The following is a 72,089-nucleotide window of genomic DNA, read 5'->3' on the forward strand; positions in this document are numbered from 1 at the left end:
AGATTTGAACCCCAGACCTCTGACTCCAGGCCTGGCTGGAGTTCCATTGAGCCACCAAGCTGCCCTATCAGTGATTTTTATGTAGCAGGTGCTTAATATAGGATTATTTCATTAGTATTTATCATATTTTCCCAAATGATGAAATTCCAGCTTCTCAGTGCTTTCCATACACTCTATTCTTCTATCGATATTTAGTAAGTTCTTACTATGTGCCAGGTCCTGTAAATGTTTCAATATGCAAAGATAAAACAAAGTAATTAGTTAGGCATCTGGGTGGTATAGTGGCCTGAAATTAGGCCTGAAATCATGAAGATCTACGTTCAAATTTAGCCTCAGACACTAGCTGTATGAACTTGGACATGTTACTTAGCCTCTGTTTACACCAGATTTCTCAAATGTAAAATGTAAATGAAAATTTCTGAAAATAGGGATAATAATAGCACCTAATTCACAGAGTTGTCATGATGATCAACTGAGGTAATATTTTTAATGCAGCATATGGCACATAGTAGCCACTGTAAAAGATGCTAGCTATTATTATTATAGTGGTCTCTGTGTCTCCATGTTGAAGGAGATTATAGTCTGTCAGGGAAAATAACATGTGCATTTTAGGTAGATGAGGTAGAAGGTAATTTAGGGAGTAAAGACACTAGCAGTTGGGGAGATTAGGAAAAGCTTCAATAGAAGGAAATTCTTGAGCTGAGCCTTGAAGGAAGCAAGTGATTTGATGAGGTAGAGATGAGAAGGATCAGCATTCTAGGCATGGGGAACAATCAGTACTAAAGTGGAGGGATAGAGGACATAGATTATTTTGTAAGCAGGTTAGTTGACTAGATTAGAAGAAGGAAGGAAAGGGAATAATTTATAACAAAATTGTAATGGCAGGTTGGAGACAAGGGCTTTAAACCCCAAACCAAGTTGCTTTTATTTGACCCTAAGGGCAATAGGAAACCATTGGATTTTATTGAGCAGGGTGAGTGACATGCTGGATTAGTCCTCAACTTTAGAAAAATCACTTTGGAATTCCATGGCTTCTGCTTAGCTGGTTTTGGTGGGGAACCACTAGATGACTCATTTGTTATTTCCTATATCCTTGCATCCTTGTGAGATAGGATGATCCTTGTTGGTGGGGCAGCAGGGAAGGGGTGGAGGGTGGGTGGGGTGCCTTGCTGGGGATATCAGCTTCATAGTAACATTTGGAACAGACCCAGGACTATGGCTCTCATCCCCAGATAGCCCTATCTCTTATTCCCCATTTAAAGGGATCTGGTTCCTTTGCATATGCTACTAATAACTCTGTTCCCCACCCAATATAGAGAGGAAACTTTTGGATAAGAATCATGAGGTTGCCAGTACCAAAGGCCCTAGTCAAGGTCTATGCCAAGTGCTTGCTGCACTCTTAAATGTGTTATTCTTGCACTGTCTGGAAGGGAAGATGTGTGTTAATGTGATTCCTAGCAAAGACCAAGGGTGGCTTGGAAAGCTCTACATCTCTCCTGTCCTTTAATTTTTACAAAGATCCTTGGAGAAATGACAGCTGGTGGTAAGGCTAACTTGGTCCTGAAATAACCCAAAGCAGAAAATGCCCCTTAGAGTCTAGTCTAGAGAAACCTGGATGCCTTCCTATCTAGATACAACTTTTAAACTGACAGGGAAATAACTCATCCTCCATGATCCCAACCAGGCCATTGGCTCAGCCAGTTAGAGCAAGGTGTTAACAATACCAGGGTGCTGGGCTGGATTGTAGTGTGGTCAAGTTAGTCACAGACAGAAAAAAATATTCATTGGTTGTAGATTATATCCCCAACCCTTGTTAGCTGATAGACAAATATATCCTGTCAGCCACAAGGATGACCCATCTTTGCTTTCTACTACTCAGAAAAATGTAGATGACCTACATTTTTATCTTGCTCTTATTGGGGTTAGTAAATGAGAGAGACTGATTCCTCCTGAGTTTCACCTTCTCTTGGGTTTAGTTAACTGCCTTGATTCTCATAGCTTAACAGAAGACTAGTCAGTCCACAGAGCCAATACATTTGATAGGCAGAGGGGCAACAACATGATGTTATCTGATAGTTTTACACTAACCAGAGTGGCCACTGATATTACCTCCAAATGTGTCATTTCTTTCATAGTTCCCAGTGGAACTGGGGTAAAGAGCAGGAGGGGAAAGATGAGTGAGGAAGGGGAAAAATTAAAGAAATAGAAGGCATAATCCCTATCTTCTGGGCAACACTAACTAGAGATTAATGTCACCCCAGAGACTGTAGCCTATCTAACTCTGTCTGTTCCTTTGGAACATTTCTCTCTGGGAAGTGGCAATAAAGTTATTTGGCTTCACTGATAGAGAAAAAATGAAGGCTAGATCATAAAAACATCACCCTGGTCTTCCTGGTAAGTGAATTTTGGATTCTGAGATCCTAGGGAGGAATTGTCTATTACAGCAAATCCAATTATCATAGAGAGGTCTCTGCTGCCATAACAACATGGCATGATGTAACATAGCTACAGCCCTGGATTGCTCTGGCCCCATTAAATATGGAAGAGAATGTTTCTTTCATCATAAGATGTCCTTTGTGTTCAAGTTTACTGTTTGCTTCTCTAGGGAGCTATAAGTCAATAGGTTAGAGAATTTGGGGAAAGGCAAGTTGGGAAAATTAAGTGTGTGTGCATGTGTATAGGGAGAGTATTTTTGATTCAGGATTTCACAGTGATTTTTTAAAGCAATTTTCAAAATGCAGTTATTTGGCTGTTTAGTTTTGGCAGTTATTTATAACTCCAGCTGCAGAGGCTGGAGAACTGTGACCTGATCCTGTTGGGATCTGTCCAATGACTTCCTCTCATGAAGGGGTGGGTGTCCTGAGAAAGAACAAAATTAACAACAACTGGCCAGAAAGATAAGAGATACTTACTCCCAACCAAAGCAAGAACAAGGAAGGAGGGTCGATCAGTGGTTCAACTAACTATATGTTTTGAAAGGGACTTGAAAGGGAGCAGTTTATGGTTAAGGTTATTTATTATTATCATCCATGACTGAAGAGGTATCTCTCACAAAGGGCTCCTCCTTTGTACTCATGAAGACTGGGTTCAGTATTGAGAAAGCCTGGTGCAAAGAGAGGGGCTTTTCTTATACTCTCTTGTGCATTCTGCTTCTCTAGGGTCCCTGGAAAATTTCTATCACCTTGAAGTAAAGCTGTTTTTGTTTGTTTTGGTTTTGTTGTTTTATTGTGCTATTAGCTTTGCTGAAAGGCAGACATGAAGGGGAAAGGAGTAGAGAGAAATCCCTTTTTCTCCCAAGAAGTAAAGATTGATTCCTACTCAAGAGTTTAATTCCCCCCCCTCCCCCAACCTTTCCTCGTTGTTGGCTCTCTTCTAGACTGCCAGAGCACACATTCCTCCAAGTACCCTCTTATTTGACCTGCATGCTTTGTTGTCTCTGTTACTTAACCATTACATTCTAGCCTCAATAGCTAGAAACATTCATCTCAGGCTCACTATTCTGTCACTTGTGCTCAGAAGAAGAAGCCCAAAGCTCAAGAGACAGCTAGATACCTGAGATCTCATCTCAGGCTCACTAGGCAAGTTAAGATATTCACTGCCATATATGTATGTCACCATCTTAGCTGCTGCAGAGGAAATGCTCAACAGCTGTGCCAAGGAGGAAAGAAAAGCAAAGAATGATTTTTTAAAACTTTTTTAATGGTTGAAAAAATCAAAAGATAATATTTTATGACACAAAAGTTATATGAATTTTCATTTTTCATTGTCCCTAAAGTTTTATTGAACACAGCTCTACTCATTCACTTGCTTTTATCTATGCCTGCTTTTGTCTAAAATGGCAGGCTGGTATTGGAATTCTCATTGTACCACATATCACAGTGATGCAGTTACAACTTGACAGCATTTTGAGTGACAATTTTAAAAAAATTAACAGGGCATGCCCATCATGTCAAAAAAAGGAAAGTGAAGAAAAATGGGCTTTGAATGATGAGCTTTTAAGCCACAGAGGAATATGTAGACTGTTTTGTTATAGAAATAGATGGCAAAGCATTGTGTTCATTATGCAAGGACACTATAGCTGTGCCAAAAGAATACAATACATGGAAACATTTCCAGGATAAACCCTCACCACGATTTTTCCAATTCACAGAAAAGCATTGGTGGGGAAATTAGAAAATTTTTAATGGAATATGTTGATACAGAATTGTTTCTTGGCAAAAAAAAAATTTAAACGAAAATTGGCAGCAAAGTAAATTTTTGTGTAGCTCATTTGTTAGCTAAGTCAGGAAAACCTTTACTGATAGTGATTTAATCAAATCATGTTTGATGCAGTAGCTGAAGAAATAGATCCTGAGAAAACAAACTTTTTTAAGACTTTTAGTCTTTGGGGTAGGTTGGTAGCACAGTGGATAGAGTGAGTGCTAGGCCTGGAGCCCAGAGGAGCTGAGTTCAAAGCTGGCAGACACTGACTATTAGTGTGACTCTGGGCAAGTTACTTAACTTCAATTTCCTAGACCTTACCATTCTTTAAAATTCATATTTGGCTTGATTTGAGAGTTACATATAATGGTGCTGACTGGTTCAAATTCTGCCTCTAATATTTATAAACTAAGGGACCAGGAACAAGTCACTTTATCAGTGTTCCAAGGAACTATAAGATACAGAACAGCTGCCATCTGTAATACTTGGTATCAGTTCTAAGACAGAAGGTAAGAGGGTTTTTTTTTTCTTTTTTAAGAAAAGACTATTAGCCTTTTAACTCAATTAAAATAATATGCTTGTGGACTGATATTATTTGGCACAGTATTTAACTGTGTGAAGACATTTTTTTTAAACCTTTACCTTCCATCTTAGAATCAATACTGTGCATTGATTCCAAGGCAGAAGAGTGGTAAAGGCTAGGCAATGGGAGTTAAGTGATTTGTCCAGGATCACACAGCTAGGGAATGTGTATAAATGGAGATTTTATACCTTTGGACTTCATCCCCCAGAAGTCCCTAGTATTTCCCAAAATTTCCTTTTCCTGCATCCTCTTTTGCATGATTGCATAATCCTCTCTTTTTGACCTGCCACCCAGCTGAGTTCAGGTAGCTTTTAAAATTTTAGTTCTTATTAATAAAACTTTTAAAATATAATACTTAGTTATTGATTATTAATTTTAAAACCTACAAGTGTCTGAGTTCAGACTGGAACCCAGGACCTCCCATCTCTGGGCCTGACTCTCAATCCCCTAGGCCATCTAACTGCCCCCACGACATTTTTAAAAATGAAATCTCATTATAGATCTGCATTAACAGATAAACATTTGATATCGGTTTTGAAGATTGGAAACACAAACTTTATTTTTTATTTTTAATAATGAATTATTTTAAAATTTTCCTCAATTACATATAAAAACAATCTTTAACATTAATCTTTTAGAATTTTTTAATTTAAAAGAGAACACTAACTTTATTTATATTAATTTTTTTTTACCAATTACATGTAATAACAAATTTCCACCCAGATTTTCCCAAGTTATATGATTGAACTTATTCCTTCCATTCCCCTTCCAGAGCTGGCAAGCAATTCAATATTGGTTATACACGTTTTATCATGTAAAACATATTTCCATATTGTTCATTGTTATAAGTGAGTAATCTTATAAAACCAAAACCCTAAAACATAAATCCAATTTTATTTTTGAAAAATTGTATATGCTTTCATCTGCATTCTGACTCCCACAGTTCTTTCTCTGGAGGTGGATAGCATTATTTGTCAGAAGTCCTTCAGAATTGTCCTGGATTATTGTATTGCCGATAATAGGGAAGTCTATCACAGTTGATCATTCCATAATATTGCTGTTACTATGTACAATGAATGTTCTCCTGGTTCTGCTTATTTCAATCTGCATCAGTTTATGTAGGTCTTTCCAGTTCTTTCTGAAATCATCTTGTTCATTATTCCCTACAGCATAATGGTATTTCATCACCATCTTATACCACAATTTGGGAACACTAAATTTTAATTTTAATTAAAGAAAATGTTATTCTCTTCCAAAAATTCCATTCTTCTCATTAGTATAGCTGTATTACAAAAAACTATAATCATTTATTATTATTACATTTTGAATTTCATCAATAAAAATTTTAGGGTAGTTTTTTTCTCTTGTTAAATAAATACCATCCTCAATTTTGTCTGTTGGCCTAAAATATATAGTTTTAAATAGTTTATAGAAACATCTGACCCTTTACAGAAAATGTTTGCTAATCTCTGATCTATATAACTTGGTAGTTGGACTAGATGACCTCTAAGTTCTCTTTCAGCTCAACAATCTATGACTTTATCCTTGCCTCTGGGAAGATCCACTAATTAGACTTTTTTTTTTTGAGTGATAAAGTCACGTTCATTCTGACAAAGATCTGATGTAGCAATATGGTGTTATAAGATTTACATAGGTTATCACATTTGATCCCCATAGCAACCCAGTGCCACTGATTAATCTTCATCTTTATGAACTGGAGGTGCTTAAGGGCAGCTCTAATCAACTTTGTATCTTTACTAGAAACTATTATTGAGTTATTCAAGTTTTTCAAGGAAACGTTTATTAAATGTTTATTATATTATGCAAAGATATTTATCTTTACTGTATTAGACAAGTACTAAGGTGTTGTTGGAGTGACTAAGGTAATTAGAATGAGGAGGTAAGTCGAATCAGCACAGATGGCTGACTAAAGGAGTTGAATTTTGAAGGAAAAGGAGAGATATAGCTGAATGGGGAGACATACTTTAGTCAAGGTTGTGAAAGTTTTCAGTAAAGAAAGACCTGGAATGTATAGAGAATGGTAGACAATAGCCTGGGCTGAGGCACGTTAGATCACATGAGTTAGACACGGGGCTACTTTGGAAGCCCTGAAAACCAAGACTGATCTTGATTTGAGAGTCATAGTTACACTATAATGTAAGGCAATAATGCCTACTGATAAGAATGTTAAACTCAAAAGTCTAAATGACTGGTTAAAATCCTGCCTCTGATATATACTCTAAGTGATCTTGGGCAAGTCACTTTTTTTCTCAATGTTCCAAGCAACTTTTTAAGACTGTAAGACACAGAGGGCAGCAAGATGGCTCAGTGGATGGAGAGCCAGACCAAGAGATGGAAGGTCTTGGGTTCCAATCTGACCTCAAACACTTCCAACCTGTGTGACCGTAGGCAAGTCATTTAACCCCCCACTGCCTAGTCCTTATACTTCTTTTGACTTGAAACCAGTACACACTATTGATTCAAAGATGGAAGGTAAGGGTTTAAAAAAAAGACTAGAAGACACAGAACAGCTGTCATCTGTAGTGAGAGAGTTATCATTAGGCATATTCAATGCCAATGAAATCATAGGTCTAGACCCATAAAAGCCAGTATATTACGAAAATAATAATAGACATGGAGTTGTATTTGGCAAAGAGGATTCGAGAGCCTTTTTCATTTAATCATTGTAACTTTCACTTGTGTATACATATGTTTTTCTTATGTAAGTGATTCTGTCTTATGAGTACCTGTCTTATCTCTTCACATAGAAGGTAAACGCTCCCAAGTCAGGAGCCATGTGTAAATAAAATCGTGCATGCTCTTTGGTCTCAGTTACACACCCTCCAGCAGTTTAACAAACATTTGATATTTGTACTATTTCCATTACAACTGCTGACTGATGATACTATCTCATCCTAACATATTGGGAACCTGGGAACAATAATTCATGCTAGCTGAAGCAGCAAGGCAACCTGAGAGAGAGAGAGACGGGAGTCAGCATTTTCTAGGTAGGTCAGACCACTACCACCACCTTGACCACCATCTTCTCTCAGATCATGATGGAGATAATACAGGTTCCCAACTCTGAATTGAGCCTCTTTTGTGCTTCCAGCACTGGGCTCCCAGCCTTTGTCTTAGAAGGCAACTACTGCAAATGCTCAAGGCATAGCTACTACAGAACAGAAAAGAAAGTTATTGCTGTCAAAGTCCTTGGCACTGTCAAATGGTTCTGCATTAGAACTGATATCAAACAGTCAATTAAGTGGCTCAATGGATAGAGAGCTAGATCTGGAGTGCAGAGGATCCAGGTTCAAATCTAGTCTCAGATACTTCCTAGCTGTATGACCCTGGGCAAGTCACTTAACCATTGTCCTTTTGTCTTGGAATTAATACAAAGAAATAAAGGGTTTAAATCCCCCCCCCCAAAAAAATTGACAGCATTTTATCAGTGAAAAAGACTTTTAAAAAGAGGCACTAACATCTGCTTTGTCTCTGTACCCAAAAGACCATGGGGCTTTTCTTAGCTTTTTTCTTTTTTAAAAGACCCTTACCATCTGTCTTAGAATTGATAGTAAGAATCAGTTCCAAGGCAGAAAAGCAGTATGGATTAGGCAGTTGGTGTTAGGTGACGTGCCCAGGGTCACACAACTAGGGAATATTGTAAGGGTTAAAATTATGGCTGAGACTGAATGTAACAATATTTTTTGGTCGCCAAGGATTTTATTTACCTAATGAACACCCAAGTCAGCTGGAAATTTTATGTGGATTTAATTGATAGTGGAGGAGATTAAGGAGAAGGAAGAAGGAAAGGAGTAGGTTCCACCCCCCCCCCCCAACCTGGCTGGTACCAAGCTGGGAGATTAAGAGATAAGGTTTTGGAGTATGAAGGAGGAAGGAGTCAGGCTTGAACGCCAAAAGGGAAAGGGTTAAGCCAAGATGCCTGAACCTGAAATCAGCTCCAGGGCAAAACTCACCACCAAACCCAGGCAATAGCTGCCACCACACCAAGATGTCAGAATGCTTAGCACACCACCAGCCAGAGTCGTCTCTCTGGGAAAAGAGGAGGAGAGAGGAAATGACGTGCCTTATATAGACAGTTTTACATCACTTTCCTGCGTCTTAATTGTACCAATGAGGCTTAGCTTGACTTAGGATAGCCCAGGGGTCTGTCCTTTTTTCTACACATGCCTGTTGAAGGCCATCTCCTCAGATAATTAAATCTTGCGTTTGATGCAGACCTTCCAAATCTTGTTAAACTAAGAAGGGAGGAGAAATGTAGAGTTTCCAAGACCTGATTCTGTTATTCCAAGTATCTTCATTGTTACTGATCAGGAAATAGCCAAATCAAATTTTCTAAAGAATGGTCTGATTATGGTGGAATAGTTTAAAATTCACAATATCTAGGGCCACATTTGAATCCATCAACTCACATTTCCAGGTCTGGTTCTCTATCTGTCCTAGACCATGGAACTTGCAATTGAAATCTTCCATATGTGTCATTTCCCCTGTTACCACATGAGTTCCTTGACTGTAGAAGCTGTCTTACTTTTCTATTTGTATTCCCAGTGCTTTGCCCATAGTAAGTACTTAATAAACGCTTCATTCATTCCTTTCTTCCTTCCTTCATTCTGGGAAGCTAATGTACAGAAGAGTTCTTAGTTAAAAAATCCTGGAGCAGTGACAAATAAGCTTGTGAAGAGGCATTTATTAAGTGCATGTTGCAGAAGGGACTTTCTACTAAACATCAGTCCTAGGGCTGATGGGGAATCATAAGAAATTGAAAAGTGCCCAAGTAAAACCCAAAATATGGTTTGAGAAGGAACACATTTATGCATGAAAATATCATCAAAGCAACCAATATGTTATTCAGAGATTACAGAAAGGTCATACTATGAATGAAATGTGTAAATTTGTGTAAACAAATACATGGAAAACAGTTTAGGATAATTTTAAGTTATTTTTTATTATAAAGATATTTTGTTTTACCAATTATATGCAATAAATTTCCAAATACGTTTTCTGAAGTTATATGATCCAAATTGTCTCCCTTCTCCCTTCCCTGGCAAGCAATTTGATCTGGATTATACATGTATTATCATGTAAACATATTTCCACATTGTTCATTTTTGTAAAAGAATAATTATATAAAACCCAAACCTAAAAACAAAAACCCATATAAATAAGAGAAAAATCACACACTTTGATCAGTATTCTGAATCTAACTATTATTTCTCTGGAGGTAGATGACATTCTTTGCCATAAGTTCCTCAGAATTGTCTTGGATCATTGTATTTCTGATGGCCACTAACTTCTATCACAGTTGATTATTCCACAATATTGCTGTTACTGTGTACAATGTTTTTGTGTACAACAATTAAAAAACTTGTTCTTATGTATATATCATTCAACACCTCTAATTTTTTTCCTCCAAAGAGTCAGGGAAAAAATGGGCTCAGGATACTATTAAATAGGTTTCCTGATATTTCATAGAAAGTGTAATTTCTACTGATGCTACACCTGGAATCATCAGATTCTGCCTCTTCCTTGGGTTATATCTTTCCTATCTCTTTTAAATTTTCTCCTGTATTTTCTTTTTTTTTTTAAAAACCCTTTATCTTCCATCTTAGAATCAATATTGAGTATTGGTTCTAAGGCAGAAGAGTAGTAAGGGCTAAGCAAGGGGCGTTAAGTGACTTGCCCAGGGTCACAAAGCTAGGAAGTATCTGAGGCCAAATTTGAACCCAGGACCTCCCATCTCTGGACCCAACTCTCAATCCACTGAGCCGCCCAGCTGCCCCCTCCTGTATTTTCTGTCTTCAACACATCAGTTATTGAGAACAGGGGATCAGCAAACTTCAGCTGGAGGGCCAGATCCTGCTCACCCCTGTAAAAGATAAAAGCATTCTTAGCTTGCACACTGTATAATACAGGAGAGTTGAGTTTGGTGTAGGCAATAGTCTGCTAACCCCTTCTAAATTCAGGATGCAAAAATAATATTGTTGCTATTCATAAGGTTGAACCCATATACCATATGGAACCTATATAACCAGGTATACAGGTTCTATATGGTACATAGGTTCTATATAGGTATATAGGTTAATCCATTGGTATATGAACTCTACAGAGGTGGCACAGTATATAGTAAAATGGGCTTGGATTCAGGAAGACTCATTTCATGAGTTCAAATCTGGCTCACTAGCTGGGTGACTCTGGGCAAATCACTTCACCCTGTTTGTCTCAGTTTGCTCAGCTGTAAAATGAGCCAGCGAAGGAAATGGTGAATTGCCCCAGAATTTTTGCCATGAAAACCCCAAATGGGGTCACCAAGAGTCAGACACAAGTGCAAGAATCCAACAACAAAAATAACTCTGTGTGGATTCAGTTCAGTTTCCCAAATCAGTTTGTTTTGATTTGGTTTAGTATATTAATAGATGTTCTGATCCCAGATTTTTGACCCTGTTCCTTTAGGTCTTTGAATCCTTCTTCAAAGAGATCCAGGTCCTTCCTTCAAGTTCCAAGTAAAAACTTCTCACCATAACTACCTGGAAGCTGCTTTAGAGGCTGTTTATTTCTCTAGATTCTACCTAGAATCTATTTCTCTAGTTTCTCCTCTCCAGAAACTTTCTGCCTGCCTGGATAATATTAGTCTTATTTAGGTTGTTCTCTGTAACCAATACAAACCCTTGACAAATTCCAGCTGTTTTTTTTTTAACCCTCCTTTATAGCTCTGCTCTAAAACAGATCCCATTATTCTTTACATGCTTGCCCTCTTCCTCCATGTTTTCCAAATCTTTCCATTTTTCTTTCTTTGAGCCTCAATACTTCATATATCCTAAAACTGATCTCTCAAATAATTCTTAAACATTAAAAACTATTGAAAACCCACAGTTGTCATGATTATTCTTATCCTAGCCACACAAGAATAATCTGAAAAATATATTTTGTGGAGTAGGAAAGGGGGAGTGCCGTTTACTATACATTTTAAAGTCCTTACTAGTTCTGAATAGATTGGCCTCCCTTTTAAAATTCCTCCTTCCGCTTGGAAAAATATTGTCTATTCTGTTCAACTCTGATTGTTAAGCTGAGGGGTTGCAAAAAGAAGTAGAATTCATGTCTTGCTTACAATCTAATGATAAAAATGATCTAATCTAATCTAAGTGATTTTATCTCATCTAAACTCACAATCTAATAATGGAGAGGGTGAATAGAAGTGTAAAGTCTAAGCAAATTGCTAAGAAAAATGTAGGGAGATTGGAAGAATCATTTTGAGCTAGGATAGAGGTGATGAGGGTACATCTTCATGAAAGAAGTAGCACTTGAATTGAGGTTTGAAAGAAGGAAAAAGTATACCAAATATGAAATTTGGAATGGGAAAGAAAGGAGAGGGGAGGGGAAGAATTCATTCTAGACATAGATTAAACACACAAAGACAAGAAATGGGCAGGAGAACTGCAGAGTGAGAATACATTATTTTGATCAGATACATTTGTCATCCTCATTTTTGTTATCCTTTATACTCAAAGAAGACCAAAATGACCTCATGAGGACCCCAAGGTCAAGGTACAGTGTGCTTGACTGTGGCTGATTAGACTAATAAGAGCCTGTAAAGCTCTACCATAGGTTGGGCATGAATAATCCATTTGAACATTTGGGATGGAGATGACGCTAAATTTGCATGTCTCACATTTAGTTTGGTTAGGTCTTAGATTATGTGAAAGGAGTAGCATGAAATATATCTCACAAGGCAGGTGGAACACAAATTGTGGAGGACCTTGTAGATATTACAATAATCATTTTTTAAAGAATTGTTGTTCTTCAACTGTTGTTTAGTTGTTTTTTTTGTCCAACTCTTCAGTGTTTTCTTGACAAAGATAATGGACTGATTTGCCATTTCCTTCTCTAGCTCATTTTACAGATGAAGAAACTGAGGCAAATGGGGGTTAAGTGACTTTTCCAGAGTCACACAACTAGTAAATGTCTGAAGTCAGAATTGAACTCAGGAAGATGATGTGTCTTCCTGACTCCAGGCCCCTTTTTATCCACTGAGCCACCTACTAGCTAGGAGGTAGTAACTTCCTTTAACTAGTAGTCTTTGATTTGAGGCTAGATGACCACTTATTGAGTATTGAGGATGATATAGAGGGAATACTTCAGGGAAAATTTGAATAAGATGGCTTCTGGGGTCTCTTCCAATTCTGAGAATCTATGATTCTGTAATTTGTAAACAATTGGTAGGAAAGCAGGGAGAGAGGCAAGTCAAATCAATAAGCAGACCTAGTACTCTATCCACTGTACCACCTAGCTGCTGATCACTAAAAAAGAATCTCTCCTTATTGGTGGAGATGATTGTCTCAGTGCAGTAGTAAAAAGACAAAACAGCTTAAATTCTCTATTTCCCTTCAGAACTCTTCAAGGACATTCCCTTTTCTGGACTCATTTAGGGTCAAGTTGCTTAGGGCACTCCTGCTTTTATTCTTCAAGAAGGAATATAGAATGGCAATGCAGTGTTCCTGAACAAGGAGGGATCTACGAGAAAGAACACATTCAGAGGAAAAACTGTGGGAGTAGAAACACAGAAGAAAAACAACTGCTTGATTACATGGGTCGAGGGGATATGGTTGGGGATGTAGACTCTAAATGAACATCCTAGTGCAAACACCAACAACATGGAAATGGGTTCTGATCAAGGACACATGTAAAACCCAGTGGAATTGTGCATAGGCTATGGGAGGGGTGGGAGGAGGGAGGAATAGAAAATGATTTTTGCAACCAAGGAATATTGTTTGAAATTGACCAAATAAAAAAATGTTTAAAAAAGGACTATAGAAGAGGCCAATTCTACTTCAGATCACTAATGGGAAAGATTCTGGGAAGACATGAGAGGAGTTGGCAGTCTCCACTGAGTCCCAATCTCCAGTTTGCTACTCAAGAGACTTAAAGGAGTTTTCCCTTGGGTGAGATCTAGGACCCTCTGGGTTGAGCTAAGTTACCTAGCTCCCAGTGGGAGAACTATTTATTCTCTATTGTCCTGTATGTATTCTGCTTTGTATATCTTTGATTTCTAGTTTGTGATCTACTTCAATAAATAGATTTCTTTGCTATTCACTATATGTGTTCATTGTGGAATTGGCATTAAGTGGGAAAGGGGTCAAAACTTTGTATCTAGCTTGGAGTCCCTATCCCTCTAAAGTGACAGTGCCATCAGAAGTTAGATGGAACCCAATCATATTTCTTAGACTAATAATATTAAAAGCAGTAGAAAGATCTAATTCTTGTCTGGGACTCCTTTTCTCTAAGGAGAGCAAAGTGGTCTCTGTCTCCTTTGGAAAAGGGTGGAGCCATGGGGGGATTGGTTGGGAAGAAGTTAGAAATGACTATTTGTGGGGCCTTGGCTACCTACATTAGGAAAATCACATATCTTTTCAAGTATTGAAGAAAACTTGAATCATGCTATAGCCATTTTTTTTTTGTATATACTTTCATGTGTCCATGACTCCTTTAGGGAAAGGACTTTTTTTTTTTAAGCCTTGTAAATCTTGAAATTTCTCAGACTTGTGAATGTTAAAAATTTCCACATTGAGGAATCCTCCATTGGAACAAATTCCCTACTAGAAACATTCCCCCTTTTGATGTGAGAACTTGCCAGGATCAGAAATGGGAGGACCTCTACTCCACCCATACTTAAGAATGCTTTAGGGGAGAAAACTCCTTGCAATGGGAGGACCTCTTCTCCACCCATACTTAAGACTGCTTTAGGGGAGAAAACTCCTTGCTAAACAATGAAAGTACTTGGACCCATGCTTATGATGAGGCAGGGAGTTCTTTGAGCCATGCCCGTTTTTAGAATTGATACAATGGGATGCTAGGTACCTAAAAGGGTCGGGCAAGTTTTCTCTTAATGAGATTAGTCAACTCAGCTGTGTTTTCTCTGGTTCAGATTTACTGAGGGGATTAGTCGACTTAGCAGGAATTCAGATGGGCAGTCCTTTGGAAAACGTCTACAGTGATTGGTAGATGTAAGGACTTAGGGGAGGTAACATAGGATTAAAACCCCTATATAAGAAAAAGCAGAATCTCTTGAGGAGACAATCCTTTTGGAGAAAGCTCTTATGAGGATCGCTTGGGAAGAATCTCTTGAGAGAGGCTCTGGAGAAGGGAAGCTCTTGAAGGACAATCTCTAAGGAGGTCTCACTGGAGCTCCTCTGAGGAGACTCTGTCCCTCTGGAGGCTCTGGAGAGAGGCCCTTTGAAATAGTCTCTGGCTGGATCTCTCTTTGAGGAGGACTCTGGCTGGAACTCTCTGGTGAAATCAGCTGAGATGGAGCTGGCCTGGTGTCCCTAGAATCCTTGCTTAGACAGACCTTGTGGTGAGTGATAAAAGACTAACTGACTGATCTCTCTCTTAAGACTCGGGTCTAGGCCATGTTGGTTTAAGGCCCTTCATACTTATTTCCTTTCTCTCTCTCTCTCTCTTTTATTACTCATTGTATTACTAATTAAATTCTCTATAAAACCCAGTTGACTTGGGCATATTCATAATTTGGGAATATATTCCCTGGCGTCCACCTTATGTTTGATTTAAAACCCAAGACACTGTAGTGAAACATATTTTCTGCGACCCTCTCCTATATCTATCACAATTTATATCTTCCATCATTTTAACTCACTACAGTTTATTTACAACATCAACCATTTTAATTATAACAGTTTATGGCTCTCACTCTTTTAACTGTTACAGTTTAAGGCCTTCAACTTATTTTAAATCTTACAGCCTTATCTTCCACCTTGAAATCAATAATATGTATTGGTTATAAGGCAGAAGAGTGGTAAGGGCTAAGCAATGGGGGTAAAGTGATTTGCCCAGGATTACACAGCTAGGAAGTGTCTGAGGCCAGAATTGAACCTAGGAGCTCCCATCTCTAGTCCTGGCTCTCAATCCACTGAGTTACCCAGCTGCCTCCCAAAAGGTAAGGACTTTCATTTATATGTTTGTATTCCATGTACTTAGCATAGTGCCCAATACTAATGTTTAACAAATCTTTATAGATTAAGGGATATAATTGTGATCAGTTTGGATTCCTTTGTTTAAATTTAAATTTTCCATGATTTTATTCCTCTTATATTCTCACTCCTACTGAAAAGAAATAAAAATATAATAATGGCTAACAATTATATAGAGCCCACTATGTCTTAGGCACTGTGCTAGGGGCTTTTCAAACATGACTCTGGGAAGTAGGTGCTATTATTATTCTCATTTCACAGATGAGGAAAACTTGCCAAGGGACATACTACTAGTGTGTAAGGTCACAGTTGAACTCAGGCTTTCCTGACTCCAGGCCCTTCATATCTACACATATACATGATTAAATAAAACAATTTTCTACATTAGCTGGGTCCAAAAATGCCGTATTCTGTATCTTGAATCTATTGTATTGCAGTTGGGAGGTAGTTAGCATACCGTTTATCTTTGGTCCTCTGGAATCATGGCTGGTTCTTTGCATTGATCAATCTTTCAAAGCTATTTGATTTTACAATGTTGTTATGTTGTACTCCTGATTCTGCATCAATTCATACAAGTTTTATCAAGTTTCTTTGAAACCATCCTTTTCCTCATTTCTTACAACATAGTTGTGATCTATTACATAATGTTTTGCCATTCCCTGATTAATGGACACTCCCTTAATTTTCAGTTCTTTGCTACTACAAAAAGAGTTGCTATATTTTTGTACATGAGTCCTTTTCTTCTTTCTTTTCTGTCTTTAGGTGTATATGCCTAATCATGTTATTGCTACCTCAGACAAATATGCATGGCTTAGTGAATTTGGGGGCAAACTTCCAAATGGCTTTTCGAATTTTTTTAAATAACTGGATCAATTCACAGCTCCACCAACAGCAAATTAATGTGCTTATTTCCCCCAAAGTCCGTTCAACATAACCAATTTTATCAGTCTATTGGATGTAAAGTGATTCTCAGAGTTGCTTTAATTTGCATTTCTCTAAGCATTAATGATATGGAGCATTACTTCATGTGGTTTTTGAAAGCTTGAATTTATTCCTTTGAGGACTTCTTGTTCATATCTTCTTATAATTTACCAATTAGGAAATTACTCTTATTCTTGTAAATTTAGACTCCTTTGTAAACTATGGGTTTTCAATGCATCTTGTCTTAAAAGACGTCATATTTTATTTTTTTTTAAGTCAAGATACAAAAGGGTTAAATATTAAGGATTGAGGGGGGCGGGGCGTGAAGAGGATTTCCTTCCTGCCTCCATTAAGTTAATAAGCCCAAGAGGCAAACTCTGCCCACTATAAAGATGAGAGAAACTTGAACTTCAATGGCGAACTGTTTAAAGGTTCTTTGCCCCAAAGAAAGATGGCTGACTACCCAAGCCATGCAAAGCCTCTACTGCTCAATCAAAGATGGCTACTCTATCTGATACTATTTGATGGAATTTCTGCCCAAGTCCAAGATGGCGGAAGCAGCCCTCAACCGCTACAGGGATGGTCGCGGGCCGCGGTTTGGGTCAACAGTATCACATGACATATTCCTAGCCGGAAGTTGAGGGAAAGGCGCCCCTGGCTGAAGCGCCTGCGCATTAGGGTAGAGACGCTGTGAGGCAGGAGGGGACTTAAGCTCGTCCTCAAGAGTTGGGACCGTTAAAAAGGCCGCCACGGAGCCCGCCGGAGCTAACGCTGCTGCTGCTGCTGCCCGGGTCGGAACCGCCGGGCCGCAGCCGGCGGCGATGCCGCGAAGGAAGGTGAGAGAAAAACTGGGTACTTGGCGGGTTCTTGAGGACAGCTTCGTGCGCTGCATGAACTCTGGTCCCGCCCCGTAGCGATTGCATCCTCTCTTTCCGCACCACACAGTCCAGCTGTGGAGCTACTTTCCCTGCCTGAGTCTGGCAGGAAAATGCGGGCTAGATACGGGCCTCGGCCTTGGCTTGCACTATTCTTGCTTTCTGGTTGGCTAGAACTGGGGCCTTTCTGAATTTCAATTGGTCACTAGGATGCGGAGAGCCATACTCATTGGCTGGCCACGCCGCCTGTTTGGGCCCAACGGTTACCTCCCCGCGTGCGGGGGCGGCTGCTGGTCCGGCCCTGCTAGACCACGACTGGCTAGTGGGAGCTATTCCTCTGCTCTTGATTGGTTGGTCCTGGCAGTTCGTCTCGTGGAGACCCACCCCCGGATTAGCTGCTTGCGGGTATCTATTGGCTAGGAGGACTTCCTTTCCTCCCTTCCTCTTGGTGATTGGTGGGGGGCGGGGCTTTTCTAGTCTTCATTCCTTTCCAGGTGGGCGATATAACAAAGCTGCGGAGTTCTGAGATTCAATAGGAATCTGCCCTCTTGGAAGAGTACTTCGCCCTCTCCAGCATGTTGAAACTGTTTTGACAGCTGCCTAGTTGGGGGTGCTTGTTACAGTGTCGGTGGGAAAGGGAAACAAAATTATCCAGAACGAGGGAGGTTGCCTCTTTCATGGAAAATTTGACTTAATACAGTTAAAAATTTTAAAGATTTAGCTCAGCTCCATCTTACTCCTCCTCTCGCTTTCCCATATAGCTTTTAGGTTTTCACAAATATTTTCTCAATCGTAAGGATCAAAAGTAACGATCGTTACTACAGCCCTGGGAGATAGACGCTATTATCCCCATTTTACAAATGAGGAACCTGAGGCAAACAGGTTGAGTGATTCGAGCCCAGGGTTATGCAGAAAATAAGTATTTTAAGTTGGATTTGAACTCAGATCTTCTTGACTTTAGACCCAGCACTTTTTTGTTTGTTTAAACACTTAACCTTCTCTCTTAGAATGGATGCTAGGTATCAGTTCCAAGGCATAAGTACAGTAAGTGCTAGGCTTTTGTTAAGTGACTTGCCCAGGGTCACAGCTAGGAAGTTTCTGAGGTTAGATTTGAACCCAGAACCTCCTATCTACTAGACCTGGCTCCACTGAGCCACCTAGTTGCTCCCCCCTTCAGTTCATTTCACCACATAATTTTATTTTGTAGATGAAAAAAACTGAGTACTAGAGAGACTGTAATTTGACTAGTCACACATATTGATAGCAGTAGGTATTTCATGGCCCATTACTCTACTGTACCAAAAGTACCTCACTATCACCTCTGAGTGTGTTGCCCTGAAAATTCTAGAAAGGTGATTGACTCTCCTACTTGTCTTTCCAAAAATTCCTCATTAGTAAATTTTAGTTTAAAAAATACTGCCATCATAGAATTTGAAGTGAAACTTGAGATGGTTATTGTTGTCAGACTTATAGATCATTATATTTTTGAGTGAATCCCTTAATTCAATGATACATTGGAAAAAGAGAGATAGCTTCTTAGGATTTTATTTGATGAGATCATAGATCCATGTGAGTATGTGTCTGTTATGAAAGCAGATAGAGTGTTAGAGCTCTGTTAATAAAAGAGCAATCTACCTTGGAGAACCTTTTGATCCTGGAGATATTTGAAAAATGGTAATTAGTGGTTAATGGAGATAAAAAAGTTGTATCTGTTGGTGTGCTGTTTTGAGCACCTTTTAACAACTTTATGTAGAGATGCCTCAAGGGAAGAGAGCTTAGGGTAGGGCAAAGGAATTTCCCTATTTAATTTGGCTTGCATTCTTTCCCTTGCAATGCTCTTCCACAGAGCATGGGTTCTCATATTATTTGAGTTAATGCCTGGTTCCTTTCAAATGTGACAGATGTTTAGAGAGAATGAGAGATTCCATCATGACACTGTAACATTGGGACTTAAACAAAAGTTGCTTTTAGAGGCAGAAGGGAAAGAACCTGGTGCTAATTTCTCTTCAGCTTGACCCTGTGTGATTCCTTGGTCACATCAATCCAGCTATTTGAGGTTGGTAGTTTTCATTTCCAGAGTGTGGAACTGATTGATGGTCAAGTTGTTCAGATCTACCCAGGGATATCTTAAAACAGAGTTAATAATATTGCAACTGCAGTTTATTTACCTTGGAAATAAAGAAATGTGTAGGTACTGTTTAAATGAAATATATTAATTAAAGAGAAATTGACTTGTGTCCTGGTAAGAGCATTGCTCATAGTTCCTTTACCCCTATGCTTTGATTTTTATATACTTAGAGTGACTGGAGTATCACATTGTTTTACTTTTGTTATTAATACAAATCCCTTTCTAATGTCTGAATCTCTGATATTACAGAGGAATGCAGGCAGTAGTTCTGATGGAACCGAAGATTCCGATTTCTCTACAGATATTGAGCATACAGATAGTTCGGAAAGTGATGGGACATCCCGGCGATCTGCTAGAGTTACTCGATCCTCAGCCAGGCTGAGTCAGAGTTCTCAAGGTAAAGAGCATTGTTCTTGCTGACCACCTCCAGGAAGACAGGTGACTGGCTGGTTATCATAATGTTGGTCCAATTCTTAGGGAACCAATTCTTTTACTTGTTAAATACTGTTAAAAAAATTATGTCATTAAAAGTGGTGCTTTTAGGAAAAATTCAGTCTTTTTCTAATAGGCCCATATGTCTAGAGGCAAATTTTAGCTACTGTCTATGGTTTAACATAAAATGGCTGATGGAAGAAATCTTACTCACCTTTTGACTTGTGCATGACTTCAGCCATTATTAATCTCATTTAGGCCACAGTTTTCTTCTTTGCAAAATGGCATACCTAATAGATAAAGTCTTATAGAAGTGGTTTGAAATTACAATTTTATCTATAGCAGAGAACAGGTACACATAATTGTGAGTATATATGTGTACCCTTCTGTGGCTACCTATCCCTTTTGTCTTTGCCTAGAACCAACTTGGGTTGGGGGTGGAATGGATTGCAGAAAGTTCTGAGCACATAATTAAGAAAGTTTTCTTGTTGGAGACTGGATTGTGCTCTGAGCTGTTTAGAGACAAGACCTTTTGGTTTTATTAATCTGAATGTGCTGCAGAAGTTAAGAGGAAATATCTTCACATGAAACAATTATTTTTCAAGACACTAACAACCAGTTGCTACTTCTGACTTTGCTTTTGTGTTTTTATTTCTAGCTGAAGTTTATTTACTTTCTCCTTTGATTTGACTTGTTCCAAAAATGCAAGGATCATAAAATGACATGGTGTTCTTGGAGAGAACCATTGCCCTTGTTCAGGGCTTTTGGCAATTCACCAGAAGCTGTGTATATTAAACAACAGTAACACAATGAATATGAGATCAAGGCTTCTTCCTAGTTTGTTTGACCCCCTGGGGAATAGCTTTTCTCCTCAAAACATTGGACTTTGCAGTTTTCCTGTCCCCCTACTTAGGAAAGTTGCAAAGGAAAAAAAATGTAACATATCTATGTCACATTTCTTTAGCAAGCTTAAAATATCTTTAAATCCTGGGTGTGTTTTTCCTTGTGACAACTTTTAGACTTCTAGGGTTTTAGCGTCAAGTTGGAGAGACATGGAATAATTCAGTTTTGAATGCTTTAGGGCAGGTTTTACTACCCATCAGGATTTAAGCGCTTTCATGTGTATGGTTCTGTGAGACACTGCTTAAAGAAAATGAAATCGCTTAATGCTCTTGATGTCTAAATCCAATAAGATGCTGATGTTTGAAAGAGTGTCCAAGAGAGTGACTAAGAGCATAGTTGGTTTTGGTGTAAGAAAATACTTGTATAGGTGGACTGCCACTTTATGTGAAATGAGAGCAAATATTTGGGGGCCTATCTATGGTTGGCTGTTTTTCAATTAATAAACATTTTAAATGTTCTACTATGAGTTAGGTGCTTCATAAACTAAGAGAAAAATGAAACAGTCCTTACTTTCAAGGAGCTTTCATTTTATAGAGGGAGACAACAATATATACTTTTTTTTTTTAATGGAGTGAGTAGGAAATTAGGAAGAAAAGAACACTTTAAAGGTGTTGCTTGAGCTGAGTCTTTTCATTTACTTATCCACCTAATCTATTTTTTAACATTCATCATTAGCATTTTCAGGTCCAAATTCTCCTTCCCTCTGGCCTATGGTTGGTTATTGATTTGAATCCAACTGATTACTTATGTGGCTTGTGGAAAGAAATGGCTCCTGCATCATATTAATTTTCTTTTTGATGGGAGGAATGATGGAGATTTCTTTAATGATTTCTCTGATTTGTTTGTATGTTTTTGAATGATACTAGATTCTAGCCCAGTTCGGAACTTGCAGTCATTTGGCTCTGAAGAACCAGCCTATTCCACTAGAAGAGTGACTCGTAGTCAACAGCAGCCCACTCCTGTGACACCGAAAAAGTACCCACTCCGGCAGACTCGCTCATCTGGCTCAGAAACTGAGCAAGTGGTTGATTTCTCAGATCGAGGTAAGTGGGAAAAGATATGTTTCAGGGTATTTATGAAGGAGTTGGTCAGCTTTTCAAGGAAGGTTGAGTGCCTTAAATGGGTACCTGGGAATGGTATGATACTGGCTATGGTGTGGAATATGGCTATTTACTTAATGTCCGGCTTGCCTCTCTATTACAGCAAGTTGGCTCTGGGTTAGTTTTGGGCTCCAGAAATTCTGTGGCCATCCAACTGATCCCAGCCTTAGAGATTTCATGGAAATCAGCTTATTTCATTGGCCAATGGGGATTTCAGGGTAGGCTGAACTCAGAAGTCTGGAACCAACTTAGTCTTTTAGAGTCCATTCAAATGAGGATCACTTTCAGTGAATATCTGTGTTGGAACTTATGGATGAATATTTTCCATCAGCAGTAGGGCATGTCAGTTCATTGTGATAGTGACTCTTCTGTATAAGTCTGGAGGCCTTGGGAGTAAGTTGGACATTTGGATTGATGCAGTCGATGTGGTTTCTGCTTGTAAAGGTAGTTGATTTAATTTATCTTCTTGTGCATATTATACTGGAAGGAGAGAGTGGACTGGTAATAGTTTTGTTTTTTTAACTTCTAAGCAACCTAAATTATTTTTGGTCTTTGTGAATGGGGTGGGAGCCAGATAAATGAAATATTTTAAGTTTTTCAGACTAAACTTTAGCCACTCATGGAAACTGCTCACAAGAAAAAAATGATGTTGGTTCTTTTTCTTTTCTATGTTTCCTGTCCATCTCAACGATCATTGTCATGTCCAAAGGCCTTCATCAGTTGGGTGAAATGACAGAATTAGTAAATCAGCATCTGCATAATTGAACATAGACTTTAGTTATGGTGTTATGTTATAGAAGCTCACCACTTGCTTCTTCATTAGATACCAAGAACACAGCAGATCATGATGAATCTCCACCCCGAACTCCTACTGGCAATGCACCTTCCTCTGAATCTGATATTGACATCTCCAGTCCCAATGTGTCCCATGATGAAAGTATTGCCAAGGACATGTCTATGAAGGATTCTGGCAGTGACCTGTCTCATCGTCCTAAGCGCCGCCGCTTCCATGAAAGCTATAATTTCAACATGAAGTGTCCAACACCAGGCTGTAACTCTCTAGGTCAGTTTATCCCAATTTTAGGTTTTCTTGTATCTCTCAGTTCTTTCTCCTCTTGGTTAAGGTGATCGAGAGGTTTTATGTCCTGTTTTGATTCAAACTCTTGGACTTTTCAGTCAAAAAGTATAAGTATTGATATATAATAATACTGTAAGAGATCCCATATGTCACACTTAGAGAACCACTACTTTATTTTTTTTATTTTTTATCCTTATTTATTTTTAAAACCTTTACCTTCTGTCTTGGAATCAATACTGTGTATTGGTTCCAAGGCAGAAGAGTGGTAAGGGCCAGGCAATGAGGGTTAAGTGACTTGCCCAGGGTCACGTAGCTGGGACGTGTCCAAGGCCAGATTTGAATGTAGGACCTCCCATCTCTAGGCCTGGCTCTCAATCCACTTAGTTACCTGCTCCCAGAGAACCACCACTTTATAAGAAAGTGAAATAACCTTTCTACCACACTTGAAAGAATTGCTTCCTAGGTCTTGAAAGTATATGGTTTGTATCCAATAATTTGGAGAGGGGAGTTGTACATAGTGCTTGTGGCTAAATAGTCAGGTGAGATTTTTTCATTGGACAGAATTAGGGGTAAATTTGAATTCACTACTTGATGAGGAAGAAAGCCCGTAACTTTTCTCCATAGTTGATTCATATTTACTGATGGTTTAGAATGACTGCACTTGAGCCACAAAGACTGGCTTTTAAGCATTTATTTGTGAGCTTCTTTGAACTGATCAAATGAAGCCCCTTCTTTCCCTTTTCTGGAAGGCAAAGGGACTCTTCCCTTTCTGCATAATTTGTCCCCTACTCAAAATTAAAATTAAAATTGATTATCTCCACAGGGCACCTAACAGGGAAGCATGAAAGACACTTTTCCATATCTGGATGCCCACTATATCATAATCTTTCAGCTGATGAATGCAAGGTAATTTCCTTCTTTTCATTTATAGAGCATTATTTTTTAGAGACCTCTAGAGTTTAAGGGAACTTCCATAACAAAGGCTACTGGGGAAGCCATCTTTTCCTTTTCATTTGCTTAATAATTTGCACATGGATGGACTGATTGGAATAATGCATGCATCAGATTGTACTCTAAAATAGGCCCATTACCTTTCCTGGCTGCTTACAAATGATACTCCCTAAATTTTCTGAGAATGTTCTTCCTAGGCTACCTATAGGTACTTGGTTAAAACTTTGAAGTAGTCTATTTGCTTGGGAATTGCTGCTGCTTTTAAGGATGTAGTTAGAGAACTGTGGTTGGGGCATCAGCGTTTGGCTTTTCTAACATAATAGCTACCATTTATATAGTGCTTTCAGGTTTGCAAAGTGCTTTACATAGGTTATCTCACAATAATCTTACACTGAAAAAAATCTTAAAGTATCAATCTGGGTCCTGAATGGGTTCCTTCTGAAGTATTATCTGGGTAGGTCAGCACAACTGGTTAAATCATTGAGCTCTAACCAGGGAGCCTGGGGTCACTTCTTTGATCTCTTTCTGAGGAAGTTAATTTCACCAAGAAAAATCCCAGTCATTGGCCATAAACTGCATCCTTAACTCCGCCTTACTACGAGATGTATTTTTGTTCTTGATTACAAGTAAAGGTGTATAATTTCCAGAAATTTTAATGCCTTTTATTAAAGTGAAAACAAATTAGGGAATATTTCAAAATATAGTTTCGTTCCCTTTATAGATTTAGATTTCTTTGTTAGTTTAGAGGCATAAAGTGTATTATATGTGACTAATGACATATATGTCAATAATGACAAATAACGACATAACTAATATGGCTTTCAAAGTTACCAGGTTAGTGGAATGGAAGGAAGGAAAGATGGAAAGAACATTTATTAACTACTACATCCCAGGAATGGGGCAAAATATTGGGGATGCAAATACAAGTAAAATGTTTGTCCTTGTCCTCCAGGAGCTTACATTTTAATAGGGGAAAACAGGTGGAGTAGCTGAGGTGGGAGCATTCTTGGTTCTGATGTCCAGAAGAAGTCAAGAATAGGGCTGAGCTCCATGGTAAAGGGGATGGTGGGCTGGTTTTCAAGTGCAAGGATACTCCAGGAAAGAAGTTCCAGAATGAGCTATCACTAGAGGGGCCATGGCTCAGAAGTCCAGAAGAAAGTAGGAACAGGGCTTCTTCAGAGATAGAACTATCTCCTGTATTTTGTCTTTCTTTCACTAGTGCAAAGTATATTGCCTGAGATGTTTAATAAATGCCTGTTCAGTAACATGAGTTTTTTTTCCCTAAACCCTAACTTTCTGTTTTGGAATCAATGCTATGTATTGGTTCTAAGGCAGAAGAGTGGTAAGGGCTAGGCAGCAGGGATTGAGTGACTTTCTCAGGATCACATAGTTAAGAAGTGTATGAGGTCACATTTGAACCCAGGACCTTCCATCTCTAGTCCTGGCTTTTTATCCTTTAAGCCATCTAGCTGCCCCCTACATTTGAGTTTTTTAATAAAAACAACATACTTCTTTTCAGTTCCTCTGTTATGTGAGATCCACAGAGTGCTAGAGGAAACTTGTACTCTAACTTCTAACTCTGAAGCCTATTCTCTCTTCTGAATCTTTTGGTTGAGAAGGGCAAAAAGTCCTTTCCTACTACTACTCTTGACACATGTCAGTGTCCATTTTACTCTGAAGCCTATTTAGAAAGATGAGAATAGATCCACTGTTCTCTAGTTAAAAAGTTGACAAGAAGGTGGCTTTTCTGATTAAGGAGACATTAGATCCTTCCTTGTCTTGTGAAGATGGTAGCATTCCCTTAGACCCACTGTGCCCCTATTTAAAAATCAGACTGTACAGCTTGTATTCAGTGTGTTTCATAGAAGTCCAGCTCAGATATGCATGGAATCCCCATGGTAACATACCTAACAAGTAGTCAGCCAACCTATTTGAAGACCTTTAAAGAAGGGAAAACCATTACCTCTCAAGGCAACCCATTTCCTTTTGTACAAATCTCATTCTTGATCAAGTTTTTTGGTTTGTTTTTACCAACATCTTGCTTAACTTTGCCCATTTGCAGCTCCCACCCATGGCTCTACTGTCCACTCCTCTGGGGCCAAACTGAACAAGTCTAATTCCTCCATCACATGAAGGCCTTTAAATACTTGAAGACATCTGCCATGTTTCCCCTGTATCCTCCTTTCTTCCTCTAGGCTAGTGTGTTAGATGCCTTCAGCTATTACTTATATGACAAAGATCCAGGACTCATCAAGACTTAACAGTAATCTGATACCATAGACATGTTATATAAAAATATAAGGGAGGCAGAAGAGCCCAGTGGGAATGAATCCTGAATTTGGATTCAGAGGACTTGGTTTAGTCACCTGCTACCCATCCAATCATGGACAAACCCCTGTGGGCTTCAGTTCCTTCACCTATAAAATGAAAGGGTTGAGTTAGATGACCTGAGGTCCCTTGCAGTTCTAAATATGTGATCCTTTCTTTTGGGTGTTTTGCCAAAATTATTATGGGGGCAGAAAAGGCTATTTAGCAACATAACAAAATCTTCCCTGAAATATCTTATTCATTCTCTGATTCTTCTCCCCCCCCTCCCCCCCCATACTTCTCCCTGCCAGTCTATTCCAGATATTTTTGGCTCCTTCTATTGGAGGGAAAGTGAGGAGAAAATGGAAGAAAAAGTTTTATCTTTGAATTTTCATGGGGATATTTTTGTTCTTAATAAATGGATGTATACATAGGGTTCAGACTGGCTTAAGCAGGTGGCCACATTGTAAGGATCTTGGATTTTGGCTTTTTGTTTGAAAGGGCACTAGGCTGCCAGTGAGAGGACACAAATTTCCCATTGAATTTCCCAGTTAGCTGTGTGACCGTGCTCTATTCTCTGCTCTCACCTCTCTGGTCTTCGGCTCCTCTATCTGGAAAAGAAAAGAGGCATAACATTATCCAACAGATCTCACAGGCATCTGATGATGCTAAAATGAAATAATAGATGGGAAAACACTTTGAAAGTAAAAGTGTTCTGTAAATTTAGGGACCTAGTATTAAAATTTATTTTTCGACTTCAGATGATTTGTAGTCTGAACTTTGCCTAACGCCTACTCTCACCGTGTGCATAATGGTAGTTGGGGGTTTTTTTCCCTTCCAGGTAAGAGCACAGAGCAGGGATAAGCAGATAGAAGAGAGAATGCTCTCCCACAGGCAAGATGACAACAATAGGCATGCAACCAGGCACCAGGTGAGTGCCTTACTAGAGTAATGGCCACTCGTAATTTTGTGACAAATTTGAGGCCTCCTTCAGAGCTTACTATTTGCAGCTAGGTATGGGCCTTGATTATATTAGATGTAGTTCATATGTTTGATGAATAAGGTACTGCCCATATCCATCGCTTCCTATGTGCTCATATTTGATTGGCTTCCAACCCTTTGCTACAGATTTGTTTAAGAAATGTATAAACATTAGAAAGGGCTTTGTAAACTGTAAAGCACTGTATAAATGTCAGCTGTCAGCTCTCTACCTCACAAGGCAGTTGTGAGGAAAAACTACATTTTGCTGTAGAGAACAAGCCTCCAATTGTTTTTAACTTGTGATTATTTCATGACTGGTGGATTCCATGGGGTAGAAATATAATTCAGTTTTATAAAGGGTCTTAGAATTTAAAAGTACTTTATATGATCTCATTTGATTTGTACATAAACCTTATAGAGTAACTAATGCAGTAGTAGTATCCTAATTTTACAAATGAAAAAAGCAGGGATTTTTTATCAAACAATTCTGTTTAGAAATGGAAAACGGAGATATTTGTGCCTTCAAGGACCTTAAAGTTTTTTTAATGGAGATGAGACCTATACATAAATAATATCAATCAGAAAGTGATTAAATATAGAAGGAAATTAAAAAGCAGGGGCTAAAGTATTCCAAGGAGAGATGGATCACTTCTAACTGGAAGCATCAAAGAAGGTTTCACACAAGACATATATGAGTGACACTTTGAAGGAAGGGAAGGCTATCAATAAGTAAAGATGATTTGGGTCCTGGAAACGGACTGGGTAGGAAAATGTATGGGGCATTTGTTTCAGGCATGGGATCAGAGTATAAAAAAGGTATAGAGACTAGAGAGGAAAGTAAGTGATAGGGCCAAACAGCCCTGTGGGACTGAAGGATATAGTATAGGAGAGATACTAAAGGACACGCATCTAGGATGTATCAGAAACCAAATTTGAACACAGGCTCTCCTGACTAAAGGCCTGGAGCTCTATAACTGTGCCACTTAGCTGCCTCTAAGGGAGTAGTTTTAACCTTGAATGGGGAAGACCAGGTTAAAGAGTTTGTATTTTATTTACTATGTAAATAACATGAAGGTTTTTAAGTAGGGAAGTAAAATTATCAGCTCTATATATTAGTGAGATTAATCTGGTAAGTGGCATGAAGGATATACTGTTGAGGCAAGAGATTGGAAATAGGAAGACTAGTTAGACAGCTCTTACAGTCTGATAATGGTCTCAACTAGGATGGTTAAAAGCAGAAAGGAGGGAATGAATGCAAGAAATAATCAGGTAGATTTGACAAGATTAGATGAGGGAGAGTGAGAAGGGGGAAGAAGACAAGGATGACCCAGAAGTTTGTTTTTTTTTTAACCCTTCTGTCTTAGTATTAGTTCTTAAGACAGAGAGCAGTAAGGGCTAGGCAATAGTTAAGTGACTTTTCCAGGGTCCTGCAGCTAAGAAGTTTCTGAGGTTAAATTTGAACCCAGGTCCTCCCAACTCCAGGCCTGATTCCCTATCTACTGTGCTACTTACTTAGCTGGCCTCTCCCTGCTTTAAAAAAAATTTTTTTTTGATTGATTTTTAAACCCTTCCCTTCTGTCTTCATATCAGTTCTAAGAGAGTAGAGTGATGACCCAGAGTTTCTGAGTACAATTGTGATGAATCCAACAGATGCATGAAGTTAGAAGGGCATATTATGAATGGAAGATGGCATCTTTTGGGCATGTCCAGTTTGAAATGTCACTGGGATTAGAGAGAAGAATGAGCGCAGAGTTGGGGGAGGTAGCAGGACCAGCTGAGAGTAACATTGAAATCATGGGAAGGAAAGGTGATCATTTGATCATAGTTGGGAAGGAAATCTAGGATTGTTCTAAATGATAGGAAAGGGGAGGGGGGAGAGAGAATATGTGTATATGTATATATTTTTGTATCTCTTGGTAACTATGTGTGTGTGTCTCTGCATACAAGTGTATCCATATTGTGTATGCATACATGTGTGCACATGTGTCTGTGTGTGCATAAATGTGTGTCTGCATGTATATATGTGTGCACATGTGTTTATAGATGTGTCCCTGGACATATCTGTGAGTTTGTGTCTGCCTATACCTATGTGGGCATATGTGTATACTTGTGTGAATGCACAATACAATCTTTGTATACCTATGTGCATATGTATGTATGCCTGTATGTGTGTAAGTCTGTGTGCACATATACAGACTAGTTTTAACATTTGCTCCAGAGATCCACAAAGTAACAGTTCTGTACATAGTTGTTCCCTTGGTTGGCCACCCCCTCAGTGATTTCCATACGTTCATACTACAGTGGGACTCCAAATCTGAAGTTGCTCCTCTTGCTAGTTTCCTTCTCCTGCTTTGTAGGCACCAACAGAAAGGCAGCTTCGTTATAAGGAGAAGGTGGCTGAACTCAGGAAGAAAAGGAACTCTGGGCTGAGCAAAGAGCAGAAAGAGAAATATATGGTAAGATACTAAATACATGATTTTACCAAAATCTTGTGAGTTACATTTAATACCTTAGATGCTAGTGTTTCTTGCTTAATGTACTTCCTATTTGAAATTACCTAAAAGTATACTGATTAAAAGTTTACTGAAATTCAGCAGAAGTTACTATAATAACATGAAGGCTATTGAAGCAGTTTCCAGAAAGGTGAGTGGGACATTATATGAAAATGGTATTTGAGTGTTCTGAGTTGTGAATGATCAGCACAAAATCATTCCTGTCATTAAAAAAATAAAATCCTTTCCTGGCTCCATCATTCCCTCAAGCTGTCATCCTTTCTCTTCCTTTCACAGTGAAACTCTTTGAAAAGGGTGTCCCAACTCATTGCCATCATTTGTTCTCTCACTTGTTAGCACTTTGCAGTCTTTCTTCCCATCTCATCATTCCACTGAATTGACTCACTCCAAATTACCAGCAAACTCTTACACCAATTCTTAGGGCCTTTTTTCAGTCCTTTTTCTTCTTGGCTTCACTGCAGCTTTGGACACTGTTGACCACCTTTCCTGGATTCTCCCTTTCTAGGTTTTCATGACACTGCCCTCTCTTGGTTTTGCTTCTCAGTCTTCTTTGCCGGATCATCCCCAAGCTGTCCTCTAACCTCAAGTCTCTGTCCTAAGCCCCTTCTCTTTTACCTTTGTACTCTTTTGTCATCAGCTCCTATGAGTTCAGTGATCTCTGAATATGATTTTCAGCCTTAAACTCTCTCCTTAGTGCCATTCCCATAGCATTACCCACCCATTGGACATAAATATTCTAAGCATCTCATACTCAACAGTCCAAAATTCATTATTTCTTTCTTTCCCCAAAGTTCTTCTCCTTCTCCTCAATTCCCCATTTGGATTAAGAGCATCACCATCCTCTGGTCATCCAGGTACACTATCTAGGAGCCCTCATCAATTCCCACTTAACTTATCAGTTAAGATTTGATTCTACCTTTACAGCTGTCCCCACTTGAATGGTCATTTTTCTCCTCTCACATTTTTCTCTCTTTTCCAGTTCATCTTTTACCCAGCTGCCAAAGTGTTTTCTAAAGCCTAAGTCTGACCATGTCATCCCTACTAGAAAAACACTGTTTGGCCTCCATTTATCTTTAAGATCAGCTATAAATGGGGCAGCTAGGAAGCACAGTGGATAGAGCACTGAGCTTTTTTAAACCCTTACCTTCCAGCTTAGACTCAATACTGTGTATTGGTTCCAAGGCAAAAGAGTGGTAAGAGCTAGGCAATGGGGGTTAGTGACTTGCTCAAGGTCACACAGCTAAGAAGTGTCTGAGGCCCAATTTGAACCCAGGATCTCCAGGCCAGGCCTGGCTCTCAGTCTACTGAGCCACCAGGGTAAGTCTCTTAACTGTTTGCCTAGCCCTTCTCTTCTGCCTTACAATCTATTCTAAGTATTGATTCTAATGGTTTAAAAAAAAATGATCAAATGCAAACATCACACTTTGGCAGTTTAAAGCCCTTCACAGCCTGGCTCCATTCTTATTGTCAGTTATTCCCATATGTGTACTCTTTGGTCAAGCCAGATTAGCTTTCTTCCTGTATCTTTATATCTTCCTGTACTACACTCTTTCATCTCCTGTCTGTGTATCCTTGCACAGGTTCTCCTTCATGCTTGGGATATACTCCTTCCTCACCAGTGATCTTAGAATCCCTATTTCCCTTCAGAACTCAGCTCATGAACTATTTCTTACTTAAGGCCTTTCTTGATTCCCTCCCTCCTTCCCCTCCAGGCTGCCTCTGAATTTTACCCTCTCCAGAATCACTGAGGGTGACATAGTTAGCTTGTGGTGTTGGGTAACCAGGACCTTGAAAAAAATTTAAAGAAGTAAGATTATTTATGACTCTGGCACACATGATTGAGAATTTATGGATCCAAGTACTAGGAACCTGGAGATGTCATGCTATCACCTGCTGTTTCCTAGGAGCACAGACAGACTTATGGAAGCACTCGGGAACCTCTCCTAGAAAACTTGACCAGCGAGTATGACTTGGACCTTTTCCGAAGGGCACAAGCTCGAGCATCAGAGGATTTGGTGAGTCCTGAAACTCCTAGCAAGTCAAACAGCCACTTAGAGAAGGGTACTTAGAAAATTGGGAAGGCAGCTAGGTGGCTCAGTGGATAGAACACCAGGAATGGAGATGGGAGGTCCTGGGTTCAAATATGACCTCAGATACTTCCTAATTGTGTGACCCTGGATATGCCACTTAATCCTAATTGCCTAACCTACTTAATCCCTATTGCCTAACCCATACCAGGGTCCTGGATCACACAGTTAGGAAGTGGCTGAGACCAGAATTTAACAGGTCTTTCTGACTCCTGGACTGGTGCTTTATCTATCTATTACCTATCTGCCCCTCTTGCTTACTTTTCCACACTTGGGCATCTGGAAGCCAGTTCTGTCATGATAATCTTATAGTTATTGCTATAACTTTAGGAGTAGGAATATATCATAGGAGCATCACTGACTACAGTTGCTCAGTGGCACTTTCAGAACTTCCCATGATTTCTCCACTTTGTCACCAGACACTTTCATCTGTGTTTTCCTTTCTCCTTTCTCCATCCCCCAGACCCAGGGAATGAATGCTATTATGGTAATTTCCTCAACTAAGAATTGCCCATCTAGAGTTAAAAAGGGACCTTCAAAATGATCTAGATCAACTCTTTCATTCTACTGTTGAGGAATTTGAGACCCAGAGAGGCAAAATAATTTCTCCAGGGTCACATGGGTAGTAAAGAGCACTGGCTTTGGAGTTCAGATTATATCTGTGGCATTGATAGGCTTTGCAACCTTGGGAAATAAGTCACTTAGCTTCCATGAAACTCAGTTTCCTCATCTGTAAAATGAGGGGGTTAGAACAGATGGTCTTTGAGGGCCTTTGGACTCTCAATCTTTGAGTCTATGAACAAGGGGCAAAGCTCTGGACTGGGGGTTCCAAAGCCAACTTGTTCTACTCCACCACTTTGGCTCCAAGAACTTCTAAAAGTTAGGCTGCGACAGTGACGCCTAGTGGTAAGTTTTTCTAAAATGCTATCAAATGTTCGAAAAGTATTTTATAGGTGAGAAAATGGAGGCTCAAGGTTAAGAGATTTGTGTAAAGCCACATAGCTAGTTGCGAGCAAAGCAGGCATTTAAGACCATATCTCCTGATTCCAAGTCCAGTGCTCATTCTACTGTATCATTGCTACTATAGTCTAGCTGAAAAATTACTTGAGAACTTAAATAAAATGAATCCTTTCCCCAAGTTTGGCCTTAACATTTGATATATGGAATTTATTTAGGATGATGTGATTATAATTATATACAAAGATTTAATGTATATGTAAATATATTTTTGTGTTCACATATTTGTGTATATTTACATATAAATATATTTATATAATATTTATAGATTTATGATGTACTTAGAGCTGTTCTTGATATGGGGCAATGTGATTGGTATCTGGGCTTAGTCTCAAAGCTTTTCCCTTAACCTTTTTTTGGGGGGGGGGAAGACTTTATTCTAATCTCTGTCTACTAGTGCCTCAAGTTTTTAATTTATCTCATCATCTCAACATTAGGGTCATCTTACAGGAATGGAAGGGTCTTGCTATGGAAGAATTCGTTTTTGAATTCTAGTGTTTCTCCAAAATAAGGTTGAACCAAAGAAGGGGCTAGAGCTAACTTGCACTTTCTATTCCTCCAGGTTTGTTAGAACTTGGAGCTAGTTACTGGCTTAGAAGGCAATAAAATGCCATCCTAATGACTATAAAAAAATTAATTTCAGATTCCAGTTTTTTATCTGGAACAGGAATATTGCTCTAAATATCCTTGTGGTCACTAGCACTTTTCCTTTAATGACAATATGATTATTGAGAGTTTAAAGATAAGAGCATTGCTAATCCATATCTTTAGTGATGTCAAGTGCTTTCCTCCTGTTAATCTCAAACAGAAAAATATCCAAACTAAATATCCAAACTCTCAGACCAGCACATCAAAATATGGTACAAAAATGTCCCAAATTGAAGATATGTAAAGAAATACTTGGGGGTGTTGAGGGGGTACTAAACGTATATCTTTACTTCCCTTTCTTCCATAATGGAATAGGAGTATTTCTTGCTTGCTGCCTCACTGCAGAGAGACTGGGCCTCATAAGTTAGGAATGCCACTAATAGAAAGAAATCCAGTGTTCTGAATAGAAGCAATTTTGGAGGATCAAAACATTGGTTATGATTTACTTTTTGTTAATAGGGTTGATTTAATTATGTGTGTCACTAATAATACCATATCAAGATAGAGTAGGGAAGGAGGAATTTCTGTTGGGGAACTTCCTAGGTGACAGTTAATTCTTTAATTCATTTCCTCAAACTAATTTTGGCTTGAAACACTGTTAGGCTTGACATGTATTGAAAGAACTTGTAAATGTTGGTTTGAATTTATGGAATATTTTCAGAATAAAGGATATCCTAGATATTTAAAAAACAAAATACAGGTGATTAAGCTTTTTTTAAAAATTGTTTATTTTTCAGTTACATGTAGAAACAGTTTTTAACAATTGTTTTCTGACATTTTAAGATTCAGATTTTCTCCTTTTCCTCAAGGTAGTCACTTGATATAGGTTATACCAATACTTTCATGTAATACATATTTCCATTTTGTTCATGTTGTGATAGAAGATACATATCATGCATAACAATAAAAATAGGAGATTAAGCTGAATACCCCAGATAGCCACACATAAGTATTTGATAGATAAATTTCACATTTAATATTTGAGAGAGGAAGATAATGCTAACATTATAATTTTTCTCACAGAACCACTATTCTTAGCATGAAAAATCAAGTATTTCTCAGAATATAATTTGGGAAAATCTTGCTTTCACTAGATTAAAACATCAACAAACCACATTTTGGAATTTAGACAATCCTTGGCTTATATATACTTATGTTCCTGTCATCTGACTGCTTGGCCACAGGAAATATCTTTGCTTTCCTGCTGATTTTTTTTTCCTTTCCCTTCTGTTGGCTCATGGCTGAGACCATAGATTCCTACTTTTCTACTCCCCTAACACATGCAAATTAATTGTTGTATTTTGTTTTCTTGATTGTTACTTCAAACTGGGTGAGGTATACCAATATGTATACAGTGTTAGAAGGCAGAAGAAAAGAGGAATGAGCTTAGTGGTAAACCCCCAAGACATCATTTGTTCCTGTCTTTCTCCCCAACCTCCATTTTCTACCTTATAACTCCAAGGAGGGCATATCATATATTTCAGCCTAGTTTCCACCTTTCCTAGAAAGAAATATGTAGGTTGACTTGAGTTTGTTCTCTCTCTGTTCTCTGCTATCTCTCATTTCCTGTCATTACTAGAAGTAAAATTAATCAGGCCTGGAGACAGGAGGTTGTGGGTTTAAATTTGACCTCAGGCACTCCTAGCTGTGTGACCCTGGTCAAGTCACTTAACTCCTATTACTCTAACCCTTACTGCTCTTCTCCCTTGGAACCAATACTTAGTATTGTTTCAATTCTAAGATACAAGGTAAGGGTTTAAAAAAGATACTAATGTTTTTAGGACAATACTATATCTGATGTATATTTTGCATTTTGGCCCATATATTTCTGTAGGAAAATGGCTTCTCTAGTTTCTATAGTGACAAATTTACCTACAATCTTTTGGAACACAACCCTTTTGCAAGTTGGAGACCGTATAATTTCAAAATGTATTACATTCTTCTCTATATTAAATTATTGTTGGTATTTTTTCCTAAATGTCATGGATTTTATGAACCATCAAAACTGTGCATGCCCAGTGGTACCTTGGGGGTTGGGGTGGGAGGCAGTATTGCATAGGATTGCTTGTCCCTGAATAGAGTGCCCTCAGATATCTGTGTCTCTGTGAACTGGTCTGTTTCCCTTGGTGCTGCAGGGACCATAGGTGTGTAGGACTTTAGTTTTATGTTTAAGTGGTCCCAAACTACATTACTATGTAACGGTGTATTGGTGTTTTCCTTTTTCTTCTGTCTTGATCATCTCTTGTTCATTCTTTTTGCAGTCAGCAGGTCTGTTTGTTATTGCCCTAGTGACATTGATTATCTGAATACTTCTGCTATAGCCTGCTACTTCTGCTCTTGATCATATTCTTCCCTTTTGGCATCAGTGTAACTTGTTTTGCTTGTCTTAGACTTGCCCAGGGTCACAGAGCTGGGAAGAATCTGAGACCATATTTGAACCCAGATCTTCCCAATTCCAGACCTAGTACTCTATCCACTTTGCTGCCTACCTGCCCTATTGTAACTTGTTTTTTGAGTATATCAACCATTACTATTCAGCTCAGCATAAATTAATATGAAAAGAGATTTTTTAAAAATCAGACATTATTTGGTGCCATTAGTAGTTGGAATTTGAAACCATTAAAAAAAACTTTCTATAAGAATTTTATTGAAATTTTACTTAAAAAAGTGAAAGGTTCTGATACTGCAGAAAGTATAAGAACCACTGGTCTAGCAGATAATCCTGGAAGACTGGTAAAATATTAGTGAGGGAGAAATAACAGATTGAAATAGCAGACCTTAAATTGTTGGAGGAAAGGTACTAATGTTTTAAGAGGACCTCCTCTCTAGGGATGGAACTTCCCTGGCTGGTTCCCCTTTTACTTCCTTTGCTTTCCTTTTGACTATCAGATGGATAGACCTAGAGTTATTTTTATAACCAACTCTTAGCTAGAGTGGGGATGGTGTAAGGGGAGATGGAGTTAATTCAATAGCAAAGAATCCAGAATCATTTTTGGTTCTGTACTATAGTATATGATCTTTTAGAGAAGCTAGGTGGCATTGTGGAGAGAGTGCTGGGTCTGAAGTCAGCTGGCCTGAGTTCAAACCTAGCCTCTGATCCTTACAAACTATATGACCCTGGACAAATTACTTAACTTCTGTTTGCCTCAGGTTCCTTAACTATAAAATGGGGATCCTGGAGAAGGCAATGACAAGACACTCAGTGTCTTTGCCTAAAAACTCCCCTCCCCCCCAAAAATGGGTTGGATGTGACATAAAAAGAAAAAAGGGATATTTTAGTCATTGTTCTTCCTTTCATATTTCATTTTGGTTCAAGCTAATGAGACTTTTCATTCTGATGGCTAAAGAATGCCAGTTTGAAATTAAATTCTTGTAGTAACAAAGATGATAGTCACGAGTGATATAATAAGTCATTTTTGTTCATATCAGTGAATCTGTTTCTGCATACACATTTCTGGAAGCTGGGGAGGATGGGTGCTAGCTTGGTACACATATAGCATGGGCACAGTGTTGGGATGTTCAGTTAGGAGGTTATGGGTTTTAGGTTATTGATGATGATGACAAATTTCAATCTTCTGACTTTTGTTTATTTGCTTAAAATAGGAGAAGTTGCGACTACAAGGCCAAATCACAGAGGGCAGCAACATGATTAAAACTATTGCCTTTGGCCGGTATGAGTTAGATACTTGGTATCACTCACCCTACCCTGAAGAGTATGCACGCCTGGGACGGCTCTACATGTGCGAATTCTGTCTCAAATACATGAAGAGCCAAACAATACTTCGTCGACACATGGTAAGCTTCTTTTACAATCACTGTGTGTGCTTTGGTTGTGGTTTCCAAGGAATTTATTGTGGGCAGCAAATGCATTAGAGCCAGGTTTAAATTACTTATGCTAATATGAGGTCTAGATATTTGAAATCTATAGATAACATATAGCTAATATGGCCTCAGTAGTAGTTTGTTAATTGTTTTTAAACCTTTACTTTCTGTCTTCTTATCAATCCTAAGACAGGGTTGAGTGACTTGTCCAAGATCACATAATTAGAAAGTATTTGAGGCCAGATTTGAACCCAGGTCCTCGTGACTCCAGGCCTGGTGCTCTATCCTCTCCACCGCCTAGCTGCCCCATCAGAGCTAGGTTAATTCCAACCCAGGAGTTTGCAGTTTGTGACATGGTTGTCACTGAGCAGTACCTGAGAAAGCTGGTTCTTTTCTCCTCAAGTCTACACTTAGTTATTTTCCTTTCCTTTTGCTGATCTAATTTTTTCCTTTTTTTTCCCCACACACACAGGCATATGGCATCTAGCAGAATTTTTTGGCCCAGTTAGAGGCCTAAATAGTTTTCACCCATATTTATAATAACTAACATGTTCTTTATGGCTTGTAAAGCACTTCACACATTATTTCACTTGTGTCTTCACAGCAACCCTGAGAGGTGGTTGCTTTTATTATTCTCATTTTACAGATAAGGAAACTAAGGACTTGAAGCTAAGTGACCTGTTTGGGATATCTTATATACTTCATTAAGAATCTGAGGCAGGATTCAAACTCAAAAGTCTTCCTGACTCCAAGTCCAGTGTTCTCCAGTTTTGCTAATCTACTTGGCAAGTGTCTGCATGCACCATGGCATGGCACTTGAAGCATATTTGTCTTCCAGGTCTATTGTTCACACAGAGATGAATATAAAAGCTGGATCAGATTGTGGTAAAACTGAAGTCAGCATGATGCATTTTAATCTCCCCTGCCACATTTTATGTATCTCTCTCCCTTTCAAAATAAAGGATTTGATACCATTTATATTTTGACTGAATATCTTAACTGTCAGGTATCTGCATTTTTGAACTTCTCATCTTTAATTCCAGGACAGTCTTTGGAAAGATATTTTAAAACATTTTTATTGCTACATTTTGTTTTGACACATCTATCATTTCCTAATATCCTATCCTCCCATACTTTGCCTACAAAAAAAACTCAAGGCCCTACAGCAATTGCAATTGATAGCTTGGATAACACTTTTAAAGGAATTTCCAGCAATGCAAGGAATTGTAGTTTTGTTTGAGGAGTCTCTTGTTCCTGACATTTTGCTATGCCTTTATTTTGTTCTAAAGATAAATCCATTTTATGCAATTTAGTGTCTCATGGGTGGGAGAAGGAGGTTGGTTAGGGTGGGCAGTGCCCTCCTTGAACTTTAACATTTCTCATCTGCCCCTAAAACACTCTCAGGTGCTAGAGGGCCAGCCTTTTTCTCATGATATTCTTCCTTTACCTTCTCTTTCTTGAGCCATCACCAGTGGTCGACTTCTTTTCATCCTTCCCCCATCCTTCTTCAATATGTTGATAAAATTATGGTCCCTTTCTCCTCCCTAGCTGTTGATAGTAATCCACAGTCTCCTGATTTAGTTCTTGTAGAAGAGGGAAGTCTTGACAGTAGCCTACAAGGATATATGAGCAAAATGGAAGCAGGGTGGTTCAGTGGATAGAGAGACAGGCCTGGCATCAGGAGGACCTGGATTCATTCGGCTTCAGTCATTTCCTAGCTATGTGACCCTGAGCAAGTCACTTAACTCCCATTTGGCTAGCCCTTGCTCTTTTGTTTTAGAGTTGTTACTAAGGCAGAAAGTAAGAGGGGGGAGGGGGAGAGAAAAAAAAAGATATACAAGGAGAAGTAACCTTGGGTTTTGAACCAGAATATTAGAGCTAGAAGAGACATTAGATGTCATTTAGGCCAAGTCCCTTCATTTTATAATTGAAGAATACAAGGAAACAGTTATGACTTTTACCAGAGTCATACAGCTAGAAGGTAACCTATCTCCTAGTCCAGTATTCTTTCCTCTGTCTCATGCTACACAGCAAAAGGCCCAGTTGTGCCCAACTGTATGTCCTGGGCATGGTACTTATCTTCTATTTGCCTCGGGTTCCTTTATTATAAAATGGGGACCCTGGAGAAGGAAATGGCAAACCACTCAGTGTTTGGGCACAGTGTATTGTTTTGCAGAAGGAATCCCTTTTTCTTTTTTAACAATAAACTCCTCTACAATATTTTCCAATGGAATTGAATTTTAATAAATTCTATTTGCATGTAGCCTTTTATACCAACATTTATGGTACCCAAACCAGTTAGCAGTGGAGTTGAATGTTAGACTCAGGATAAGAAATGAGGCAGCTAGTGCCCCCTAGTGGTCAAGGACATTCCCAAATCTCCATTTCCAAACTGATTTCCAAGCATAGGATTGTCAGTATTTTTTGAGAGCTAGAGAAGAACTTGCTTTTAATTCTTTATGTAGGCAAGGATGGTTCTTTTCTCTTAGTAATCATATTATTATGTTACGTTCTTCACTGAAAAATGGGGAATCTGTCTACTCAGGTGGGGATGGGAAATTGCTGGTGAAGGTGATAGTAAAGTACTTGGCAGCTTTAAAGTGCCGGAGATAAGCTGCTTATGCATTTCCTATTGGCAGGAGGGATTTTATATTATTGTGGGGTATTTATCTGGCTTTTACGTAGTGGATGATTTTAATCTTCTGTGATGAAACAGTGCCAGAAATTAAGCCAGAAAGCTTAGTTGATGCTGCAGCAACTGCAGAAGCTGTTACTTTAGAAAAAAGCTCTTTGTTTTGTGGGACAGTCAATGTCCTCCCTAAGTGTATCAAACTGCCTTCCAGCCTCAAGTCTCAGTCAGATCAACTAATCAGCCTTAGTGTTCCTTTAAATCTTGAGTGGCAATGTATTTCTGATGTGAATTTTCTTTTCTTATAGGCAAAATGTGTATGGAAACATCCCCCAGGGGATGAGATTTATCGTAAAGGCTCCATTTCTGTGTTTGAAGTTGATGGCAAAAAGAACAAGGTAATAAGAAGGCATGACTGACCCGGAAACAGAGATGGTGTAGAGAAGAAATTCTAATATTCTAACTCTCCCCTTGGGAACCAAATAATATTCTCTTAAAATTAGACCTCACTAAAGACTAGCAAGGAAGGTAAACCCACTTTAGTTATTTGAGAACTAAATTGCCTAGCCCATACTTCTCTTCTGCTTTGGAAATGATACTTAGTATTAATTCTAAGGCTTCATGAGGTAAGGTTTAAAAAAGAAAGTATATGCAAAATAGATCCAGGATAGCTAGTGAAGGAAGACATTAGCAGTTGGGGGGTAAAAGATTGAAAAAAAGCTTTCTTTAGAGGATGGTGTCTTGAGTTGTATCTTTAAGGAAGTGAGAGATTCTGTGAGGAAAAGGTCTAAGCATGTATGATGACCAATGCAAAGGCCTGGAGATGAAGAACAAAGAAAGCCCAGCTTTTGGCTAGAGTGTAGGAAAGATAGGTTGGGAAGGGCTTTAAAAGTCAAAGAGGAGTTTATATTGAAAGACAACTGGAGATTGTTGAGTAAGGAGGGTATGGGACTAGTTCTGTGATTAAGGAGTATCTCTTTGATAGCAGTGAGAAGGATGGATTGACCCAAGAGGACTTGAGGCAGGGGGGCCATTACAGGAATCCAAGAGGCAATAAATGGGAGGCCATTGCAGTAATCCAAGTGAGAGGGAATGAGAACCTGAACAAACATGGTGGCCACTTGAGGAAAGAACCAGTTGGCTGCTAAAGACGTTGTAGAGGTGGAAATGAGAAGAGATTGGATTTGTGGGGTGAGTGAAGAGTTAAGAAGACCATCCATGTTGGTAGAGAGATGGTTTCATTGAGGTAAAATTAATTAATTCTATTCTGATTATATTGAGTGTGGGATGTGTAGCTCCTATGAAATATCCTATGGGCAGTTGGAACTGTGGGACTATAAATTCAGAAGATAGACTGGGGCTGAATGTACAGGTCTCTTTTGTGATACTGTCCCTATCCTGTGACTCTTCCCCTCCCCAACATATTGATCATACTTTGGACCTTCCTCTTCCTTTAATAACAGCTCCTTCCCAACCAGAATGCCTGACATACCTTTCTGTTTCATTAGGCTTAACTGATGAGTTTTAGTTTCAATCCTAAACCCGATAGCCTCTGAACCAATCCCTATTATTTCTTTCTGTTTTCAGATATATTGCCAGAACCTCTGTCTGCTGGCCAAGCTCTTCCTGGACCATAAGACACTATATTATGACGTGGAGCCCTTCCTCTTCTATGTCATGACAGAAGCTGACAATACTGGCTGTCACCTGATTGGGTACTTCTCCAAGGTTAGGAGTATTTATTATGTGGCATGAATTATGCATCTAGTTACTGGGAGGGGGTATCTGATGCTAACCATGTATTACTTACTAAATCTTGGAATTGTGGAACTCTCATGATCTGTTGAAGTTCTTCCTATACATACCAAAGGTGTCTGATAAAAATGTGTACTTCTTCATTAAAACTCCCATTCCCTCATTTTAGGGTGTGCTTGCCAGGGCTTTTAATTGGTAATTAATAAGTACATCTCTCTGTGGGGTGGGAGTTAGGGGGAGGGAACATCTCTTCAATCTTTGCTCTCTCTGTGGTCTTAGCTTGGAAGTACCTATCCAGCTTTGAGCTGGTCTTCCTGAAAGTCTTATCTGTGATAGTGTCATTGTTTCCTTAGAAAGCACAAGCCGAATGCAGCCTTAAAACATTTGGATTTCCCAGCTCCAAGGGAAATCCAGGCTGTAGGGATTATTGTCTGTATTGCCCTCTCCCTAGTAGACTGTTTCCTTTTGAAACTACTCTTTAATGAGATTAGTTGGCTGACTCATCAGTCTGCATGGCTTTACCCCCACTCACTACATGATTCAAAAGGGCCAGAGTCAGCCCTTTTGTGATGATGGAGCTGAAGCCTTAAGTCTCCAAGCCCTGGAAACCCCTGGATTAATAGCTTGGGTCATCATGGAATGGGTAAGCCACCTAGCTGGGTAACTCATTCCTCCTTGCTGGTGAACATGTTTCCCTCATGCATCTGGCATGGCACACTTGAGTCAACTTGCTGACTCCGTTAGTTCTAAACTTATGTGACATACATTTTCTCTCGATTTCAGGAAAAGAATTCCTTCCTCAATTATAATGTTTCCTGCATCCTCACCATGCCTCAGTATATGCGACAAGGTTATGGCAAGATGCTCATTGACTTCAGTAAGTATGTTTGTGTATGAATATGTGTTGCTGGGATTGTTGTAGCACTGAAGTGTCAGGGCAGCATAGCACATATTGAGTACTTACTCTGTTGAGAACCTGGCCTGACAGAGGTGGGGGGGGGGCAATAAAAGAAAAACCAAAGGCTAGAGGAGACAGGGATCATAGGATTTAGAGCCAGAAGAGACTTTTGAGAGCATCTTTTCCAACCCTCTCAGCTTCGGTACTATTTTCGGGGTCTTCCCAATGTGATAGAAACAGGAGACACACACAGGAGATTTAAAATAGGAACCGTCCATTTGGAGAGATTTCTATGGTGTCTAGTTATTTGGTGAACACTTGATGCTCAAAAGTAGGAAAGGCAGGAATATTGGGAGAATATTCTATCAAGAATATTTGCCGACACGTGTGATACCCAGGGGAATCGCGCATCGGCTGTGGGGGGGGGGGGGGGGAAGGAAAAGAAAATTATCTTTGTTTCCAATGAATAATGTTTGAAAATGACCAAATAAAATAATGTTTAAAAGGAAAAAAAATTAAAAAAAAAGAATATTTGCCATCACCTGTTTTCTGAGGACATTGCTTTAGGATCAACCTTCATAGGCATTCATGCAATGAAACCTTTTTTAAGGTAGCTGATTAAGGGTCTTTGCTATTTTGACAATAAAAGCCAATGTTTATATAGTACTTTAAGAGTTCATAGAATACTTTATGTATATTATCTTATTTGATACAACAATGTTCTGAGGTAAGTGCTATTATTAACCCCATTTTATAGTTTTAGAAACAAATCTGAAAGTTGTTGAGACGAGAGATAACAGATGACTTCTCTAGGGTCATGCAGCTAATAGTGCTCTGGTGAGGCAATAGTGGTTTTTTTGCCTTCTGTAACTCTTTAGTGTATAACACTCAGTGCCCAACGGGTGATTTTTTGGGGGGTCAAAAATGTAGTTACCTGTAATTGGCTAACCAGGGCCTGACTAATAAGCTTGATTATTTTCCCCCTTCTCAAGTGGAATGCTCAGAAAGGTGTTTTCTTCCCCTTCTCCACCTGGGAAGGGTGGGGTGAATGTGACGGTATTTATTCATAAATTTGTTCTATGGCATCATATTGTCTCTTGGTTTTCCCACTGGGGAATTCAGGTCTAGAGAGAGTCAGTCAATGCATATTTTGCTTTCCTTGGCAGGTTATTTGCTTTCCAAAGTAGAAGAAAAGGTTGGCTCCCCTGAGCGCCCACTGTCTGATTTGGGCCTTATCAGCTACCGGAGTTACTGGAAAGAAGTGCTGCTTCGATATTTGCATAATTTTCAAGGCAAAGAAATTTCTATAAAAGGTAGGCTTCTGGAATGTGGTGTTCTAGGGCATCAGAGGTCAGGGACTTTACTACAACAGAGGTGTCTTTATCCAGTTGGGGGATGACCTTTGGAAGATCATGAAATCCTCTGTTCATGAGTCTCACTTAAAATGAGGAAGGTGAAGTATGCCCCAAAGTACTATAGGAGCTTAGCTTTAGAGCCACAAGGAACCTTAGAAGCCATTTAGATCAGCCTCCATCTAGGCCCTGAGAGGTTGCTTGGTGCCACACATGAATGTTTAGGTTCATAAATTTGCAAAGTTGCTAAAGGCCAACATTTTGAATTCCTTGTTAAGGTTATTGGGTTGCATGAGCTGCTTTTCCACATCTGGCTGGCTAGCCATCTATGCCCATCATCCTTGCAAAGCCTCCATAAGATAGATTTTCTTCCTGTTCAGATCTGCTAGTACAGTATTCTGGAGCACTAAACTCTTTGAACTTTATGCAAGTTATGATGACAAGTACAGCATGGTAGCCCCCAGACAGTGATGCTAAAGGGAGATGCTTCTTTTGTTCCCTTTCAGTTGTAGCCCCCTCCTTCCTGTGCCAGCTTTCAGAATTCCCTTGAAGGCCACACCTTTCTATTCTTTAGGTATATCGGGATTAGGCCAATATTAGGATTAAACACAAAAGGCAGGATTCTGAATCCAGTTGAATTTCATTTGAGGAGTAAGGAAGGGAGAAGCCTGGTGGGTGATAATAATGGTCCTCTGCTCTCTGAGCTCATGTCCTTGATGGGACCTTGCATTACAGAAATCAGCCAGGAGACTGCTGTGAACCCTGTGGACATTGTTAGTACCCTGCAGGCCCTTCAGATGCTCAAGTACTGGAAAGGGAAACACCTGGTTCTAAAGAGACAGGTAAGATGTTTTTTACCTGCTTAGGTGGGGAGCAGTCTGTCTTGGAATTCAGTGGAACAAGGTATGGCATTTTACCAGATAATACCCAGACTTGCCTTTAGGAGAGAGAGAGAAATTCTTTCAGTTTTAATTTCCTTAGCTTACTATGTTGTTATTGACTCATTTTTGTTGTGTTCAATTCTTTGACCCCATTTGGGGTTTTCTTGGCAAACATACTGGAGTGGTTTGCCATTTCTTTCTCCAGCTTATCTGATTGATGAGGAAACTGAGGCAGGCAGGGTTAAGTGACTTGCCCAGGGTCACCTCACTAGTTAATATCTGAGGTCAGATTTGAACTCAAGAAAAGGAATCTTCATGATTCTAAGACCAGTGTTCTATCCACTGTGCCACCTAGATGCCCTTTCTGCTTACTGTAGCTCTTGCCTTTTGCCTCCTCCCTTAAGTTGGTCTTCATTCCCAGTATTTTTTTGTTAGACCCTTCTCTGTGTTGGCCAGTATGAGCTATGTAGCTCTAGACTGTGCTCTGCAAAAATTTCTGTTTCACAGGGAGAGTAAACTTTGTTGTTGGGAGATGAGCTGTTTTGAGAAAGGAATCTCTGCCACGCAACCTGGGGTTCTTAGAGATGGTTTTGATTCTTTCAGGGGCTATTTGCTCTCCTTTATCCATATCTCTAATTTAGGATGAAAGAGAGGTGACTGATTTTTTTCTGTCTCCAGTGAGGACAGAACATGAAAAAAAGGTTTCAAATTTTAACTGGAGAGAATCTAATTCTACTTAAAGTGGATTTAAACTTTTTATCTCCTCAAGTTTTGAATAGCCTTTGGAATGAGAAAGGGAGGTGGTCAGAAGACCCAGGTTCTTGTTCTGCTTTCCTCTATTAGTGATGAGCTGTGTGATCCTGGGCAAATTTCTTAACTTCTGTGAACCTTTTGCCTTTTTCGTAAGTGAGGATAAATACTAAATACTGACCCCATAGAGTTGTGAAAGCACTTTCAGAAACCACCTCTAAAAGGATGATGCTTTGCACTGAGGCGTCTGTGGGCATTATGTGTGGGAAACCACCCAGATGAACCTGTCTTACTGCTCTATGTTTCTCTCAGGATTTGATCGATGAATGGATAGCCAAAGAGGCAAAGAGATCCAATACCAATAAGACCATGGATCCCAGCTGTTTGAAATGGACCCCTCCCAAAGGAACTTAAACTGGCTGTGGATCCTTGAGCCAGCGAACCCCCGCAGTAGGAAGCACCCTTGGGATCTGTCTGTCCATTTCTGTTGCTGTTGTGATTGGCATGTACAGTATCCTTTGGGAAGGCCATTCCCCCTTGGGACTGTCCTGGCTCCAACCCTTTGTGTAAACTGCAGACGCTGGTTCTGAGGAACTATTGTTTCGGCCTCAGTGAGGTTGCCTGGAATGCATCTGTATTGGACTCTTGAAGCTCCCACACAAGCACTGACCCAAGGAGTTCGGATGTGGTACTGTACCTGTCCAGTCACTGGTTCTCCCCTCATGTTTCAAGCCCCACACGGTTGTGTTGTGTCCTTTAAAACTGCCTGTACTAGTGTTCCTTCAAGTTGCAGAGCAGGATCACTCCTGTTCCCTTTTGAACCCCGGTTATTTACACTTGACAGTTCCCCAGGTCTCTTTCAGAGGGGCAGGAAGGAGGCAAAGATGTAGAGTATGGGGAAGAGGGCTGGGGTTAAGCCACATTGTATTTTCACCCCATTTTTTGACCTTCTTAGCTCTCTCGTTTTGATTTAAGGACTTCTAACACACTCTCACTTGCCACCCCTTTAAAAAAGAATCTCTATTAGGCTGACCAGGGTCAGGGGTCAATTTAAGTGCCAGTGTAGTGGAGTTTGGGGTAGAGAGGAAGACGAGTTAAGCGGCGCATGGAGATTTTTGTGCTCTACTTTGGGACCACTTCCAGGGAGGGCTTCTTGTTTTGATGGAGGGGAGGGAACACTGGCTTCCCTGCCACACTGTTGGGGCAGTTCCCTGGAACCAAGAGCAGAAATGACAGCCTTTCTTTCTAGGCCTTGCCTCTTCTACACTGGCAGTCACCTGAGACCATTTTCAGTGTTCATTCTTCACGTTGTGTCTTAGCTTATTATTCTTTGTATTCTGGATGGCTCTCTCCACCGGCACCTGTGCCCTGTGAAGCCCTTTGCCCTTCTTTGCAGGGTCATAGCACATGCTGGTGGGAGCACATGCTGGTGGGAGCACGTGCAAAATGCCTTTACTTTTGCCCTGGTTGCATTGACCTTGTCTCAGCAGCCAGAGGAGGAGGAGGAGGAAGAGACTGAACAATCATCTGGCGGCCACCACTGTCATGGCTGCGCAAGTCAAAGTAATAGCAGCCACCACCACCCCCAACCCCAATATGGCTAGTTTGCTCCTCTGGCAGCAGCTGCCCCCGCCCCTGAGAACAAGAGCTTTTACCCCTTCTTTGCCCCTAGCTCCCCCTTCCCTGCTCTTTCTGGTCTACAGTTCACTTCTGGTTTTGATGTTGTTAAAGTGATTTGGGGAGGGAATGAGCCACTCTGGCTCCCTCCTCGCCAGTCTCCATATGTGCTCTCTATCTCTGAGCAGCCTTTGATGTTTGCCAGGTCACCCCTGCCAGCCTGCTCTCCTGCAATACTGTTGTCTTGGTGTGGAGCCCTTACCACAAGCCCTAACCTGTGGTCAGTCGTGCCTTGCTCCTGTCACTTCTATACACTATTTATAATCACCGTGGGTTTGTGGGGAGCTGGTTTCAAGCATGCTCAGTGGCGGCTCCCCTCCTTTTCCTCCCATCCCCAAGCTTCTGTGTCACTGTTGAATGGCGATTACAGAAGCAAACTGGCTGGGGATTTTCTCCTGCGGGGTAGAAGCCTTTCTTACACAGAAGCTGAACCCTTTTCCAGATGTGGTAGAATGTGCTGTTCTGTATCTATTTCTCAATAAAGCATGTTCTCTGCTCAAAAGTCCTGTTTCTTGCTGAGGCTTTCATATGGGCTGGATTGAGGTAATAAAATTATGTGGTGTTTTTTTGTTTGTTTTTAAACCCTTACGCTCCATCTTAGAGTCAATACTAAGTATAATTTCCAAGGCCAAAGAGTGAGCGGTAAGAGCTAAGCAATTGGAGTTGAGTGACTTGCCCAGGGTCCAGTTAGAAAGTGGCTGAGATGAGATTTGAACCCAGGACCTCCCATCTCTAGGACTGGCTTTCTTCACTGAGCCTCTCAGCTGCCCCTTATGTATTCTTTAGCTATTGAGGATGCCACTGCTTGGTTCTGTTGGTTAGAATATAAACTTTATTTAAACTGTTATCCTGTCTTAGAATCCAGTGGTAAGAGGGGCAGCTGGTGGCCTAGTAGATTGAGAGCCAGGACTAGAGATGGGAGATTGTGGGTTCAAATCTGGTCTCAGGCACTTCCTAGCTATGGGACCCTGGGCAAATCACTTAACCCCCATTGCCTAGTCCTTACTGTTCTTCTGCTTTAGAACCAATACACAGTACTGATTCTAAGGTGGAAGGTAAAGGTTAAAAAAATAAAAACAAAAAGAATCGAGTGGTATGGGCTAGGCAATGGGGGTTACGTGACTTGTCCCAGGATCACATAGTAGGAAGTGTCTGAGGTCACATTTGAACTCAGGACTTCCCATCTCTAGGCCTGGCTTTCTTATCTATTGAGCCACCCAGCTGCCCCCGAGCATACACTTTTAGTTGTTTTTCCAGTAGTAGACCAGCCATGCATATCCTCTCACCTGGCTTTCCACATCTGGGAATGACTGATAAAGGTCAAAGAGTCACATCTATGACCGTGAAACCTGGGATTTCTTCTATTCCTTTGTGACTAATTTGTACAGGAAATGAACCATGACTTGAGCACCATGCCCTAATGATCTGGAGATAAAACTCTTTGTGACTAGAGGGGTGAGATTGTTTTTAGTTCCTTTGATTTCTGTCCTCTTCATTAAGATCCACTAGTTAAATCGGGTAGGAAATAAGAGTAGGTCCCTGCCCATTCCACTCTTCATAGAAGTATCAATATAGGATTTTAGGTCATCTAGTCCAATTTCCCTCATTTTGTAAATGAGGAAGCCTTAAAGAGAAGTGACTTGCCCAAAATCACACTAGTAGTGAATGGCAGAATTAAGGTTGGAACCCAAACCTCTGATTCTAAGCCTCTAGTGCTCTTCCTGCTGGAGTGCCTCATACCCTGCCGTCCATTTTGTCCTGGTTTGTATGGAATTGGGTGGGGGCTGAGTCAAATGAAAGCAAAGAGGAGATAAGGAAGATTAAGTTTAGTCCAGTGGATGTGGAATCAGAATGTCGTGCCATTGGTATGAGTAGCAAGTTTCGTAAAAACTACCATCCATAGGGAGCAGAGTCAGGGACCAAAACAGCCTTTGGTCACTGGCTTATTTTTGTCTTTTAAAACCCTTTCTGTCTAGTAATAAGACAGAAGGGCAAGGGCAAATGGGGTTAAGTAATTAACCTTGGGTCAAACAAAGTGTCTGAAGACTGATTTGAACCCTTACCTTTTGTCTTAGTACCAAGTCTTTTTAACCCGTACCTTCCTTTTTAATCCTTACCTTCTATCTCAGAGTCTATACCAAGTATTGATTCTGAGACAGAAGAGAGGTAAGGGCTAGGCAATAGAGGTTAAGTGATTTGTCCAGAGTCACAGTTAAACTATCTGAGGTCAAATTTGAACCCAGGACCTCCCATCTCTAGGCCTGGATTTCTATCCACTGAGCTACCTAGCTGCCCCTCATAGTATTAATTCTAAGAAGAGCAGCAAAGTCTAGGCAATCAGAGTTAAATGACTTGCCCAGGATCATACAGCTAGGAAGTATCTAAGGCCAGATTTGAATCCAGGTCCTCCCCTCCAGGCTGGTGCTCTATCCACTGTGCTACCTAGCTGCCCAGATTTTTCTGTTTTTCAATACCCTCTTATGAGTGGAGGTTTTACCTCCTTTTGCTATTTTTTAAACCCTTACTTCCCCTCTTTATAATCAATATTGTGTTTTGGTTCCAAGGCGAAAGAGTGGTAAGGGCTAGGCAAGAGGGGTTAAGTGACTTGCCCAGGGTCACGTAGCCAGGAAGTATCTGAGGCTAGATTTGAACCCAGGACCTCCCATCTCTAGGCCTGACTCAATCCACTGAGCCACCTAGCTGCCCCCTTCTTTTTGCTATTTTCAAAGCAGGACACCATCTTCACTTTTGCATGGAACAGTGACTCTTTCTCAAAGAATCAGATATTTTAATTCTTCACAAGTTACAGAATGTTAGAGCTGGAATGAACTTTTAAAATTATCTATTTCAACTCCATTTTACAGATAAAAATAGACCCAGAGAAGAGAAATACTTCCTTTAAGTTTGTATTCCTTGGTGGGGTCTGCCCATTTTTCCTCTCATTTAATATTGCAAGGAGTCCCATTCTTTAAAATAGATCATTGGTTTTTATTTCATAGACTTAATGGAGCAAAGGAAGGTGCTGTATTCAGCAAGTAAGGAAACATGTAGCCCTGAGGACCAGCTGATCGCAGGACACCTTTTTTTCCATTCACTCTTCTCTGTTTCTTCATTTATTTATTTGGTCCCCTGGGCTGTTCAAAAAAATCAGTTTTTTAAAGGTAATCTTGTCTTGTGTTATCCTTTTGGACAACTAGGGAAGCCTAAGCAATTCCTTCTTAGAATGTCATCTTATGTTCATAATTGAAGGAAGTGGTCAGTATCAGAAGTGGGAATAAAGGTGTAGTTTTTTTCCCATCCAAGTTAATAAATCCTTTGGTCCATTGACCCTTCAAGGTTAATAACCCTGGATTAGGAGGCTCAGTGGATTGAGAGCTAGAGATAGGAGGTCTTGGGTTCAAATGTGGTCTTGGGTAATTTCTAACTGGGTGACCCTGGGCAAGTCACTTGGCCCCCATTGCCTAGCCCTTACCACTCTTCTGCCCTAGAACCAATATACAGTATTAATTCTAAGATGGAAGGTAAGGGTTTAAAAAAACAAACAAACCCTGGATTAGAACTACTTTGCCCAGACCAAGAGGAATCTTGGGTAAATCATTTAATTTTCATGGACCTTCTTTTTCCCAACTTTCATGACCTTGGGCTAGTCATTGAAACTGTCAACATGGGGGAAAATAAGAGTGAGCTGCCTTAAAGGAGGACAATGAAATCGTTTGCCCTTTGTTAGATGACAGTTCTGACCCAACTGCTACAAAAGAGAGATCTAGTTGTGCTTGGGCACTGGAAATCCTTGTGAATAAGGGCAGGATTAAATGTCTAAAGCTTCTGGAAGGGAACTCCTTTCAACCTCTTCATTTCGCAGATGAAGAAACAGGCCAAAGGACTTTCCCAAGGCTTCGTGGGCAGTAAATTTCAGAGATGGAACTTGAACCCAGGACCTCCAGAGCCAGAAGAGCCCTTTATGATAGACCCATTCCTCCCTATTTGAGAGGGATTAGGTATGTGATCATAGGATCATAGATCTAAGGCTAGAAGAGACATTTTGGGTGATGTAATCATTTTGTAAGAAGGAAACAAGTTTGTTAGCTTAGAAAATCCAAGATAGGGAACCATGAAGTTTTTGTTTTGCTTTGTTTTGTTTTTGCTTCCTTTACCTTTTATCTTAGTATCAATTCAAGCATTAGTTCCAAGGCAGAAGAGTGCTGAGTGCTAGGCAATGGAGGTTAACTGACTCCCCCAGGGTCTCACATAACTGGTCAGGGAACCCAGATCCTCTATCTCCAGGCCTGGGCTCTCTATCCATTGAGCCACCTACCTGCCCCAACCATAGAGTTTTAATACTGAAAAAAATAACCTCAACCCCCCATCTCCTCTACTCTCCCTGCTCCAAGTAGCAAGTTGCCTTAAGCTGGACTTGAAAGGAAGGAGACTCTATGACCTTCTCCAGGTCCTCGATGGTGGGAGTAGTCCAATCATCCCTATCCTTTGTGGCATCCTTTACCAAATAAATGCTAATGAAGGTACACAGGTGCCCTGAAAAAAGGAAGAAATGATTGCAGCATGGCAAAAAAAATAAAAAGTGTTCTTTGTGCAGACTCCCTGCTTCTTTCCACCTTGTGCAATATATTCACCAAAGCTGAATGCTGTGGTGTCACTCTTTTGTTTAGGGGCTGGAGTTGTTTATTTGTGCCCAAGAAAGGAGAAAATAGCCCAGGCTCTTGCACAACGTGAACTCCACTGCTCCTCCCAAATGTTCTAAGATCAAATATAGACAACTTCAGCCTGACAAGCAACTCGACTCTTAGGCAGCCAGCAGTGGACCTTGCCAAGTGTGCGGTCATTTTTAGTTTTGTGTTTGTGGCTGAAAGCATCTTGCTTCACTTTCCTCATATTATACCAAAGCTCTCCTGAATCTCCAACTCTTTAATTCATGGAAATGCATGTGGAGATGTTAAGAATGACCTCCATTAGCTGGCCACCTAGGAAGGGAGGCCAGGCATGTCCAGAGTGTGCTCTGCTCTAGGCTTGCACCTTGCTGGTAAGAAGAGAAGCCCGCCATCTCCACTTCTGCCCAACACAGCTGCTCAGAGCTTCCTTTGTCTGGCCATCCTGCTTCTATCTCTTACCTCATCCTAAGCTGTGTTGAGAAAAGCTGAGAAAGACCCCTCCCAGCCTGCTCCACTAAACAATTCCTGCTTCTAGTTCCCATCCCTCTAGTAAGGAGCATTCCAGATGAGAGGTGACACATTTCTGACCCTGGGTGATTTTTGTTTTTTGTGGTTCAGAACATTTCTACCTACTTCTTCCTCCTCTTTGGAAGCCATTAAGGCAAAATGGCAGAACAGCCATTGTTTTTTAAAAATAAATAACCCTTACTTTGTGACTTAGATAAATTCTTTTAAAAATTGTTTTTAAAAACCCTTCCCTTCCCTCTTAAAACCAATACTGAGTATTGGTTCCAAAGCAGAAGAGCAGTAAGGGCTAGGCAATGGGGGGTAAGTGACTTGTCCAGGGTCACCCAGCTAGGAAGTATTTTTTAAATAGTATTTTATTATTTTAAAAAACATTTTTCCATGGTCACTTGATTTATGTTCTGTCCCTCCCTATTCCCTCCCCCCTCCTGAAGCTGACAAGCAATTCCACTGGATTATACATGTATTACCACTCAAAACCCATTTTCATATTACTCATTTTTGTAATAGAGGCCAGATTTGACCCCAGGGCCACTGAGCCATCTAGTGGTCCCCCTTAGTATCAATTATAAGACAATAGTGGTAAGGGCTAGGCAATAAGGGGAAATTTGAACCCAGGACCTCCCATCTCTAGGCTTGGCTCTCTATCCACTGTGTTATCTAGCTCTGCCCCACAGCCATTCACTCCCAAGACTCCACTTTGATCATATTCTATTTCTTTAATCAAAGACCAATAATGGTTCTCCACTGACCACTGACTGAAGTCCAGAGTTCTTATCCTGGCATTCAACTACAAGGTCCTCTGTAATCTGATCCTGTATTATACATTAAAAAAATCAGTTTCGTGTATCCAATCTTATTTCATATCAACATACAATGTACTTCTTTCTGTAATGAGGCGCCTCTGCTCTCCAGCCACTATGCCTGCTGCTGCCGCCCATGTTTTTGCCCCATCTGGAATGCCCCCTCTTCTCTCCGTTTGAAATCCCAGCAATCCTTTGAATCACTTCAAGTCTCCTCTCTATAACACCTCCCCCAGTCACCCTTCCTACGGACTCTCCACAACACTATTGCTCTAATATGTCATGCTCCTTGCTTGTATTCAGTTTGGCCCTTTATTTTTTTCAGCAACCATTTCTCCCTCATTAAATTGTGAGCTCTTCAAGGTCAGCGTCCATTTTCTGCCACTTTTATATTCTCTCTCCTCCACACCCGGTGCCTACCAAGCACGTAGCTGGGCACAAAGCAGGCAATAAAGATTCATTGAACCAGTCTTAGTCATGAATGATGCGCCATCTTCCATACACCAAAATAGCACTCATACCCTTCCCTTCTTCAGCAGGAAACTGCTTTGAGTGTGTGCCTGGGAGTAGAGACAGATAATAATGTGCCACCCACCCCTTTGGGCTCTGGAGCACTCTTGAGATGGTTAGCTAGGGAGAAGGGATCCAAGTTGGGGCTCCTCTGAAGGCAGCTGGCCCCAACAGGAGTTATTCCAGTGACCCTGCTCCCTCCCTGTGCCCCAGCCATGAAGCCATCCCTGTCTCTACAAAGCCTGAGTGCCAGTCTGCCAAAATGTCTCAGTTTGGTGGGGGAGTTGCTTAGAATAAAGCCAAAGCTGCTGGGAGGCAGCAGAGAATTACCCCTCTCAGATGCATGCATACATAGGTGGATTGGGGTTCCAACCTTCATGTTTCTTTTTTGTTTTTTAAACTTGCCTTCTATCTTAGAATCAATACCAAGTATCAGTTCCAAGGCAGAAAAGCAGTAAGGGCTAGACAACTGGGGCTAAGTGACTTGCCCAGGGTCACTGAGCTAGGTAGTGTCTGCGGCCAGATTTGAACCCTGAACCTCTCAATTCCAGGTCTGACTCTATTCACTGAGTCACCTAGCTTCCCCATTTCATGTTACTTTTCCAACAGACTCAGTATCATGGGGAGAGGAAGGGCCACACTATGAATGAATCCCATCCTGGAATGAAGGGTAATAAAATAGGGGCCTGGATGTCTTGAATCCACAGGCACAGGTCATGGTCACGGACCTCAGGTCCAGGATGAGACGTGTCTGGGGCAAGAGCAGTGGAGCACCTGAACTGCATTGTTAGCCTGGGGCCTCTGGCTTGGCCACATCCTCCCCCTCTCGCCTCTGCACTGTTGTTTACACTGTCCCTGGCACATGAGCTACCTTTGATCATCACTGACCCATGTCCTTCCTTGCCTTCCATACCTGACTTGACTCCCGTCTTCCCAGGAAATCTTCCCCATTTCACACTTAATCCCTGACACTCAAGTCCCATGCACTCAGTTTGTGCTCTACCCTTTAGTTCCTGCTACATACATGTTGCATTATGGCGTGGGAGTGTGTGTATGTTAGCCACCCCTATCTTCTGTCTTGGAATCGATACCATGTATTGATTCCAGCACAGAAGAGCAGTAAGGGCTTGGCAATGGGGGTTAAGTGACTTGCCCAGGGTCACCCAGCAAGGAAGTGTCTGAGGCCTGATTTGAACTCAGGACCTTTTGACTCCAGACCTGGCTCTCTATCTACTGAGCCACCTAACTGACTCCATAATATTCTTAAAAAAATTTTTTTTTAACTTCTTACTTCCTCTCTTATAGTCAATATTGTGTTTTGGTTTCAAGGCAGAAGAGTGGTAAGGGCTCGGCAATGGGGGCTAAGTGACTTGCCCAGGGTCACACAACTAGGAAGTGTCTGAGGTCATATTTGAACCCAGGACCTCCTATCCCTAGACTTGGTTCTCAATCCATGGAGCCATCTTTCTGCCCCTAGAATGCGTTTTTGAGTTATTTCACACGTCTCCCTTGTCTGATGGGCAGATTCCCTGAAACAGTGGCTGCCAGGTCCCATTGGCTCTTGAGAGTTGGGGACAGTCTTCTTCATCAGACCATGAGGGTGGCAGTAGGAAGAGTAGGGGTGGGTAGATAGGGCAGGATTGTATTCTTGACCCGATTCAGAACTCCTCTGAGTGTGACAGCCATACAATATTTCTCTTCTTATAATGCTTAACACAGTCTCACAACTAACCAGGCATACCTAGATTTTTTTTTTTAATAGACCAACAGGATTAAGTCACTTGTCCAGGGTCACACAGCTAGGAAAGGTCTGAGGTTAAATTTGAACCCAGGACCTCCCAACTCTAGGCCCGGTGTTCTATCTGCTGGGCCACCTCACAGCCCCCATACCTAGACTTGTAAGGCAGACACCTGACCCCAATTCTCTTGGCCCCAGTTCTTCATTTGTACAATAAAGGAATAGATGACCTCTAAGGTCCCTGCTAGTTCACACCAATAAGTAGTCACAGTTCAGGCCATTGCAGCTTTTCTTTCTCCTTGGAAACAGAGCTGGCTCGCCATTACCCTGAAGGGGAGGTGGGAGCAGCAACAATGGAGCCAACTGGTTTTGGCGAGTTTACACCAAGTCCCCAGATCTTGTGCCTTGAGGGAGAAGAAGCCCCAGGGGAACAGGGACTTGGGGGACATTTGAAGGGGGAAAAAGTAGGTCATTCAACAAGATGGCAACACATTTTAACATAGCAATCTGATAGGAGAGTACCACATACTCAAAAAAGACATGATCAGTTTGGTGTCAGTGCATGGCCAATGTCAAACGCCAGTGGGAGATTGTATTGGGGGGTTCTGGGAGACTGGCAGACCAAGGCCTCATCAGGTGTGACCTCCAAGTGATGGGGAATGTGGGACAGGGGGAGTTTTCATTCTTGGTAGTGTAGGGTCAAGGTTCCAGCTTTGACACTTGGTCCTTATCGTCCCAGGCCACAGAGAGGGCTGAAAAAGAACAAAATTTTTTTAAAAAATTAAGAGAGGCAGTTTTTCCCCTCTACTTCTGGAATCATAGAATTTCAGAGGCAGATAAGACTTGAGATGATCTTGGATAATTCCTCCATTTTACAATTAGATAAAACCTGAGATGATTTTGGATAACTGCCCCATTTGACAGTCAGATAAGACTTGAGATGATCTTGGATAACTCCCCCATTTGAGAGAGACAGGTAAGACTTGAGATGTTCTCAGACATTTTACAAATGAGGAAAATGGAGGTTAAGTTGAGTGATTTATCCAAGGTCATCAAAAGAAAATGGCAGAGTACATATCTCTGCACTCCTTAGGTCCAGGGTTCTTTCTTCATAACTCCAAGTCAACTCCTAGCTATTGAACCTGTAGGCACATAAGAGATTTTCCACCTGTCCATATCATTTATAAAATTTCAAGCTTCTGAGGGGTAGGAATTCCATTAAAACTTTATAATTAACTCAGTTATGAGAATTAATAGAATAGAGAGGGCAAGTGGTAGCCCAAGATGATCCCTAAACACTGGCTAATCCAATCCTTTCTCTCTAGTTTTGGGAAGCTTTTTTATGACATCTGAAAGAAAACCTGGAGGACTTACAGAGGGGACTTGGACCAGATGATCCCTGAGACTCTTTCCAATTTTGACATTTGATGATTTCTCTATAAGTGTAAAATATTAAGGGATTTTATTCTCCTAATAATTTTACCTTCCTAAGGATGTTTGCCTTAGGTTTTTAGTGGAGGGAATTTACCTCCCTTAGCACCCACAACTGGAGAAATCTGGGAGGGTGATGATTGTAAGTATGGCAGGGGGAAAGCCAGACTCCAATTAAATATCCTTTGGAGTCTGTGGAATCCACTTGCAGGTAGAATTGTGAAGTCAGTATGTTTATCTTTGAAAGCCCTTCTACCGCTTCCCACCCTTTACATCTCACAGTTCCAAGTGGACACCTCCTCTAATCCCAATCCCAATCCCAAAAATTTTTGTAGCTCACATTTTATGGTATTTTAAGATTTGCACAGATTGGCATATTCAATCTCTCCTGTGAAGGGCACGTGCTATTATTAACCCCATTTTACAAATGAGTTCATTATACATTTAGATATTTCCCAAGATAGGATTCAAAGCAAAGTCTTCCTAATTTCACATCCGATGTGCTGGCTAGTTCTGCATAAGTATTAGCTGAATATGAAATTAATTGCCTATAGCAACTAAGAGGTTAAATAACATGTCTGTGGTCATACAACTGTAAGTCATAAATGGGACTTGGAGAGGCCTTTGCGACTCAGAAGCTGGTTCTCTCCATTCTACGCTGATGGCTCTCAGAGTATGTAGCATCAACCCCATTTTACAAATGAGGAAGTGACAGATTTGGGATTCAAAACCAGGTATACTGACCCCCCACCCCCCTCCATTTCCTGTTCTTTCTCCTCTGTATCTCTCCATAGGCAGGAAATCAATTTTCTGCATCAGAGGAAGGCAGACTCGTGAGCTAATGTTCATGAGAACTGGGGGTTAGATGGGTGGAGAATTCATAGCAGGGCAATTCTAGGGGCTACTGCTGGGTCCAGTTATTCTCTCACCCATGCATTCCCATGCCTCATGTGCCATTGTAAAGGGTTCAAGGCTCTTGGAGTGGAAATGGGGTCAGAGCCTGAGGAGGAGTTGCTCACTCTAGGAATAATAACAATAATGATGATAACGATAAATAGCTAACCTTTACATAGTGCTTCCTATGTGCCCAGCACCAGGCTAAGCACCTTAAAATAAATATCTCATTTGGTCCTCACAACCATGCCAGGAAGTAGTCATTATCCCTGTTTTACAGATGAGAAAACTGAGGTAGAGAGAATGTGTCTGAGCCATTAGACACTTCTAAGCACCCTGGATTTGTTGGAATTTATCTTTCTTGGAAGGGGAGAGTTTCCATTTTGTCAAGGGGTGCCATTTCCTTGGATTAACAAAATTTGGGGGCTTTTTTATTGAGTTGCATTGGAGACCAGCTGCAGAATGTCACCCACCTTGGTTGGCTGATCTTCCCATGAGGCCTATAAACATGTCTTCTTGGTGCCCTAATGGGAAGGCAGAGAGACCAGACAGACAGATAGAGACAAGGAAAGATAGGAAAAAAGTGCTTTTGTCTTAAGAGGCTAGAGGTCAGTGCCTTCTGAGTTTTGGAGGAGGGGAATTTTGCCTATTCATTTTTCATAAATTGTTTTTTTTATTTAAAAAATTACATATTTATATATGATATTTTAAATAAATAAAAAATATTTTTCTCTCCCTCTTCCTCTATCATTGCATGGTTTCTTTTCAAATCTCAAGTGACCAGCCCTCCCAATTCTCCAGCCTATGATAGGGCAGGACTAAATTCTCTGTCTCTCCCTCTCCCTCTCCCTTCCCCCACCCCTTCCTCTGTCTCTCTGACTTTGTCTCTGTCTCTCTGTCTATCTGTCTCTCTCTCCCTTTCCCTCCCTCTCTCTTTCTCTCTCTCCCTCCCTTCCTCTCTCTCACCTTCCCCCTTTTTCCTTCCTTCCTTCCTTCCTTCCTTCCTTCCTTCCTTCCTTCCTTCCTTCCTTCCTTCCTTCCTTCCTTCCTTCCTTCCTTCCTTCCTTCCTTCCTTCCTTCCTTCCTTCCTTCCTTCCTTCCTTCCTTCCTTCCTTCCTTCATCTCTCTGTCTTTCTTTCTGTCTCTTTCTCTTCCCTCTCCTCTCTCTCCTCCCCACATCTCATTTACTCCTGGTAACAACCCTGTGAAGTAGGCACTGCTATCCCCATTTTACAGATGAGAAAAATGTGGCTAAAGAGATTGGCTACTTTGCCTAGGATCACAGAGCTAGTAGATGTCTGAGAAAAGCACTCAGTCTCATCTCTTTCCTTTTTACTTAAGTTACATACATTTTTCACTAGATCCTGTCTTAACCTCTCCATCACTCCTCACCAAATCCAGGCTCTCTGGGAATGTAGCTTGTGGCCAAGACCCCACTGGTTCTATCACATAGCACAGGACAGCAGGGCCTGGTGGGCAGCCCTGGGCCGGGGGAAGCAGGCTTCTTCTCTATTCTTCTATGTTTTGAGAAGAGAAACCTTTCAGAAGAGGCTAGGGAGGAGAATAGTCTATGCATTCCTTACCTTTGTGCTCCACTGACTGGATCAGTGACTTCCCTGGGAGTAAAGAGAGAGAAACAAGTCTCAGACCTTCATTCCCTGTCCCCCTTAGAAGTGATATGTAGAAACCAATATGGAAGTGGTTTTTGCATGATAATACACATAGGGCCCAGATCAATTGCTTACTGTCTCTGAGACCAAGGAGGGAAGGGAAGGAAGAAAATGGTTTGGATATTACAATTTTGGAAAAATGTTATATTGAAAATTATTATTACATGTTAATTGAGAAAATAAAATATTTTGAATGAAAAATATTTTAAAGGAGCTATATGTGGGGTGAGAGGTAGAGTAGGGGGAGGAAGGTGGTCTCAGCATTTCCTATTGTTTCGTCCCCAGAGTCCCAGGTGCAGGGACTCTGTTAGTATTTGCCATATTTTTTTTTAAAATCTGATTTCTGGGGGCAGTGAGATGGTACAGTGGACAGAACACTGGGCCTATAGCCAGGAAGCTTCTTCTTCCTGAGTTCAAATAGGACTTCAAACATTTATTAGTTGTGTGACCTTGGGCAAGTCACTTTACCCTTTTGTCCTCAATTTCCCCATCTATCAAATGAGCTAAAGAAGGAAATGGCAAATTGCTTCAGTATTTTTGCCAAGAAAACCCCCCAAAAGTCACATAGAGCCTGACACAACTGAAATGACTGAACAATAACAAAATATCTGATTTTAAACCTAGAGAGAACCATAGAGACTTACTATAATATAATGGAAAGCATACTGGATGGGGACTTGGGTTCAACTCCTACTTCAGAGACTTAAAAGTTATATGACCATAAGCAAATCACACTTCTCCAAGCCTCAGTCTACTTATCCCTTGAATGGAGATGGTGATAACATCTCTAGTACCTACCCCAGAGGTAAGGCAAGGCTCAAATGAGATGTTTAGAAAGCCCTTTGCAAACTTAAGAACATGATAGAAATGTCAACTTTTTATTAGTGACTACACAGTCCAAGCCCCTCTTTTATTTGTTCATTCATTCATTCATTTGTTTATTTATTTATCAATTTCCATCGTTCCATGATTCATATTCTCTCCCTTCCCTCCCTTGGAACTGGTAAGCAATTCCACTGGGTTATACTTGTGTTATTGCTTGATACCTATTTCCATATTATTCATTTTTGTAATAATCTTTTAAAACCCAAATCCCACATTCTGTACCCGTATAAACAAGAGATAAATCATATGCTCTTCTGTGTTTCTGCTCCCACAGTTCTTTCTCTGGATGTGGATAGCACATTCTTTCTCATAAGTCCCTCAGGATTGTCCTGGGTCATTGCATTGCTACTAGTAGCAAAGTGAGTTACATTGGATCGTCCCACAATGTTTCAGTTACTGTATACAATGTTCTCCTGATTCTGCTCATTTTACTCTGCATTAGTTCAATGAGGTCTTTCCAGCTCTTATAGAAATCCATCGATTCATTATTCCTTTGAGTACAAGAGTATTCCATCACCATCATATACCACAATCTGTTCCCCCATTCCCCAATTGAGGGACACCCCTTTAGTTTCCAAGTCTTTGCCACCACAAAAAGCACAGCTATAAATATTTTTGTACAAACAGTACCTTTCCCATTTAAAAAAACAAATCTTTCAAGCCCCTCTTTTTAAATGCAAGAAATAATGTAGTGGAACGGACACTTTCTGGAGAGACAGGAAACCTGGGATCTAGTTCTGACGCTGCTGTCCACTAGCTGTGCAAACTTGGGCAGGCATGCCATTGGCTATCTGGGTCTCAGTTGTCTTAGTTCTAAAATAGAGATAAGAATACCTTTCTTGCTCAAAGGCAAGGGCCTGGACCAGTTAGGCTATTAAAGTCTCTTCTAGTTCTCAGATCTGTTGTGTAAGAGTTCAGTTTTCCTAGGCTGGCTCTCCTTTAGTGTGTGAGCTGATAGGCTCAGGGAATGCAGGCATATTTTAAGGTCAGAGTCAAACAGACTTAGTGCCATTAAAGCTCAGAGAATTATAGAGTAGTCTCAGGAAAGGACTCTAGAAATCATCTGATATACCTCCCTCTTTTTTTTTAAGTTTATTTTCTTGTTTGTTACATTAAAATTTTCATGTGTCTCCCTCTCTTCCTCCCTATCCTGTACTAGACAGGGACCATCATTTGACCAAAAAAAAAAAAATATATATATATATATAATATATATGTCATCAATATGGAAGAATGTTTTGCATTATAATACATCTTTGGCCCAGATCAAATTGCTTACCATCTCCAAGATGGGGGGAGGAAAGGAGATGGTTTAAAAGATCTTATAATTTTGGAAAACATATGTTGGGAATTATTATATATAATTGGGAAAATAAAATCTCTTTGAATTAAAAAAACAAAATTATGTCATACATGTTTCTATTAATCAGTTCTTTCTTTGGAGGTGGACATTTATAATTCTTCAATATTTCTGTTGTTGTATGTAATGTTCTCTTGGTTCTGCTCATTTCACTCTACATAATTTCATTTTGGTCTTTCCATGTTTTTCAAAAATTAACCTGTTCAGGGGGCAGCTGGGTAGCTCAGTGGATTGAGAGCCAGTCCTAGATTCAAATCTGACCTCAGACACTTCCCAGCTGTGTGACCCTGGGCAAGTCACTTGACCCCCATTGCCTAGCCCTTACCACTCTTCTGCCTTGAGCCAATACACAGTATTGACTCCAAGATGGAAGGTAAGGGTTTAAAAAAAAAATTAACCTGTTGGGGGGGGGGGCAGCTAGGTAGCATGATGAATAAAGAGTTGGGCCTTGAGACAGGAGGTTCTGGGTTCAAGTTTGGCTGCAGATACCTCCTAACTAAATCACTTAACCCCAATTGCCTAGTCCTTACTGTCTTGAATTGGTATGGATTCTAAGACAGAGGGCAAGAGTTTGAAAAATTAGATTAAATTAACCTGTTCTTCATTTTTTATCTCTTTGTAGTATTCCATCACAGTCATTTGCCATTCCCCAATTGATGGAGGTCCTTTCATTTTTCAGTTCTTTGCCACTATAAAGAGTTTTTTGTTTTTAGTAAATGATGACTTTGAGGCTTTCAGAGAGGTAAGGTGACTTCCTAAGTAAGAGCCAACATTTAAACACAGATCCTCCAAGCCTACTACTCATAGTGCATGCTAAATAAGTCTCTTTTATTTAATAGAATTGAACTGAAAGAAGATTTGCTATTGAATACAAAGATGTCTTTGATGGCATCCCAAAGGCTATATAGAGTATTAATTTTTTTATTACTACTTTGGATAATTGGTACTAGTATTCCCCAAGATAATCCAAGTCAGTCAATTAATCAAAGACATTTATTACACATTTAATATATATCAGGGCTGTGCAAAATCAGTGATATTGTGGTCTGGGCCAGAGGTGTCAAACACAGGCCTTGTAATTAAAATGTCATTGGGAAATATTTAACAAAAGAAAATACAATAGAATATAGATAATGTTAACATGTGGTTCTGTAAGTCAATATGCAGCCCACAGGAAACCTTGTATACTGTTTAGTATATTTCTATTTGGGTTTTCACTGGTTTGGGGAAATTATTACACTTTGTGGAAGCTCAGCTAATTACCTTTGAATGTTAAAGATGAAAAGCCTCTGCAAGACTGAGGATGGCCCTGTGGGCCCTATTGCCTTTCATATACTCTCTTTTCTTATCTTGTTATTGTTGTTTAGTCTCTTTTTAGTCACATACTCCTCTTCATAACTCCATTAGGAGTTTTCTTGGCAAAGATACTAGGTCTAGTTTCCTTCACCAACTCATTTGACACATGAGGAAACGGAGGCAAACAGAGTTAAGTGACTTGCCCAGGGTCACACAGCTAGTGTTTGAAGCCAGATTTGCACTCAGATCTTCCTGACTCCAGTCCTGGATTCTCTCCACTGTGCCAACTAGCTATCTCTTTTCTTGTTCCAGAATTCCTTAATTTAACTGTCATTTGGTCCACTTGATTCATTCTCCAAAGTTTAGGGAGCCAGCCCTTGATGGGCCCTTTGTCACTTCCCTTCTGGCCCTCCTATCCCCTGGGTCGCTCACCTCTTGCCCGTTTCCCCATCAGTCCGTAGAATTGGCCTGCCTTTCCTCTTTTCTCCTCCTGCACCAAATGGTGGGATGGAACGGAATCTTCTTTCTAGAGAAGCCAGGAATAAGAAGAAGAAATGGAGTTTACGTAAACACTTTACAATTTGCAAACCTGCTTTACATATGCCTTATCTTATTCCACCCGATTATTATATACTTCATTATTATAAAAATCAATGACTGTGAACCAGGGACCCTTGTTACTAGGAACTATTGTTATTCAGTGATTTCAGTCCTATCCATTTCATAACTTCATTTGGGCAAAGTTCCTAGAGTGGTTGGCCATTTCCTTCTCCAACTTATTTTATAGATGAAGAAACTGAGGCCAACAGGGTTAAGTGCCTTGCCCTGGGTCACAGAGCTAGGAAGTGTCTGAGGTCAGATTTGAACTCAAGTCTTTCTGATTCTAGGTTCAGTGCTCTATCCACTGAGCTGTCTCCCTGGCCCATGGCTACTAGCATCAGCCCCATTTTATAGCCATTTAGTGCTTGTTTTTTTAACCTGTGATTTCATTCCTGGTGAGAAAATTCCCTCTACCAAAGCAGGTTGGTACCTTCCTTCAAATTTAGGGTCTTCGAGAGTTACCTAAAAAAGTGAGAGATCAGGTGAGTGTAACCAGAGTTCAAATCGCCTCTCAGTCACTTCATAGTTTTGAGTCCTGGTTACTTGATTGACTTAGATCCCTGATTCCATAGGGAAAAGTATCCAGGGGTCTAGGCTTCACTACTCAGGACTCTTTTTTTCCCCTTAATTTACATTTGTTATCTCACTCACTTTCAGCCTCAATTTCCTCATCTGTAAAATGTGATATAACATAGTAAATAAATAATAAATCAGAAATAATATAATAAATAAATATGAACTAAAATAAATAAAATATAAAAGATATAGTTATAAATAATAAAAATAAATAGGAAATAATATATTATTTATTTAAGAAATAAATATGAATTGAAAATAAAATGTGAATGCTATAGTGATAAATAATATAAATAAAGCAGAAATAATATTTGTTTAATAAATAAATATGAATTAAGATAAAATAAAAAATAAATAGTATGAATAATATGGTGATAAATAACAAATATATTATTTATTTAAATAAATATAAATTATAAATGCATAAATAATAAAATGTGAATAATATAGTGAATCTCATAGGGTAGTTTTGAAGATGAAAAGAGATAACAAATGTAAATTAAGGGGAAAAAAAGAGGCCTCAGTAATGAACCCTAGACCTCTGGATACTTTTCCCTGTGGTATCAGGGATCTAAGTCCAATCAAGTAAGAATGTCTCCTAGATTGGCAAGGAGGAATAATCGAAGGACTTTATTTTGTCATAAACTTTTCTTCACCCCACCCTCAGCCAATTATCTCTCTCATTATCTTCATCATCCCTTTCCCATGTTACTCTTGCTGTTGCCATCTTGTTGGAGAAGTAATCCAGACTGGGCTTGTTCTCTCCCTACAGGAATCCATATTAAGAATGCAGGATAGGGCAGCTAGGTGGCACAATGGATAGAGACCTGGAGTTGGGAGGTCCTGGGTTCAGATTTGGCCTCAGATACTTCCTAGTTGTATGACCTTGGACAAGTCACACACCCCCCCCCACCCCCATTTGCCTAGCCCTTGCCCTTCTGTCTTAGAGTTATTTACTAGGATAGAAAGTAAGGGTTTAAAGGGTGGGTTTAAACAGAAAAAGGTATAGAGTGAGAGGTATATTGCCAGGGATATTGATGGACCCCAAACTCTAGGTTCAAATCCTAGTTTCTCTTCCCCGACAGGTGACTAGGCCCAAGTCCTTCATTATCTGAGATGCCCCAACTTCCCACTTACCAAGAGGTGACTGATCACTTTTGGGGAGAGAGAACATGAGATAGGTCTATGTGAGCCATTTATTCTCCTTAAGCTAATAATAGGAAAAAACACAATTTGGAATTGGGATTTAAATCCCAGCTCTGTGTACCACTTGTGTGCCCTAGAGAAACTGCTCAGCTTCCAAGAATGAAGTCAGCATGCACTTATTAAATGCTTGCTCTGTGCTAAGTGTTGGAAATACAAACCCAAACAAAAAGACAGTCTCTCCCTTCAAGGAACATATAGTCTAAAGCGGGAAGGTATAAAAGGGACCCATACCAGGGCATGGTGGTGAAAGAAGTTCAGGGATTAGGAGTGGAGAAGGAAGGAACCATTGAATTCCATTTTCCTCATCTGCAAAATGAGCGAGTTCTGCTAGATACACTTTAAAATCCATGTCTAAATCCCATGAAATCCCTCTCGATTCACCTTCCCTAATGAGGCAGAGATGTCTTCTGATAATGTTTAAGACAAGGGTTGACACCCTGTATAAATGGAGATTTTGAACCTTTGACTTCATTTCCCAGAAGTCCTTAGCATTTCCCAAAATTCCCTGTAATCTCTCCTGCGTCTCCCCATTGGCAGGATCACGTTATTAACTCCGCCCATGTGCTCTTTTTTGGTATTGATACAGCAATCAGCAGTGATGGTGGTGAGTGGGGATTTTGAGAATGGCTAACCAACCATGGGCTCGTAGTTTTTATTTTGTACCCTCTTTAGTCCTTGATTTCTAATGATCTTTAATAAACGTCATAAAATTATTTTTATTATTACAGATATAATTTTAATTTTACAACCCTTCAGGAATAAGTTTCAGGGCAGCTAGGTGGGGCAATGGATAGAGCATTGGGTTTAGACTTGGGAAGATTCATCTTTCTGATTTCAAATCCAGCCTCAGACACTTATTAACTCCGTGACTCTGGGCAAGTCATTTAACCCTGTTTGCCTCAGTTTCCTTATCTGCCAAATGAAACTGGAAAAGGAAATGGAAAACCACTCCAGAATCACTGCCAAGAAAATTCCAAATGGGTCTCAGAAAGTCAGACGTGACTGAAAAACAATTGAACAACCACAAAAAAGGAGTAAGTTCAGTGGAGGGAGATGGATATGACCTCCCTGGGAAAATCTGTGCTAGAAGGGTATCAGGGAAACACAGGAAGAGTCTGCCAATGACCAGGGGGATCATGATGGGGGGAGGAGGTGGGTTATATAAACCACCTTTGATTTTCACAGTCTGTCTTGTGAGCAGTCTCCAGGATGAGGAAGTGGGATGTTTTCTAAGCCCTGGGCTGATTCAGTCACTTCCAATCAGTCTCCTCCCAAAGAACGTCAGCCCCAATCCATCTGTCTCCAGGGCTACAGTTTCTCAGCCAGACAGGGAACCTGAAAAGTCACTTTGGAGATTTGGACCCACTTGTGAAAAGCTCTTTGAAAACCACTTAACACAGGGAAAAGACCAATTCTTGAAAGACAAGTTTAGAAAGTGCAGTAGTTTGTTCCAGTGTGAATACCAGATGGTTCCATGAGTCTTCTCTTCTATGTCCCAGAAGAAATCTTCTAACTGGTGAAAGGACAGAATTTTAGAGCTGGAAGTAACCTGAGAGATCCTCTAATCCACTCCATTCACTTTTCAGAGGCAGAAACTAAAGCCAAGAGAAAGTGACATGCTTAAGGCTGTTTGGCTAGTGAATATCAGAGCTCAGGATTTGAATCCCAGTCTTCTGACTTTAAAACTAGTGTTCTTTCCACTATATCCCAATACTACTTAAATTCTTAAAAAATACTTTTTTTGGTTGCCTTTTGGTTTTATATCACTCTCATCCTATTGGCCACCACATAATAATAATAATAATAATAATAATCTCTTTTCAGACACTCTTTAGCTGTGTGGCCCTGGGCAAGTCACTTAACTCTGTTTCCTCATCCATCAAATGAACTGGAGAAGGAAATGGCAAACCATTTCAGATCTTTGCCAAGAAAACTCCAAATGGGGTCCTGAAGAGCTGGACACCATGGAAAAAGAAAAAACATTCAGCAAAACCAACTGACACAGTGACCTCTCTGACAGTATATGTAAAACTATGCTCCTGGACCAACCCCTCTCTGGGTTAGCTTCCATATTTCCTCTCTGGAGTCCAAACTGTCAGGATAATTACCTGGCATTCCTCTTTGCTCTAGCACTCTTTTTTATTTCCATTGTTATACTTGTTGCCTTTTTATCCTATCTTTTTCCAAAGAATCCATTCAGGACCAATAGAGAACTCCTCCTTTTGGAAAGTTAAAAAAAAAATAATTCCATTTCTGGTCCAGTGTTCTTTGTAGATACTGCTCTGCCTCCCCCATACTCAATGTACTTAAACACATAAAGTAATCAATAAGCATTTATTAAGCACCCTAAGCATTCTGGGGAAACAAAACGAGGCTGAAGGCAATTCCTATCTGCAAGAAGCTTGCAGTCTGATGGGGGAAACAACATGCAAACAAATATATAAGAAGCAAGGCATATCCAGGACAAATAGGACCCAAGAGGGATTAGGGAAGGCTTCCAGGAAAAGACAGGATTTTAGCTGGACTTAAAGAAAGTTAGGGCTAAATAACTAGATAAACAGAGAAGGAAATCCTATAAAATATGGCTAAATCCTCCTTAAATGTCATTTTAAAATAATTTCTTTTCTCAATCTGTAACATGGTTGTTTTACATTAGTATGGAACATTTAAAATTCACTATATAGTTAGCACAGTTGATAGAGCACCAGACCTGGAGTCAGGAGGATCAGGATTCAAATCTGACCTTAGATGTTTCCTATATGTGTGCCCTTAGGCAAGTCACTTAGCCCCAATTGCCTAGTCCTAACCTCTCTTCTGTTGCATATTTATTATTGCTTTTAAGAAAGATGGCAAGAGGTTTTGTTTGTTTGTTTTATCCCTTTACCTTCCACCTTAGAATCAATACTATGTATTGTAAGGGCTAGGCAATGAGGGTTAAGTGACTCGCCCAGGGTCACGCAGCTAGGAAGTGTCTGAGGTCAAATTTGAACCCAGGACTTTCCATCTCTAGGCCTGGTTCTCCACCCACTGAGTCATCCAGCTGCCCCCTCGGTTTCTTGCATCTTGCTCTGGCCACAATTTTATTGTCTTAGGAGCAAAAATTCCAAACTACAGGACTTAAAACTTAAACATCAGGCCTTTCCTGATGTCTAGGAAACTCTCCTTGATTCACACCCGCTGACTATTCTCCAGAGGATAGGTTGTTCAATTATTTTCTGTTCTATCTGACGTTTAGTGACCCCATTTGGGGTTTTCTTGGCAAAGATACTGGAGTAGTTTGCAATTTCTTTCTCTAGCTCATTTGACAGATCAGGAAACTGAGACCCACAGAGTTAAATGACTTGTCCAGGGTCACTCAGCTAGTCTCTGAGGCCATATTTGAATTTAGGTCCTCCTGACTCCAGGCCAGGAACCCTTTCCATAATACCAGAATGCATATTCTTTTATTCATCTGCATTTGCCTTTGCCTATCCCAGGAGAGCAATGGGACCCTGTTTCTTCCTTAAGTGCTCAATGGTGTTTAGTCAGGAGGGCAGGGGAGGTAGGGGCAGCTGGGTGGCTCAGTGGACGGAGAGCCAGGCCCAGAGACAGGAAGTTCAAATCTGGCCTCAGACACTTCCTAGCTGTGTGACCCTGAGCAAGTCACTTGACCCCCAATGCCTAGCCCTTACCACTCTTCTGCCTTGGAACCAATACCCAGTATTGATTCCAAGACAGAAGGTAAGGTTTAAAAAAAATTTTTTTTAAAAAGAAGAGCAGCTCAGGAAATGAAACATTGAGGTTCTTGAACCCTGGCTTTGGCTGAGGAGACTTTCTCCTGAAATTGTTAAACGACCACACAGCCAACAGACACCCAGACACCCAAGATTCTAACTGGGCTATTCTTTTTATTGATTTATTTTTAACTGTTACCTTCTGTCTTAGCATCAGTTCTAAGATAGAAGAGAGGTAAGGGCTGGGAAATCAGGGTTAAGTGACTTGCCCAGGTTCACACAGCTAGGAAGTGTCTGAAAACAAATTTGAAGCCAGGTCTGAGGCTTTATTCACTATGCTACCTAGCTGCCACCTAATTCTGCTTTTCATTCACATGGTTTCTGTGAACTTGTTCTTTCTTTTAAAAAATTTAAGAACTATTTATTTGTTTTCCTTTGGAATCCCAAGAGTTCTGTTTCATGCATTTCAAAACATTCTGAGTTGTCCAGAGGTTTTGCCAGACTGCCAGAGGGTCTATGACAAAGAAGGTTCGGAACCCTTGTTCCAAAGCATGAAACAGAACATTGACAAGACAGAATGCAGGTCAAAGCACTGACTTTCACCTTAGTTTATTTATGTTTTTATTTTTTTGTTTTGGCTTTGTAGGATTGTTCTCTTACAACAATGACCAATATGGATGGATGTTTTACATAATACATGTAGAACTCAATCAAATTGCTCACCTCCAGGAGGAGGGGAGAGAAGGGGAAGAAGGGAGACAGTTTGGATCTTATAATTTCAGACAGCATATGTTGAAAATTGTCATTATGTGTAATTGGGAAAATAATATATCTGTTAAAAAAAAACAATTAACTAAAAATAAAAAGGACGTTGACTAGAGTAAAGCTCCCAGTTCAGGGGAAATCACTTCTCCTTAGATCCCCAGACTATTCTAGAAGACATCTATCCTAGTTTGAGGAACATAGGAAATGGGATTATGCCCCTCCTAACTCCATAGTATAGTCGGGAAGCTGTTGTCACCTCCTGCCTACCTCTCTCCCCCTGTAGGAAGATTGGACAGTTCACCATAGCCTGGCCCCAGGACCCAGGGCCAACCCTCCATCCATTCACCATAGCCTGGCCCCAGGACCCAGAGCCAACCCTCCATCCATTCACCATAGCCTGGCCCCAGGACCCAGGGCCAACCCTCCATCCATTCACCATAGCCTGGCCCCAGGACCCAGGGCCAACCCTCCATCCATTCACCATAGCCTGGCCCCAGGACCCAGAGCCAACCCTCCATCCATTCACCATAGCCTGGCCCCAGGACCCAGAGCCAACCCTCCATCCATTCACCATAGCCTGGCCCCAGGACCCAGAGCCAACCCTCCATCCATTCACCATAGCCTGGCCCCAGGACCCAGAGCCAACCCTCCATCCATTCACCATAGCCTGGCCCCAGGACCCAGGGCCAACCCTCCATCCATTCACCATAGCCTGGCCCCAGGACCCAGAGCCAACCCTCCATCCATTCACCATAGCCTGGCCCCAGGACCCAGGGCCAACCCTCCATCCATTCACCATAGCCTGGCCCCAGGACCCAGAGCCAACCCTCTTTCCTTCCAGTACCTCATTCAAGAAAAACCACCAGAGCTTATTTCCATAGCGAGGGGCAGGCTCCTCCTTCTCAGAACCTGCCATCTCCAGGGTCAGGCACATCAGGAGAAGCAGGACAAGGTGCGAAGACATAGTGAGTGATACTTGGCTCTCGTGCTCAATCTGGAACCTTGATTCCACCCCAGGGATGTACAAAATTCCTCCAGGCTCTGGTTTCTTTGGCTGAATGTACAAGGACCAGAGCGAGGGGGGAGGCTCTGCCCTGGGTCTTTCCTGTGTATTGCCTGTTTCACCCAACTCTGAGGTTCTCAGCAATTCCTTGGCCCTTTTATCTGACGAGCTGGGGACCAATCTCTTGGCAGCTCCCCTCCCAAAGAAAAGTGAGACCAATGATTGCCAGGAAAGAGCCTTAAGAAGGAGGGATTTGATTTAGTAATAGAGGGGGAAAGTATCCTTCCTATTTCACCCAGTGCCTCCACCAACATAATTAGCTTCCCTGGGGTATTGATATCAGCTTAGCTGGCTGATGTAAATCCTCAGAATGGCACTCCTCCTACCCTTTGGCTAGGTTCCCCTTTAGGCTCACAATAAAGTACTGTCAGCCGCTTGGGTTTGAAAAAGAGCCTTACTGAGAGACTGGAATAACAGGCCAGCCTCCTTGAGGTTCCATTTTCTCACCTGCAAAATCAGGAGTCGAGGTCGTCGTCCTGTGTTTAGAGAGTGGGACTTTATTCTGTCACCTCAGAGGGATGACTAGCAGGGAAAGGAGGCAGGAGGATGAAGGCGACCGACAGCTTCCAAACCTGACATCAGATCCTCCACTTTGACTCTTTAGGGTCCCATCCCTCTCGTGGAGCCCTTCTCTGAACCCTTCCATTCCAGACCCCAAGTCCTCATCCTCGACACTCTCCTCCTTGACGTCGAGTCCTGTCTCTGATAATGAGGCTCCATTTATGCCCATGCGTTTCTCAGCCCTTGGTTTTTGTTCTTCCTTTGTTTTCAGAGGACCAGAGAAATCATGGAGTGATGCCTTGACTTGCCCCTGGACTGGATTTAAGTGAGGTGGAGTTGCACAAAGTCATCAGCCTCCCTCTCTCTTCCAGAGTCATCCAAGTCCGGTGGCAGGACAA

The 72,089-nt window shown here is 40.5% G+C and overlaps 2 protein-coding genes across 3 annotated transcripts; one reads left to right on the forward strand and one right to left on the reverse strand.

Annotated features, from left to right (window-relative positions):
* Positions 1 to 17,316: 17,316 nt before the first annotated feature.
* On the forward strand, positions 17,317 to 47,990 carry KAT7 (lysine acetyltransferase 7). 2 transcript variants are annotated; one of them, NM_001172362.1, is given in 15 exon segments: positions 17,526 to 17,540; positions 19,957 to 20,104; positions 21,909 to 22,085; positions 22,966 to 23,205; positions 24,044 to 24,126; positions 27,320 to 27,409; positions 29,817 to 29,915; positions 31,877 to 31,987; positions 37,328 to 37,519; positions 40,484 to 40,573; positions 41,763 to 41,903; positions 42,714 to 42,807; positions 43,995 to 44,141; positions 44,916 to 45,022; positions 46,124 to 46,225. In NM_001172362.1, coding segments are annotated over 15 exon segments (1,836 nt in total).
* A 7,748-nt stretch (positions 47,991 to 55,738) lies between these two features.
* TAC4 (tachykinin precursor 4) lies at positions 55,739 to 71,920 on the reverse strand. The gene is made up of 5 exons (XM_056814669.1): positions 71,763 to 71,920; positions 70,972 to 71,326; positions 63,700 to 63,793; positions 59,640 to 59,672; positions 55,739 to 56,483 (listed from the first exon to the last, which is right to left on the reverse strand). Exons 1-5 carry the CDS (start codon positions 71,918 to 71,920, stop codon positions 56,431 to 56,433), a joined length of 693 nt encoding a protein of 230 aa, XP_056670647.1. The 3' UTR covers positions 55,739 to 56,430.
* Positions 71,921 to 72,089: the final 169 nt, after the last annotated feature.

The sequence above is a fragment of the Monodelphis domestica genome, chromosome 2, assembly GCF_027887165.1.
Source record: "Monodelphis domestica isolate mMonDom1 chromosome 2, mMonDom1.pri, whole genome shotgun sequence".
NCBI classification, from domain to species: Eukaryota; Metazoa; Chordata; class Mammalia; order Didelphimorphia; family Didelphidae; genus Monodelphis; species Monodelphis domestica.

Excerpts from the sequence above, each read along its gene's own strand:
- TAC4 (XM_056814669.1), bottom strand. The coding sequence starts at position 71,920 with ATGGGCATAAATGGAGCCTCATTATCAGAGACAGGACTCGACGTCAAG. Across the intron at positions 63,794-70,971 it reads GGTGGTTTTTCTTGAATGAG|AAAGAAGATTCCGTTCCATC; the intron begins GTACTGGAAGGA and ends TGGCTTCTCTAG. Across the intron at positions 59,673-63,699 it reads GATGGGGAAACGGGCAAGAG|GGAAGTCACTGATCCAGTCA; the intron begins GTGAGCGACCCA and ends CTTTACTCCCAG.
- KAT7 (XM_007482127.3), top strand. Across the intron at positions 23,206-24,043 it reads ACCAGGCTGTAACTCTCTAG|GGCACCTAACAGGGAAGCAT; the intron begins GTCAGTTTATCC and ends TTATCTCCACAG. Across the intron at positions 42,808-43,994 it reads CAAGATGCTCATTGACTTCA|GTTATTTGCTTTCCAAAGTA; the intron begins GTAAGTATGTTT and ends TTTCCTTGGCAG.